This window comes from Neolamprologus brichardi, chromosome 1, assembly GCF_056152115.1.
Source record: "Neolamprologus brichardi isolate AB-2024 chromosome 1, ASM5615211v1, whole genome shotgun sequence".
In the NCBI taxonomy this organism is placed as follows: Eukaryota; Metazoa; Chordata; class Actinopteri; order Cichliformes; family Cichlidae; genus Neolamprologus; species Neolamprologus brichardi.
The window spans coordinates 12,328,982-12,386,560 of NC_142104.1; the positions used below are offsets into that span (position 1 = coordinate 12,328,982).

The window sequence follows — 57,579 nt, forward strand, 5'->3', positions numbered from 1 at the left end:
TTACCTTTAGACCTAGGAGTTTATTATAGGTGTGGAAGGTCTGAGCTCATTTTATATACAGTCTATGTTCACTGCATACTTACTTCTGTTCCATATATACACATTTTCAACAGTAAATATTTGCATGCGCTAACAGTTCCGTTTAAAAAATCTTTACATCTAGAGGGGATCTTTAAAGTGCCCGTGCATCATGGGCGATGCACTCCTGTGTTTGGGATGCAGACATAGTGCCACCTGGTGGACTTTGTTAAGCTCATACAATTGTGTCCAGCACAGTTTAAAAAATGTAGATAAATATGAAAAATAACACTACCCAGTAAAACAGGTTAGTCCTAATAAGGGTTAACCAAAAATACGTATTCTGAAATTCTGAAGTTAACATCTCACGTCTTTTGTAGCCTCTGTATATTATTGTAAAGGGTGTAAAAAATAAAAACAGCCCAGAAGTATTAATTCATAAAAGGTGTAAAAACATATGATGCTCACTGCGTGGTGATTAACTATACCTATTAAAGTAGCTGAGCCAGAGTCCGCTGTGGCGTTGAGGAGGAGCTCAGTTGTTTATTCATTCACGTCAGCCCCTCTTCCCTTCCCTTCCCTCCTTCCTGCTACACACAACGGGGACCCACCGTTGTAACTGTTTTTCCCATATTAAAATTAACCACAGCCACGTCGCCACCATAAACCGATTTTGGAATCAGGTGAGTTGCGCTTTTATCTTCCTTTGGAAATTACGGAGGGAACAGAAATGTATATGTGGCGCTGGAGCGTTGACTTGTCCGGCCCGGCGAGGCGGAGGAGGAGTATTTCAACCGTAACTTATTAAATTCCTCCTGACCAGGCTCGAAAATGTATGCGCGTTATGTGCGGCGATTTCACCGTCTGTGCGCTTTAGGCGACTGTCTTTCGGTGCGGCTTTTCACGCCGTGCCGAAAACAACCGCGCGATGTAGGTCAACAACTACAGCCAAAATGTCGTCTTTTCTTTTTTTACTTCCACATTCTCTCATGCCACAAACAGATGGCGTCGAGAGAGGGGGATGGAGAGAATGGGGAAAGAGGCGCATAAAGGAGTAGGGGCGACACCAGGCCACATTAGCCATCACTAATCTAGACCATGCACATGCACATAACCCACCCCGTTCGTGCCAAAGACGTCTTGCGGGCCTGTCTTCAACAAAGTTTTTGCCGTTAAGTTGTCGGGTCTTTCTTTTTAAAGATGCGGTGGAAGTTCTTTTTTGGACCTGGGGATGATGGTTTATTTTCAGTAGGCTGAAGTGTCGGCAGTGCCAGCGTTAAGATAAGGCTGGCCACTTTCAGCTCTGGTGTATGTAACGCACAGTCGAGGCCACATTTTGGTCACAACCCTGCGCAAAGGGGGATATTTCGACACCGCAAAGCACCGGGAAGATGCACTGCAGTAACCTGTAGCCAAAGCGGCTTGCCGCTGCTATGGGAAAGACAAGCTACCACCAGTTGGCTGACTCCTCCAAGGGCTGTCAGAGATCATTGATAGGCCACACAGGTATCCTCCACTGCACTAATGAGGTCAGTGCATCTAACACTGGCTTGTCAAGGGATGTGAAGGTACTGTAGGGCTGTCTCATTTGTGGCACTCTGTGCCATTTTCTGTAATGAAATGCAAAGCCAAAGCCAATAATCGTACTGCTGACCCCTTGCATACCTGCCATGCAGTGTCTAATCATGTAATGAGGAGGGTGCACTGCATGCAGCAAGGCAGCTGCATACTGTGCATACCAGTTGGCAGCTCAGGGCCTATAGATGTTCTCTGAGTCACTGCACTTCAGTGGCTGGCAGTAATTAAAAACATATCCTCCCCTTGCGGTCTAAGGGTCATCTAATTGATGGTCATTTAGAGGGAAATATTTAAATGACTCAGCAGCGTCCACTAAGGTATCACTGCTGTGCAGATCCTAATTCATGCTGCAGAACTTGCCATTAGCCTCTTTCAAAGTGATGAATGAGTGTCTTGAAATCATGCTTTGACTTACATGACTCAATCATCCCAGTGCCCACGGGAGAACAGGGCGTCAGCCGCCGCCGTTCACCTCAGCCTTCTGTACTGTTACTGTAGCCATTTCGGCTGAGCATCTTCAGTCAGTTTTGTCTTTCTGTTGTTTCTGCGCGAGCGTGTAAGTGATGTATGTTCAGTGTTTTCAGGTCGAGGAGTCCACTTCCATTGTTGTCTTTCAAAGAGTTTATCTGTTGGCTCCTGTTGTACTTTTTCCTGAACTGTCAAGCTGCTATAGTGGATGGCCAGTCATGGCCACATCGATTTCTGTGCTCTGCCTCCCTGAATGCAGTTTTGAGGCTCTTTGACTTCCCCAGTTTGATCATAACAACACCCATCTTTTTGTGCAGTAAGGCTTTTCAGCCAAATAATTTTGCTTGCAAAGTTATTATCTATTATCTCTGAGCTGGCAGCACACAATTGTTTTGTTTGTTTTTCCTATTTTAATCCCATATCTTAAACTTATAATATGCATACCCCCAAAATGTCAACATCAACAAAAAGCACAAGCAAGCAATCAACTTTTACCCGTAGAACTTAGGTCAAGTTTTAGTGTACTGATTTCACCAGTCACAAAATTGTAGCTCGTATTGTTTTCAGTGTGTGTGTGTGTGTGTGTGTGTGTGTGTGTGTGTGTGTTTGGCCAGGTGTTTCTTTGTCCATCTGGATGTAAGTGGTCAGATTTTGTCAAAATGATGTCAGTATGCATGATGGAGTCAAAACTTTAGAGGTGTGGTCAAACCAATTAGTACCGTGTGCTCCTATCATAATGCAGTAATTAGAACACATTGACGAGCATTGTTACTGCTGTGATCTCATTCAGTTTGGATTACGCAGTGATGAATTTCCCCAAGTTTGGATCGATAATGTGTTACTGCACTGCACTGCACTGCCGCTGCTGGTTTTCACAATCTGTGTGTTACTCAGGGGATCATAAGCCGTTCGTTTATGGATCATCATCAGCAGGGTAATGGTTGAATCTAGTCCAGCCGGTGCAAACAGCAGTCTTATTCCCCATAATCCAGAAAAAAGACAAATCCAGTCATTTTATCAGAAAATTAGATGCTTCTCTGGCAAATTAAGATAAATGAAAAATAGGCTTTTTCTATTTTCTCCTTCCGCTCTTTATCACGCTTTGGGAATACAGCTGTGGTAAAAGGTTTAGAATAGCTGATGATGGTGTCAGCACATTGCAGCGCTTCGCTGTGCTGCAGGCAGGGTTAAAAAAAAATGTTTCTCAAAGCACAAAGGCCTAATGTGTGGGGCCTGTTGGTAACAGCTGAACGACCTCCAATGTGCATTGCCTGCTTGTTTGTATGTCCTGCATGAGTGCAGTGTTTAGGCCTGTTTCACCACTACAATGCCCAGATCTTCTGGAAGAAAGCTTTTTAATTTTGGAATTGTTAAAAATAAAACCAGATGTAGGGTAACTGCATTACCAAAGCAAGCTGACAATTCATCTTTTAGGGCATAACTCATAACATAATTCATAACTTTGCATTACCAGACTGGTTGAAGTTTTGGCACGCTTGTGTTTAAATATTACACTTTAATGCACGACAGTTGTGGTACCTAATCTGTCTGTTTTTCTCATGATTGTGAACGGACCAAAAACCAGTGCTGTCAACTGTTATTTTCACCAGAAACTTTGCTACACAGCAGACAGAGAAAGGGGTATGGATTTAACCCTCGACTTGTCTGTGCCAGAATAATTATTTCCTCGTGCAAGTGGCATGGCTCGAGGGATTGCAGCATCAGTTTGTTAGTTCAGCCTGAAATATCTCTTGAATAATTGCATGGAATGCCGTGATTGTTTTTTTTAACACATCCAGAATCTCTTAAAGTTTAATCCTACTGCATATGGTAATCAAAAAACTTTTCCTGTTGGTTGTTCCCTAGATTCATCTTGAGAAATACTGGATGCATTGCTAAGATAATATGGTACAAATATTTCTGTTTCCCTCAGGATGGATGTTACTGTGGTAATCCACTAACTTCTCATATACGACTATACCCAGGTCAAATTTTTAATGCCCTTCACTGCCTTAGTTTATAAACAGATTCCTGCAAAATGCTACTGTGCTAAAAATAAATGGAGAAGTTGAGTGTTTTCTACTAGTATGCCTGTTTAACATCACTGTGCCGATGTGCAGAGCCAGTAGCCCGATTGAGGCTTTGGTCTTATTAGAGGAACAGTAACTGTCTTTAGCTGATAAATGTGTTAAAACTTGGAAAAACAACAAAAGACACGGGCAATTTTAATGCAGAATATTTTTTATCAAGCAAACGCCTGTTTTATGGAGTGCCCTCTGAAGGAGTTTTTAATAGACAGCTCCAGTATGTAATGCTTATTAGGTGCGAGTCATGCCTGTCAGTTTTGGTCTCGCTGCTGGTCTGGCTAAATGCTGTCCTTGCCAGCCTTTGCTGTGAAGTTGCTAAGAGTTGTCTGGTGAGTCCGTTTGGGCCTGCCAGTATACCCCCAATCATGCCAAATTCCCTGCATGAAAAAGATTAGCAGTGCTGAAGTTATTTTGCTGTAGTCTAGGATAACATGCTATTATACAATCCGTTAATTATTTTATGGTTGAATCCGTTTTGCACTAGTAAGTCTTTCCTCCTCTTTTTCTCTCTCTCTCCGCTTTCATTCTGATTGCATCCTGATTATTAGCCAGACATGAGCAGACCCATAATCATCCAGGCTGATGCTGTGCACAATCTGCAACTATATTCAGTGTTAGCGTTTACCATTCGGGTCTCTGCAAGCTTCTATTCGGTTAGCTAACCACCGCTCTTCAGCAATGCAGAGTGGTGGCCTAGTTCATGCCCTTTCAATGTAATTTTAGCTGTGTGTGAGTGTGCATGCATTGTGAACGCCGTCTATGTTTCCTGCTCCCTCATGCGCTTTTCTCTCTTTGTTCACTCCGTCTGTACGTCTTTAGTGATAGGACTGTAGTCATGACACACTAGCACAGCACTCTGGTCAGTGATGCTGTACTTTTACCTTTGGTGATGTATGTTTAGCTTCGCTGCACCTCTGTGGATGATGGTGTTGGCCTCAAGGGAGCTGGAGACAATACAGCCATTTTACAGTGTGGGTGTGATTGACACTTTGTGTTGCTCAGCCATTAGTGCAGATAAGTGGTTCAAACTGAGGAAATGTAGCTGGAGAACTGGATCCGAGAAGACAAGTTAAATGTCTTATGGATTATGAAGAATGTTAGGCCTGCTGGGTTTCGTTTTTGTGGAGAAGACAAATTATTCAGAGGTGCACATCGAGCATAAATGTTACCATATTTTTTTTCTCTACCTACTTGTTTATGGTGTTTATGGTAATTAATCAATTTTCTTAGAAGGAATTACAAATGAGTGCGTGACTCACACAAAAAGTGTGCAAGATGCTGTGGTCTATAAAGATAATTAATAATTCACCAATTTCCTGTCATTATTGATACTGTGTAAAGAGGGGAGTACTTGATAATGCAACAGTTCAACATAGAACTGCAGACATAAGACATGATATTGCCTGGTCACAAAACAGTTGGAGTCAAATGTGTTCTCAATATTGGAAATGCTGTTTGGTTTAGGTGAGAGTGCACCAGAGAAAAACCTGCTGTTTCATATGGACACAATTGGATATCACAGTGGAATGTAATGGGGACTGGCAGGTTAATGTCTGATTTGCCTGCATCTGTTACTTATGTTCTTACATGCACCTACTGTACACATGCACACACACAGACACTTGCCTGAGGTTGAATAGAGTGTGTTTGTGTGAGTGAAGAGTCTCTAGACGGTTGCAGCTAAGTTTCTTTTCATTGTTTTGATGTCCTCATCTGTTTCTTCAGGCAAAAGTCTCTGAAGCAAGGCCACAGCAGGAATCACATCTTCACATCTGATGCTAAAACGGCAGCAGAGCTGACTTTTTGGGCTAAATCCTTAAAAAGTGCTAGAGGATATAGCATCTTTTCCAGAAGTATTTAGTGCTGAGTGGCAAAACTGTTGGAGCTCATTTATGAGATCCCTGTATTATCCACGAGTGACAGTGGCGGGGCCATCAAGAGCCTTGTATCGGGTAGGATGAATGTTAGCAGTCTGAAAATTGTTTGGATTCAGCAAAGCATAAAGTTTGAGACAAGAGGAAAGGTGAAAAATGGCCTTTAAATTATTCTGATTTTATTTTTACAGACTCTAGGTGTCTCACTCAGTGTTTTTTGTGCTTTCTTGCTTCTGGTATTGGTAAACTTCCTGAACTCTGTGACATATGAATTCAAAAAATGTTTCATCAAAGCTCTTCCATTAAAGATGTTTCACTCCTCATGACAAATTGGCAGAAAATTTGGACTGTGCTTCACTTTTCCCATCACTGCTTACCCTAAAATATTTCTACACTCCCGACATCGCTCTTCCTTCAAATACCTGTTCATTTGTTGAAGTAATTTTGATTTGATTTTTCCTGTGGCAGTAAAGGATAGGATAATTATAAGCCGCAAGGCTTCAGCCTATTCCTTTTTCGGTTACTGTTTGATTGAGCACTTTTATGTAAAATAATAATCTGTTGTTGTTGTTGACCAAAATAAATATTTCACAATATTAAAAAAAGAAAATGTTATGCTGAAGCATGAAAGTACACGAGGAAAGTATTGGTGCATCCCTGCTAAAGACTAAACTCCTCTGCTGCTCCCCGGGGTAATGAACAGTTTGAAAGTTTCATGTCTGATGGATTAGTTTCATGTGTGTCCGGATGTATGTGGTGATATGTGCAGTGTTGTGCAAATCTCAGATGTTTGGGTTTTGATCAGTCATGTGCTGTCGTCAGGGAAGCGATTATCAGGGCCCAAAATTAATTCTGCAGCTTGGCAGTAAGCCAGACGTACCCCCACAGCGAAAAAGATCCGTCTTCAGGAACAAGAAGAACAAGTAGCTCTGCAGCAGACGCAACATCACAGTGTCAGTCTGGGATTGCATGAAGAGTGAAGACGGTGCGACCAGAGAACTGAGGACACAATCGGTTTCCCAGGCACCTTAAAAAATTCCACGCAAGTGCACCAACTGTAGTAGAAAAACTGCTGCTGGCAAAGAGTGGTTGATTTGGGGGTTTTCAGTTTGTTGGACATTGTATGGGTAATAAATGCAATTTATTCATAGCATAATTTTTTTGTGACTAAACATTTGCACAACGCTGTATATCTTCACACTTACGAACATATTTCTGTCCCCTCGGTTACCAGGTATCTTAGACAGTGACTGGGACAGACAATGACTCTAACAGATGAATGTAATAATAATAATAATAATAATAATGATGACGATAATAAATTCTAAAAAAAAATCAGATTACAGTTCCAAAATGTGCTGTTTAAGTCTCTGTTTCGGCAAGACCTTCTGAAGTGTCCTTGAGCAAATCGCTCAATCTCAGTCTCTTTTGTGGGGGCGCTGTTGTATCGGTAGCAGAAATTCACCTGGTGAGGAACAAGAGAAGAGAATTGACTTTAGGTTATCCATACATTTTTACTTTCTTTATATTCCATTTTGTACTTTCACTCATGTCTGAGTGGGACGGCTGGATCCTGATCGCCATGCTGCTGTGTGTTAAAGGAAATCTGTAGCAGAGATGTTGGACAAAGATGACAAGGAAGTGATGAAAAAGGGGGGGAACGGCAGAGAGAGGGGTGTATCCATAGAAACATGAAGAACGCGTGATTTCGAGAGAGGGGAGGAGAAAGGAGGGATGTAGTTTGAAAGTGTTACAGCTACAAAACACTGGAACAAAATGGTAGGCCTGCAGCAGCATTTATCTAGCAGCTGAACTGACTGTGTTTTCCCTCACACTTACCGGTAAGCTGGAAGTGCTGAATTATTTCACTGTTGTTAATTGAATTTGTAGGACAAAGGTGAAGTATAAAATGTAACAATAATGCTGATCTTTGCATGCGGGTTTATGTGCCGGTTTGTTTCTGTCCATATGTAATATATAAACAGACAAGCAAACACGGCCACGTTTTTCTCCCTATATCTCGTTTTTCTTTATTCCAGGAAACTTTTGGGTTAAAGGATCTTTGCTTGGGGTCGGTACAGTTTGACCTCTCGCAAATGGTGCAGGACGTCAGCGCTCACTACTTCTATCCTGCCGTTTTAAAATGGATTTGTCAGGTTCTGTGCGGTGCTCTCGTTTAATGTGCTGCATGTGTGTGCCTGTCAGACTGCTGACTGAACGTGAGGTTGAGGTTGATGCCGATATTTGTTTGTGTGGGTTAATACTAACGTTAACCTGCGAGGTCAAATGTTCGATGCTGCTGTCACTGTGTTTCAAACATGTCTAAAATGTCCTTTTAGGAGCTGCAGGCTTCTTAAATATGTCGCAAAAGATGACACGTTGCATCTCACGACTCATTTGAAATTGATGCTGGGAGATGAACATCAGCACGAAGTGAGAAATCGATGACCTCAAATGACGTAAACATACAGCTTAAACCACCGCTGCTAACCAGCAATAGTATGATTTCTTCATTATGTCAGCGTAGGATTTTTAGATATAATGATGATAATAATAATAATAATAAAACTCCTTTCATTAAAACAAAAAATGTGTGGCTTCTGTATAAAGTACATTGCAACGTGTTTACTTGTATAGGATCAGTGAGCAAGGACCAGCAACATAGTCAGTGTGTTGTCTTTGCAGGGTGCCAAAAACTGCAGTTTTGTGAGATGCCATGGGCGTCTAAAAGATGTACACAATGTGTCCTCTAGTTTGATGCCCATGGTGATATTGGAAAGCAAGAGTTCAAGTTCAAGTGATGGTGCTGGAGTTTAGGAGTTTTTTCATTTTGCTCTTTGTTTCTTTACGTTGGCTCTCACTGGTTGGTTAGGTTTAAACACCAAAGCTAAGTGGTTAAGTTTGGGAAAAGATTCTGGTCTGTGTTCTGTTTGCATATCAAATGATAATGTTTATCTGGTGCTTTTAGATGTTTTGGCAAGTGGCCCTTTTTAAGTGTTCCTATTTGATGTTGGGAATGAGACCCATGTTACTATTGTGAAAAATCAAGATTTTGGAACCTTTTTATTTTTGAACTAATGCTGATACCAGTGACACTTTTTGTGATATGTTACTCATTTTAAAATTTCTCCTACAAAATAACTCGGTACTTCTCTGTTAAGTTATTTTTAATTTTTTTAATTTTTTTAATTTTTTATATTATTTACGTGATTTTCCACACCAGACCAGCTGCCTCGGTCGCTGTCTAATCATATCTGCCATGTTGATTTTATAGTATTTACGTGCTGCAATTTTTTTTAATTTTTTTTTAATTTTATTTATTTTTTTTGTTTGTTTGTTTTTTGTTTTGTTTTTTAAATGGTTATGTCAGACTATTATTACGTATGGTTACATAACCAAATCCAAACAGATAATTCAGATTCCTCTTGTTCTAAAAGTTCTGCTTTATTTTTCTACACTTCCCCGTGCAGACAAAAATACACAAACAACAAAAAGATGGTCAAACAGATATTCATACTCCGTGTACCTTACTGCCTTAATATCACTTCAGTTTATAATGTTGGCACATAGCAATTATTATTCCTGGATAAACACTTGTGCTGAAGAATGTAATGCAAAAAGTAGAGGTTCATAATTCTCTCAGGTTAGACGTGATGCACAGCCTTGGTTTTAATGTGATCTACACTTTTGGTGATTTTATTTTTAATTTTTAATTTTTTTTTTATTCAACAAAACAAACATTTGCAGCATTTTTAAAAAAAAAAAATAATTCTTTGTATTATTTCTTAAGTCAGGCAGTTTCATGGTATATCACACTATTATTATTAATGTTATTTTGTTTACACTATTATTTTTCTTTTAGGACAATACAGAAAATGTAACATTTTAATGTCATAAAAAAGAAATGAAACCTTAAAAAAAACATGCTTGTTTGAGTTGGCGGTTTCTAAGACCATGAACCTCAGTGGTTTGCATGCATTATTTAGCTATAATTGCTAGACAGAATATGGGAACGGCTAAGGAAGACCTCACTCTACACAGCTTGTGTGTCTGACCATCATCTACTAAATATTGTCACACATCGATACTACCTTCTTTGTCTCTTATCCATTCTTTCTGTGGGTTAGTTGCCCCCTCCCTCCTTAACTTTGAATCCTTCCCTCTCCCTTAATTGTTGGTAAAAATAGCATGTGACTTTTGAATTCTGCCATCTGTTGGACTGAACATCAGTTATAGATTTACTTGTGCACCATTTTCCTTCAAATAGAAAAATGATTTTGAGTTTTCCACCTGTTGAATAAACGTAAGTCGCTGCTTGTATGAATCTTCTGTCATGGCCCTCGTCTCAAGTTTAGTTCAGCTCTGCTTTCCCTTCATCCAAAAACCCAAAACTGCATTACTGAAAACCAGTAAAATATGTGGCTTTACATTTTAGGTGGGGGGAAGCTATAGAACAGAGCCAGCTGTAGCACTTCTCACAGCACTGAGCAATCCATCCATGTCAATTATGCTCTCGTTCTGATACCCCCACCCCCATTCCAAATAAATTAACACTCCTGGCAGCAACTTTCACAGCTACATCAGGCACAAAATAAGGCATGCTTCTTATTAAATATGGTGCATTTAGCAGTAAATTGCCTGCCACAAATATTTGAAAATCATGTATTATTTATTTAAATACTCTCCTGCCCAAACTTTGCATTCTCATAACTGTGACAGTCGCTTCAGTGCATTTGGGCATCACTACACCTATGCATACAATCAAAGCGATAAGCAGTCCACTCATGGTGACAAAAATTTGGCTATAGATCCAGTCCTTATGACGTTACATGCTGCCATGGGGTACAAGGTAGGTTACACCACAGACAGGTCGCCAGTCTGTCACGGGGCTTGAGGTTGGATATGACACTCCCATCCATCCATAAAGCCACTTTCTGTTTCCTCATGTGTTGACTAAACGCTTGTTAGTGTGTCCACAGGAGAGCTGTGAAGTGTAGCTTTGTAACAAACTCAATTTTTGGACACAGATTATTCTGTTATCAGGAAAATTGCAGTTATTAGCCTATGTTGTCTGTTCCTCACCTGGTTCCCTGTGGATATGGGTGAGTTTTGATCACAGGTAAATGAGGTCACGTGTCTTCTTTTTAACCATAAAAAACATTTCTTGTCTTGGTCACAAGTTATTTTGGTTGATCTCTGTTCTCTTTTCTTCATCTGTTCTTTAATGTTATTGAAAGCAGCATCAGAGCCCCTCTCAGCTGTTAGCACACCCTCATGCTACATGTCTAGCCTGTCACTTGAGATGTAATTGTTGTTGTGTTGTATTTTGTTTTGTAACATATGATTAGAATTATGTGCAATTCATACAGGTTCCTTTCAGTACCCTTCACAGTGCTCCATTTAATCCACTCACTGATATAACGGTATCTGAGAAATGTATATCATGGATTTGAGTACATTTCGTATACCGCTCCGCAGTACTGCGTAAAGACCTTTTTAGTAAGGGCTGTGAACACATCATGGCATACCTGGATGGAGCTGTTTTTACCCCCCAGTGATTAACACAGGTGATAACTGCTGTCGGAATATTGTGTTACTGTGTGTGTTTGTGTGGCCTTGTGAACACCAACATGCCATTCTTTTTCTTCTTTTGCTGCAGCCATGTTTGTGAAACCACAAAACGGAGTGAGATGGGTTTTGTGCTCGTTCTCCCTCACTCGCTCCCTGTTTTTTTTTCTACCTCTTTTCTGTTTTTCTCTTTCCAGCTCTCTTCCCCTCCCCCTATTTCTGTTCCTCTTTCCTCCTCTCTCTCTCTTTCATTCTCCCTCCCTCCTTGTCTCTCTCTCTCTCTTGCTCTTTCTTTTCTTCTCTCGCTCTGGGTTTCCATCATACTTTACCCCTCCCTCTCCTTTTTGCCTCTCTTTCTTTCTCTCTTCCTCTCTCACGTTGCACACTGCCCCTCCCTCTCTCACTCTTTCTCGCTCTCACGTTGCTCCCTGCCCCATCTCTCTCTCGCTCCCCCCCCCTCCCCAATCTTTTCTCTGTCTCGCTCTTCTGTCTCTCCCTCTCTTTCTCTTGCCTCTCTTCCTCTCCCTCTACATCCTCCCCTCCCCCACTGGTGCCTCTCATTTTCTCTCTCTCCCCTCTCTCACTCCACCATTTCACTCACTCACTCACTCCCCCTCCCATCCCTGTTCTCTTTATCTCCTCCCCTCCCTCCCCCTTCAATCCCTCTTTCATTCCATGCAATCATCTGTTCTTTCTCTCTCTCTCTGCTTCCTCTATTACGCCCCCATTTTGTCCTCTGCCATTTCCCTCTCTCCCTCTGTTTTTCCTCCATGTTCTTTCTCTTTTGTTGTTTACCACACTTCCATGACATTTATGATACAAACTTTATAAAAAAAACATTTTTTTTTCTATCACAGAAAGAACGAACCCATTAGGCAGGGGAACAATTATATTTCTAGAATAAAACCTACACCTTGAACACAATACTCTCCTTCCCAGTCACACACATTTTGCACATTATCTTCTTATTTCACTCGTCCATCTGTGGTGCCATTTACCGTACTCCTCTTCGCCTAGTTCCTGTAATGACCTGGCCCGAATCTACCATTTTTACCCCAAACATGGTAGTGGTTGCTTCTCTTCGGTAACATTCAACAAGTGGCTTACTTGCTAGACTCCAAAACAACCCCAACTGCCAGTCATCATCCTCAATGGAACATAAACTACATTAACCAGGTGCTTTCCTCACCAATCAGGTTTAGGGTGGCCTCATGAGATGATGTGCTCAGCCATTGATGGTTTGCTGTGGTTTTATTGCATGTATGGGACAACTGATCTGTTTTTGTTTATATAGGAGGAGGATATATTTGAGTACGTAGAAGCTATTTTAGTCTGCACCGGTTCTTTTTTTGTACATGAACGACATGTAGTGTTTGTCAAAGTTTAGAGGAGGAGTATTATTCTGACCTGGCTAAATCATCAGAATAAAACCTGTGTTAGAAAGCATATTAAAAACAAATGTTCAAACAATAATCCTGTTTACATAACCTCTCAGACAGTACACGTAGTAGTAGTAGTAACAATAATTTTATTTTGGCACTTTTCAATACACTCAAGGTCACCTTACAGCATGAAATTAACAACAAAAGTAATATTAGGAGAAATTTAAAATCCTGAATGTAAAACATATTAAAAAACAAACAAACATGATTATAGTTGATATGGTCCAGCTGATAGAGGCGAAGCGATGCTGTGTTCCAAAGACGAGGCGAACCTTAGCTTCTGGCACCCGTGGTGTTAAGTCTGATACATGGAACAGTCAGTAGAGTGGCTGAGCTGAGTATATGAAGGAGTGTGAGGATGAAGAAGGTCTGAGAGACACTGGGGTTGTCAAGTCATTAAGCACTTTGAAAGCGAGGAGAAGAATCTTGTATTGGATGCATTGGCGAATGGGGAGCCAATGAAGCTGGGTGAGATTATGTGTAATGTGATCGGTGGACTTGGTGCAGTTGATGATTCTTGCTGCAGAGTTACGTACCATTTGGAACCAATTAAGCAATTCTTTGGGGAGCCCAGAGAGAATGGCATAGAGGGAATAATCCAAATGAAAGGTGACCAGGGCGTAAACTAGAACTTGTGTGCTGAGTTGAGAAAGAAACAAGTGTAGTTTCGAAATGTCACATAGGTGGAAGAAGGCTGAACCTGAGACATTATTGGAGAGGGAAAAGGCTGAACCTGAGAGGAAGCGTATTGTCCAAGATTATTCCAAGACTTTTGACACTTTTTGCAAAAGTGTGGACTTAAGAACCACCTATAGAAACAACAAAAAATAGACTTTTGATCAATTTAGGATCATTTCACCTTTATTGATGTCTAGTTTGAGCTGATTGATTATTTTCCCAGTGGTGATGGCCTGTAGGTCATGGCAAGGATAGAAGGGGGAAGAGAGGTGTTGGGTTTTGCAGAAATACAAAGCTGTTTGTCGTCAGCATAAAAATTAAACTTTATTGTGAGATTGGGGGGAATATTTTCAAGATAAAGAAGATAAATTCATAATTTGCACAGAAAGATATCTGAGGGATACCGTGTGTGACAGAGGCTGATGAAAAGCCTTATTTATTTTTTAAGTCTTGCCTTGAAAAAACCTTTTATGTCAGAAAGTCTCCTTGATTCCAATATTGAGCAGTTGTTGGCCAATATTGGAATGTGAAATGTAAAAAGTGGCACTGAGGTCAAAGAGGAGGAGGGTATTAAGAAAGCAGGTTTCTAGTGTGAGGAGATCAGTGGTGATTTTAACAAGCTGCTCCAAATATGTCTAGAATGGAATTGAAATGGCTTGGGTGGGTCTGAAGATGTGATGCCTCTATGCTTTCCAAAAATCAGGAAATGGATGATAGGCTGGAAATGGCCCTATAGTTATTTAGGTTGTTGGAGTTAGATGATGAGCATGTTAATTTAAGTTTTAAAATCTATGATTTTACAGCTCGTGGCTCAAATCGGTCAACAACCGGATCAGTTTCCTTCTTACTGGATCTTTGGTTCTCTCTCTCTGTTTTGTTTTTTTTGTTTTTTTAATTAATGAGATGAAAATCACTATTCGTTTTTACGGTAGGAAAGGTATTGGTTTAAATACACATTGCTTTAGTAAGAACACAGCTGTAGTTAGTGTAGCTACCAGTATTAACTAATTTGACAGCACTGTTATAAGTACATTTGCCAAAGTATCATATCATCATATCATTGTAGGTAAGATGCATTAAAATTCTTAAAATCAAAGCTTGTGGATCCACAGATTTGCAGCAGCAATGTGGAGTTGAGATCACTGCTAGCAAATATAGCCATGGCTCTTCAGTGGCTCTCTGACAGGCTCTGTAGGTCAAAGGCAGAGAGATCTGTCCAGTCCATGTTTGGCTCTGTCCCACCTTTTGTGTCTTTTATGTGAATATAGCCAGATCCACATCAAGTCTGGATGCAGTTGAGACAGACACCTGGCAGGATACATGGGAGAAGCCACGTTTGGTCAGATTTCACTTCCTGCTGCCATTTGATTTTATCTTTAGGAAACTGCGACTGTTGCTGAACAGGAAAAAAAAGCGTTCATTCGTTCTTGAGAATGCAGCTTGCACAAGAGGTTAGAAGATGCAGACTCTGTAACTCTTCCCCAAGTGTTTTGGCATTTCCAAATCTACATACCTTTGTGTTTTATATGTACTGCATCCTTTTTCATTTGTAAGTTTATTTGGCTTCACGGTTTGGTTTCTTATTATTTCAGGTCACAATTTCTCCTTAAGCATATCTCCCTGCCTCTGACCATCTTGCTTTTAAATGCTTGAACTGTGAACAGGGCCCAAGAGAGTAGGAGTTCTAGCTGAAGCAGAAGTCACACCCCTCTGCATTTTGTAAAACTGCATTCAGAAATCCTCCATTTAGTTTGTTCTTCATAGACAAATATATATCGCTAATACTTTTCTTTGCATATGTAAAGCCAAAGTCAAGTAATTTTAAAGTAACTGACGGTTTTGTTTAAGTTTAAATGAGCAACACGATCTTGCATTAATTCTTACTGTGGAAAAAGTGTGCAAAATGTTACATAAAGACTAGACTATATGCCATGATGCTCTGTGCTTGACTTGCATGACTGACAGGAAGTGTGCTGTAGCGTGACCAAAGGGAAAGTTAACTATTTTTGGAAAGTTTTATTTGGTAAATAAAAGCATGAAAATCAGTGAGGCTCAAAGTAGAGGCACCATAATACCTGCTCACTGAAGATTATTCTAAAACATCAATTGAACTTAAGCTAGGGAATGAATAATATGAAATCAGCTTATTATGGTAGCATATGAAAAAGACATACTTGAAGCATATCCACACAATATACCTTTTGCAGTTTACTTAAACAAGGGATAAGGGAAACAAAAATATGGGAAGTGATGGATCGTCTGTAACTATTTCTTGTGGACCTTTTATGTTCTTGAGTAATCACAGAAGTGTTAAATTTGTTAAATTACAGAAAACTGTGGGAAGATTTGTTCCCAGTTCCTTTAGAGTCCAAGGTGACATTTTGCAGAGAACCAAAATATGCTGATTTTTATCAGGAACATTTTGGATGTAGTCTTGTTTCTGATTAATATTGTCTTGATTGCCTAATCAGTTAATAAATTAATCAAACCTAATATGTTGTTTTTTTTTTTTTTTTCCAACTTTGCATATTTGTGTCTTCATTAGAGCCTGACTGATATTTTGGTCCCCTGATATTATCAGCTGATATTGGCCTATTATACAGTATATACACTAGCCAGACACTTCATTAGGTACAGCTTGATAGTACCAGGTTTTACCGTCAGAACTGCTATAATTCAACATGGTGCTGTAAACATTCCTCAGAGGTTTTGGTCCAAACTGACATCATAGCGTCACATAATTGCTGCAGATTTGTCTGCTGCACATACGTGACAGTAATTTCCCGTTCCACCACATCCCAAAGGTGCTCTGTTGGATTGAGATCTGGTAACTGTGGAGACCGTTTAAGTACAGTGAACTTATTCCCATATTCAAGAAACAAGTTTGAGATATTTTAAGATGATTTGAGCTTTGTGACACGTCATGTTATCCTGCTGGAAACAGCCATCAGAAGATGTGTGGTGGTCACAAAGGGATGGACATGGTAACAGTACTCTTTAATACTGTTTAAATGATGATCGTTGGTAATAAAGGGCCCAAAGTGTATCAAAAAATATCCCCCACACCTTCGCGTCACCTCGCCTGAACTGTTGATGCAGGGCAGGATGGATCTGTGCTGTAAATAGTATTGGTGGATAGTTCAATAATTATCTGAACCAAAAAATCTAGTATTGGTCAGGCATCAGAATTTATATCAAAGCTAAACTACAGGCATGAAAAAGGGTAACACTTTAGGTTTTCATAAAAAACACAGTCGCTGTACTTGGAGTGGTAAATGGTAAATGGCCTGTATTTGTATAGCGCTTTACTAGTCCCTAAGGACCCCAAAGCGCTTTACACTTTCAGTCATCCACCCATTCACACACACATTCACGGCAAACTACATTGTAGCCACAGCCACCCTGGGGCGCACTGACAGAGGCGAGGCTGCCGGACACTGGCGCCACCGGACCCTCTGACCACCACCAGTAGGCAACGGGTGAAGTGTTTTGCCCAAGGACACAACGATCGACACTGTCCAAGCCGGGGCTCGAACTGGCAACCTTCCGATTACAAGACGACCTGCCAACTCTTGAGCCACGATCACCCCAGTGAACTCAGATCGTCTCTGTAGACGTGTTCTGCGACAGGGGGGTGATGTGCGATTGATCTGATTGAAGGAAAGATTGTCACTTTTTATGGAAATGAATGTTGTGTACCCACAGTATGTTTTAGAGCAAACACTGCTTTGGCTCAAACACTCATTAATAATGTCTTCCAGTGTCTACAATTACAGTCATCTGTTGATTTATTTTTGGCAGCATCCACTGACTCACTCGTGAGATTTTTGCATATTTTAAAATTTAAATAAATTCTTGGAAAAATGATTACGTGATTGACAGACCCGTTTGTGTCTGTGATCAGAGTTTGATTGACAAAAACAGTGAGGTTGGTACCTTAGGCCCACTATTTTAGCCCTTCACGTGAATCGGTAAAATAACAGATTGGTTGATAATAACACTAATAGTTTTTTGAGTCCTCAGTCTTCGTGGACTAATACACCAGCACAAAGTATTTCCTGCAAAGTGCATACAAGACACAATGCTGAATGTAGGTTTTTATATGTCTGTCGCCCTTTTTCTCATTTCGCTTCATAATTTGCAGCTTTCGCGTTGTCTCGCTTTCATCATTGGCAGGATATGCATGACCACTGTGGACCGTGAGGCCACCGTCTCGCCGCTCAATATCTATCTGATCTCTCCACGCATCCCATTTCACTGGAGGTGCGGTGGTCATCAGATGACGTGAAAAGAGATGAAAGTTCTTCACACTTGAACTTTGACGTTTCCTCAGGCGTCAATCAGCAGCTCATTTTGTGTGTGTGTGTGTGTGCATGTGTGTGTGATCCATGGGACTGTTTGATGCATCATTTCAAGTAGAATAATATCTCCGTGCTATTCTTTTACTTTTCATTGCTTCTTTTTCTTTTACCGCATTCTGCTCCCATCCCCCCGTCTCCTTTCTTTTTCTCTCTCTCTTTCTGTCTCCCCCCTCCCCTCTCTTTTCCTTGAGTATTCTTTCCTTTCAGTCTCTCCTCCTGCCCCCCCCCCCGCCCCATCCATTTGCTCATCTCCTTGTCAGTCACCTTCCATCTCTTTCTTTCTCTCACCGTCTCTCTTCTTTCTCCTCTCTCATGTAACACGCTCGCATCCGAGACTGTGCACGAAACAATCTTCCAACACTTTCCCGTACTCGTAAACCTCACTTGATCAATGAGAGAGTGAAAAGATACAGAGGGGAAGGCGCAGGGATGCATGGATGAAACAGAGAAGAACTCAGCAGCAGATACAGGAAGAGAGACAGACAGGGATGTGCAGAAACAAAGATGAAGAATGACACACAAAGAAAGAAGAAAGGAGGGCGAGTTGCTTTGGCGGAGCCATAATTTCAGACGGATATGATGCTGATTTTGTTTTTGTTGTTGGTGTGTGCGTCTTGTGACTTTGAGATGACTTAACCTATTGATTACTGGACTGTCAAGGAACCTTGTGCATCAGTGCTGCGCCTGTGTATGCGTGTGTTTTTAAACCTACTGGCCACACGTGCTCATTTGGCTGCAAGAATATTTGGTTTGTTTAGTGTCTGCTCTGTGTTTGCGCTGGTGCGACCAGACTCGCTACCGAAACTGTGCTGAAGACTAAAGAGAAGGAGGCGGAGGGTAGCGTTAGCCCCGCCTCCTCACATCCCTCACGTATAAATAGGAGGCAAACGTAGTCTATTCTCACTCAACACTCGCACTGAAGAATGAGGTCCTTGAAGCACCTGAAACCTCACAGCAGGAGGAGCGTGGTGAGTTCACTGGCTCTCGCTCGTAGCATGTTAAGTGGTAGTTTGCTGAGGTGGTGGGCAACGTGGGTTTGATCCCGGCAAAGCTGAAATAATACAGATAGAAAACTGCCATCAGAGATGCTTTGATTGTATCTGGTTTTCTTTTGTTTGTAAAGTTCCTTTCTGTGGAGTCTTTTTTATTCTAAATGAAGAGCTTCCACTTGCATTAACTTATCGCAATCTCTGTTTGAGCTTTTTTTAAAAAAAATCTTTTTCCCAAACTCTTCTTCGGTGTCATCTTTTTGTCTTCTTCACTTTTTGTTTTTATCTTTCATTGAGTGTCTGGCTTTCATTTTGGCATTTTCCTTTCTCCTTCTGTCTCCTGGTTGCTCACTGCCTCTCCCTCCCTCCCTTTCCCTCTGTCTCTACATGTCTTTCTTTTTCTTTCTTCCTCTTGCTCTCTTTTGCCTGCTGCCTCACACTCACCCTCTCACTCTTTCACTCAGCCTTCTCCTCCTCCCCCTCCCTCTCTTATGTGTGTGTCTCTCTCTCAGCCTTCCTCCTTCCCTCCTGCCCACCCCCCTTCTCCTTATCTCTCCTTCACTCTCTCTTTACCTTACATTTTCTCCTTTTTTTCTTTTTTTCCCTCTCCCTCCTCCCTTTCACTAGACTCTTGCATGCTCTAAGCTCTCACTCGCTCACTCTTTTTCCTGCTTCTCTCCCTCCCTCCATCTCTGTCTCTGCTTCTGTTCTCACTCTGCTCTCCAGTGTTTTTGTCTTATCTCGTGCTTTTCCATTCTTTTTTCATTTCTTAATCTTGCTCAGTTTTCATTCTTTTCTGTTTTTTTCTTGCACTTTGAATGTGTGTTTGTGTGGAGATCAGTAGGCCATCTAATCCACCACCACTCACTCACACACACACACACACACACACACACACGCACACACACATCATGCATGGTTAGCACGTTGGATTAGGATGCTGTCTTTCATAGTTCCTGTCTCTCCAGATCTGAAGGTTTGTTTTTGGACACTGTTCATTCAGGTTGACTACTTGTACTAGGAAGAGTGATTTGGGGATAGATTTGCCTCAGTGGGAGGAAATGTTGTCTGCTTTTGCGCATCCTTTCTAGTGATGTAATAAACAGCTCCTGAAAATCAAAATTGTTCCCTTACCTTTTCCCCTCTCTGTCAGCAACTAGCTCAAAGAATCTGATCAGATGAGTCTCACCACCTTTTCTTCTTCAGTAGCTCATTTTTAATGGAGTGGAGGATGGTGCACAGTAGTTCACATTGAAAACATAACTTCCTGCCTTTATAAAAATTTACACTGAGCTTGATTTGTTCCCCTCTATAACACTTGCCAATAAAAAACATTAAAATGCTGATCTCTTTACAAACGGTTTGTCTCTTTCCTGTTCCAGGAGGAGGCGAGCCGGCGCCTGGGTAGATGTGAGCCCAAGGTAATGGCCAGGCTGGTGGACATAGGCACACAGACAGATCCAGTAGTTGTGCTGTCCTTGGCCCAGGCCGCCGTGCTAGGTCTCATCTCCCAGAATGAAGTATTCGGAGCTACCATTGCACCAAACGGCTTCTACACTGGTGAACCAAAAGAGTCCCCTGCACCCCCAGTAGACGGAGTTGACTACGAGTACGCAGACCAACTTATCGGCGCCAACGGAGATTATCTTGGAGAAAACTTGGGAGAAGACGGTCAGATGCAACCAAGCTGCAGCCAGCGGCGGTGGCAGCAGGGGCCGCCTCAACATCCAGATGGGAAAATGGTGGTCCCCGATCGTCATGGCCTTCAAGCAGGTGACATGTCCTCTTCCCACGTGAAAGGGGAAGGGATGAACTCTGCAATGTCCTCCTGTGTCCACATGCTGAACAATATGGCTCCCAGAGGTGGTCTGGTTCAAGTAGATCCGGCCACCCTGAGAGGCACCAACAAGAACTGTGCAGAATGTGAGCGGGAAGCTACAAACCAGCAGCAAGCCAACACACATGTCCACCCTCCTCCCCCCCAGGTGGCCCACAGGGGACCGGAGCAGGGCCACAGAGGACTGCAGGGCCAGCGCCCGATGGGGGGCCACGGTCGAGGTGGTAGAGAGGATGAAGAAGAGGTAGAACACCAGGGGAACACAATGATGAAACCCACACAGCAGGAGGAAGCTATCAGCAGCTACTTCCAGACCAGTGAAGTGGGAAGCTACGATTCTACAGAGATGGGAATGGGGGGCGAGTATGAAGACGGCAGCCAGAGTATGATGTGGACAGACGGGAGTGCGGCAGGGCAGCACCCCCAGCCTCCACACCCCCAGCCTCCACGTAGACACGGTGGCCGTAGAGTAGACCGGCTAGATATCAACATCCAGATTGATGAATCCTACTGCGTAGACGTGGGAGACGGTTTGAAACGCTGGAAGTGTCGCATGTGTGATAAATCCTACACCTCTAAGTATAACCTGGTCACACACATCCTGGGCCACAACGGCATCAAACCGCATGCCTGTCCACATTGCGGAAAGCTTTTCAAGCAGCCCAGTCACCTCCAAACCCATCTGCTAACCCACCAAGGTACGCGGCCTCACAAGTGCACAGTCTGCAAGAAGGGCTTCACCCAGACCAGTCACCTGAAGCGACACATGCTGCAACACACCGACGTAAAGCCCTACAGCTGCCGCTTCTGCCGCCGTGGCTTCGCCTATCCCAGCGAACTGCGAGCGCACGAGGTGAAGCACGAACGAGGCCGCTGCCACGTGTGCTCGCAATGTGGCATGGAGTTCCCCACCTATGCTCACCTCAAACGCCACCAGACCAGCCACCAGGGCCCCCACACCTTCCAGTGCACCGAGTGTAATAAGTCTTTCGCCTACCGTAGCCAGCTCCAGAACCACCTCCTGAAGCACCAGAGCCCGAGGCCTTACACCTGCTCCCAGTGCGGCCTGGAGTTTGTGCAACTCCACCACCTACGTCAGCACTCGCTCACCCATAAGGTATCGGACTGCTCAAGTTGCACATGTGCTGTAAATGTTACCTGTAGATCAGTATTCAGCAGAGAGGTTTTTTTTTCTTTTGGCTTGTACAAAAATATTGAATGCTTTGATTCTTTTTTTTTAAATAGAGAGTCAAAACAAACGAACAAAAAAAAGATAATTTGCATCTGCAGTTCATATATAATTCACCTTAAGCCTTGGGTGTAGTTAACAGATATGAGGATCCACCTATCTGGCATCCTTTGTTGTCTTTGTCAGATTCATCTTGTTACAAAAACGTATGATTTTTAAGGTCAAAATAGAATCAACGTATCTGTCTAATATAAGGAATTTAGCACCTGGATTTAGTATGCTTATAAAAAATAACAGCTGGTAGAGGCTTGAGCCCCCACCTGCAACCACGAATTGGATAAGTGCAAGAAATAAGATGGATGGATGGGAAAAAAGAAACTATTCCATCAACTTGGTAATGTTAGACTTTTCTGTGTGGCTTTTTTTTTTTCATTCATTTGAAATTTTTAATAATGTAGTGCCAACAAGTCACGATGAGGAAATGTATTTTTCTTTTTTATATTGAGTCACTTTAAGTGGTTAATTGCCCAGTGAATAGAATAAACTCCATGTGGGTCATAGAAACAAGAAGAAAATTGAGTTTCTAGCCTTGAATATTTTTTTTTTTAATGGCAACAAAACCAAGTCTGAGTTGTTAAACAAATAGTATCAATTCTCATGTAAAATATGTTTTTGTTGATGCCATTTTCCCTGTGCAAATGCTGAGAAATCTTTGCAAAGGCTTCATCAGCAGTTAGAAACACAGTACTTAATCAAAATGGTGAAAAATCAAAGGAAATTAGAAGCATAGTAGAATTATGCAAATGTTGCATTTTTGGAAAGACCTTCAATCTCCTTGTCACGCTTTTTCAACCGTTGCTGTTTTCCACACTTTCGCACAGGTGGGGAAGAGAGAGATGAGGATGCGTCGGATTACCTTTTGCCTGTATTTGTGATCATTCTTGGTTATTCTAAAATCAGTTCCTTTTGAACGAGACTTTTTTTTCCCGCCCCAACTTTTAGCCATGCCTAGTGGGTGAAGGGATAGAAGATAGCTGACAGATAGAAATCCCACACGGTGACAAATGAAAATGCTGTGTTGCTAGGGACGGGCTCAAATGTGCTTTCTACTGGGGGAACAAAAATCCAAAGCCACGTTCATCATCAAACTGAAAGTGATGAGAGCAGTGAATGTTCTCAGTGGAGAGAGAATATTCTCTTTTGTGGCTTGTTTGAGCTGGTTGTTGAGCTGTTCACTGCTCCCCCTGGTGGATAACGGCAGCTCAACCCATTTGCCGTGCAGACAGTGGGCGGACGGACAGTCTGCCAGATTTGTCTGCTTATACAAACACTGTCTCTCGACCCACTAGTGTCCCGTAATACATATTTGTTCCTCGCAAGAGCCTTGAATCCGCTCATTCAGTCGCAGGTGTTTGTCTACTGACACTGACTGCAGAGTGGAGTGCAGGAGGCAGCAGCACAATCATTGAGACAGGCCTCAAGGCCTTAGATGACAGTTGTCTGCTCCTGTGACCCACTGCATGTGTTTGAGAACGTTACAGCAGCTGAATAAAGATCATACAAAGGGCCTTTTTCCTGTATTCTAGTGATCTCCTTTGGTACACCTAAAATGGCTGCCATAGATTTTGATATGGTTGGAGGAATGAGCAATAACTTGCAGGCAGGATTAAAATATTGCCCTGACACTGTATGCAGGATGGTGACTCTTTGGCCACCCTGTTTTACATGAATGTTAGACTCTTGCTGTTGTTTTTGTAGGTAAAGTTGTATAATTTAGTTACAGTTGAGCATATTAATCCAGCTCTTATATATTTTTTACATTAGTGGATGTTTGCATGAGGTCAGCGTATGCACAGGTAATCCTTGTGAGCCAAAACTCAGGTTAAATGTTGTTTCAGACAGATACTCTTGGATCTGTATCAGCGAGAGCCGATATCTTTACTTAGGTCATCTTAAGCACACACCTCTGTCTGTGAGCACCAAAGCCCCGCCCACCTGCTCTGTGACCCTTCTGTTTACAAGGGCCAGCAAATCGGAAGAAGTGGCTTGTTTCAGACGCTGGCTATCAGCACCAAAGTCCAGCGTGAGATAAATTTAAATAGTTTTGTATTACGACACATACAAAGCTATTTTATTATAGTCCAAGAATAACATTATTAGGCTGGAATAGCATAGGAGCATAATAGGTTCTCTCTCAGCCACATTAACCTTTTTTTTTTTCTTTAGCTGATATTAAAAGTGTTAAAAAATATGCTGACTGCTCAGTAATTTTTCTTTCCTTTGGTAAAAAATGTAAGAACATTTTGTCACAATGCAGATTTAAAGATAGCCTGGAATGTGAAACTCACACTGAATCTAAAGACATGTGTCTGCGTGCTCAGGTTTGGGTGTGTTATGACTTGGAAAAGCAGTGAGCTTTTAGACCCCACACGTTCAGATTAATCAGTACATCTGCCAACGTCTCACACTCTTGGAAGCAAACAGAACAGCTATTGCTGTATTTGACTGATGGACCTTTGTCTTCTCTTTGCACTCTGCAGGGGATGAAAGGCCACAAGTGTGACGTGTGTTCCCGAGAGTTCACCCTGTCTGCCAACCTGAAGAGGCATATGCTCATCCACAACAGCGTCAGGCCCTTCCAGTGTCACGTTTGCTTCAAGAGCTTCATCCAGAAACAGACCCTCAAGACCCACATGATCGTCCACCTGCCTGTGAAGCCATTCAAATGCAAGGTGCGTATTTTAACTCCCGACTGATAGCAGAGTGTGCAGGGCTGTTTAATTAACTGGCGTGAAATTAGTTGTGATGATGCATTTTTAGTTTCTATCGATTTAATTTAACGTAATAGGATTATGAGGGAGAAGAAAGTGCTCCTAGAAAGCATCTCATAAGCGTCTTATAACCTGATATCAGTAAGTTTTCTAAAATTAAATGAGAAGAAAATCCCAGACACGAGAGGCCACTATCGCCAGGCAGGATGCTTTTATCACATCTGGTATAAGTTTTTTCTCTGTTTATATCAGTGCACCTAAATTATTATTTTTTTTTTGTATACTTTTTTTCCAGGTTTGTGGCAAGTCTTTCAACCGAATGTATAACCTTCTGGGTCACATGCATCTCCATGCTGGCAGTAAGCCCTTCAAGTGTCCTTACTGCACCAGTAAGTTCAACCTGAAAGGAAACCTCAGCAGGCACATGAAGGTCAAACACGGCATGGATGTCTCACCAGAAGGACAAGGTTAGGCTCACTTTTTTTTAACATTAATATCAACCTTACTTTCTGTCATATGCATTTACTGTGAAAGGGATGGATCCTTATATTAAAAATGGCCAAACTTTCACATGTCATAGAACAACAAAAATGTTGCGCCTTTTTTACAGTTATTTTTGCGCTAATATTGGATAATTATTTACAGATAAGCACATCAGCCAGGTGTTTTATACTGTTTCAAAAGTGGATGTTTGCAGAAGGTTCAGTTAATGACATCAGTGCATGTACAAGTAATCCCATATGAGCCAAAGCTCAGGCTTCACACAGCTCCCAGTGCTGTTCCAGTCTTTTTCCTACTCTTGAATCTGTGTCAGTGAGAGCAGATATCCCTAAAATGGTCATCTCAGGCACACAGCTGTGGCTGTGAACACTTAAGTCACACACACCTCCTGTTCAGACCTTCTGTTTGCATCAGGCCACAAGTCAGAGGAAAGTTGCCTAAAAGCAAGAAGATCTGAAACAGTTTTTTTCAAATGCGGGGGACACCAAAGCCCAGTATAAGATAAATGAGGATTATTTTAAACTATGAATGCAAAGAAGAAGTAGAAATATGGAGCTGTAAGTGAGCTTTATGCATTATATCCATCTGTCCAACCACCTATTAATCTTCCATTTATACAAAGTCAGCTCATGGTGGCAGCAGGCATTTTAAATGTCCTCCCTAGCAACACTTTCCAGTTCCTCTTGGCATGTCCTGAGTCATTCCCAAGCCAAATGAGGTTTATCATTTCTCCACTGAGTTCTGGGTCTACCCTGAGATTTCTTCCCAGTTGGGTGAGACCAAGCAACCTCCAGTGGCTTATTTAATACTTCCTCCACAGTCTGTCTCTAAGGTTAGGGAAGCTCGTTTTAGCCGCATGTATTTGCAACTTTATTTGGTCATCAGCCAGATCATGACCATAGGAGAGGGTTAGAACATAGACCGATCGGTTCAGCCTAAACAGTTAACTTTTGGCCCAACTCTCTGTTCACCATAACAGTCGGGTACAATTCCTGCATTACTGGTGTCACCATACCAATCCAGTGCTCAAACTCACACTATGCTATTTTGTTTTTCTTCTTTTTGCTGTAGACATGTATTATTTGACTCATTTCTGCTTGTTTCTACTTGTTTTGAGTCTAAGACATAAGATTAATTCACTAATGCAATACGTTTGCAAGGCTGAGATCATTACATTGTCCAGGATTAGCTCAGAGGTGCTAAAAACCTCACTTTTCAAATAGATGGGAGTTGGCTGGATGAGCGTCATGCCATGTACTTAATGATCTTTCCTTATGTTGCCAATGTCAGTCAATGCCTTTTTGTATTTTCCAGAAGTTCTTCCAGAAATGGACAGCCAGGGGGAATATGAAGGACAGAACTTCACCTTTACAGCACCGGACAGTATGGACAATGGTGGCTCCCAAAACCTCACTAAACTCACTACGGCAAACATGGAGGACATGGAGGAGTATTACAATTTTGGAAAGGATACAAGCAGCTACACTACACCTTGAGTGGTGATGGACCAGAAAACTTTCTTCCTTTTTTTGTTTCTGAAGGCAGAAGGAAATTACAGAATTGTTGTTGAGACTTTGGGAGACTCTGGGAAAAGGGTTTTCATTTAGTTTTGGCCTCCTTCCAGAAGCGCCAGACTTGGGGGACTATGATGGGAGGCCAGGGAGGAGGAGGAGTGCTTCAAAGGAGACGTTTCAACTCTGTTGCTTATAACCGAGACACTAAAACAGTTGACACGGTGTGAAGCTCTTCTTTTGGGATAACTACGCTTACCGGCTCAGACTCTCACTGGTGGACAGTGACATCTGTATGTTGTGTGTATGTATCAGTTATTTGAAGAGGAAAAAAAAAGAAAAAAGTTGCAGTTGCAGAGCCATTGGTTACATTTAATGTGATAGAAATTTGTTTGCCATTTTTGTCATTCACAACCAATGTATACCCTCATATTTTTGACTGAAAGTGCCAGATAGAGACATTTTGCAACTAAGCTTCCACAGTGTCAGCTATTTACTCACTGTATATCGAAGTTTTGATACATAGTCACAACATATTCATAGGTTTGAATGCTCTTAGTTAACAACTCCTAATTGTAGTTGCCCGTTCCTGCCTATTCCTCATTTGAAAGTTCAGACAGGTCTATCTTTAAGTGCATTTGTACTTTTTGCACATGACATTGTAGCCTTTTTTTTTCTTTTTTTAAAAAAAAATCTTAGTAGGGCACCGACTACCAAAGTTGCTACTGTCTCATGTCGGCTACAACCAGAAAACAAAACTGCCGGCATGTAAAGCCCTCTCACTGTACAAATGATTCTGCAACATGCAGTGTGTTTACCCATCTTTTTTGTTTCACATGGTTTAGCTTTGCATTAATAATCTATCCCGTGTAGTGAATATACTGCTCTAGGTTTTGAATTACTGAGTGAACAGAACAAAAAGCACTTTTTCATCGAAACCTGTCATTTTTTCTGTGAAGGCGGTCTTCAGAAAGAGTGAATTCATTTGCCTCAAGGAAGAAGAGCTGGGGATGGAAGATAAAATCTTCCGACCCCTTATAAAGGCAATATTATTAAACATAGTTATGCTTTTTCAATCTTGTTTTGTTTTGTTTTGTTTTTTCTAAACTGCTGTTTACCTAAAATGGATATTTCATGGTTGTCAGTTCAAATACGAGTTGCAGAATGAGCAGTTTGAGCAGAGAATCAGCAGTTTGGGTTTTTATTTGTAGTTTCAGCACTCTTAAATCCAGGGCTGGGTCCACTTTACTTTTAATTCAATTTATTCAGAAATATTTTCCCCATCATGGGGAAAGTAGCATGAAAAACAAGAGATGACACAAACCGAACCTGTGCATTTAAAAGATGAAAATAAATTATTTGGAAGTCGTGCTTGCTTAGATTTTGAAATGATTGAATTAAAAGTGGACTGACACAGGTCCTGCCACTCAGAAATTCTGTTTAGGGGAAGATGGATAACTCCCCCTGTCCTGCCATGCAGGTCAGCCTTGATATGCACACTAAGCCAGAGGAATGGTCTACTAGTTCTTTTTTTGAGATGAGAAATATTAAACTGAGACCTCATGGAAATTGACCATGAATTATTTAATAAAGGTTCTCTAGTTTAAGTGATGAAGACTGGTGTTTTAATCCATCACTATCTAGTGATACACCCACTTTTCGTGTACGACCTCAACAAATTTGACATTGTTTTATCATTATATCTCCAACATTTAGTTGGATTGCCACGAAAGTTGGTACGCGATACATTTTGGGTCAATATTACTGTGATTTGTTGCTGAAGAACAAGCAAATTTGAATATTGATGGAGCATTTTAATTTTCTTGGTCTGCTGCATGGATGCTTTTGGCTTGGGACCAGAGAGCACATTTTGGGTTTAACCTGAGGTCTTTAACTCCCAGTAGAGCTTATGGACTGGTCAGCTGCTTCATGGATGCTTAAAACTTCAATAAGAGCAAGATTGATCAATTTTGCTCAGAGATATAGCTCTTTTATTGCTGACAATGAAGTTAAGTTTTGTTTTTTTTTTTAAGACTTTCAATGGGAAGTTTTAAAGAGAGGTGAGATTAATCTAAATGTCAATGATCAAGAATTGTGTTCATTTTCTTTCTTTCTGCCTTGTAACAATTGGGGTAGAAAGAGCAAGAATCTACCATATTTTCTGAATAGTGTTTAGATCTGTTAATGTCTAACCACACTTTAAATACCAAAAATATTTTTGAATATGTCTGAATGCTCATGTTTCTTTAAATTTTGCAGTTTTAGATGAACAACCAGGCCTGGGATAAATCCTTTCCTTCCTTAGGGATACATATAGATCCTTATACAGGATGAAAAGAGAGCAATGGTGAACACAAATGAGGACAACCATGGCTGGGAGGTTAATTCAGGTAATGTGATTGGCGGTCTACCTGACATGAAATTGGACATGGAATTTTCCACTGCAGCAAACCTCAATTGTTCTGTATTACAAACAGGAACAAACACTAAACGCAGTCTGCAGGTGCACTTTAGCCAAGGATCAGTTTAAGATTGGAACAGTGAACCAGTTAACCCAGTTTTCTTTTCCTTAAAGAAATATTCCTAATAAGCACTAACATAATGCATAGATGTTACAGCAACCGACTGGATGACTGTGACCATGTCGACATCTGCTGGTCATACACCGTGGCTGCCAGCACAGCTAAAAGCTTTGCCAAAACTCCCATCAGGCTCGGCCCCCTGCTGGTACAACACTACTCAGCATTATGCACTGCGGGGTACATATGATGGCTACAAAATGAGCATACAGCACCGCATGAATGCTCTGCTGGACAGGAGCTCATATGAGCAAGTGCATGAAATTAAAATGTGCAATAGAAATGCATGTGGTGGCTTTTCCTCTAATGATTCTGTACAGTCTGTGCTGAGAAGTGGTTTTTTTCTGTCCCAGGATAAAAGCACCGACCTGACAAATGAACAGAAAAAGGCAACTCCACACACACGAAGTGTAATTAAATGACAATTTATTTTTATAGTCATGCTGATTAAGTACAATGTGACGTTAACATAATGATATCCAAATTTTGCTATTCCCTTAAGGTATTCTCTAATTTAATGAGAAAGCCTGAAACTTCTTTAAAATGTCCATAATAAATTAATAATAATAAAAATTTACTAATTTGTACAAATGTGGCAATAGGAAAAGGCAAACAAAACAAATATACAAATTTTAAATAAAGGCATGTATTGCAGAGCAGCTTCAAAACTGGATACAAAGATTCATACAAACAGGGTAAAATGTTATTTAAACAAATCTAGAAACAGTTTTTGCCTATTTTTTTGCTACATTAACAAAAATCTTCATATTGTCTTCTAAATGTTATTCAGTTGCCGAGAGCTTTATCGAGGTTGGTCTTGATGGCATCAAGGAAGTCTGTTGTGTTGACATAGTGTTCATTTACCTTGCAGCTACAATTGAGAGGGTAGACAGTGATTAGTTGACATTATAAAGTGTGTATTTATGTGTAAATATTAGAAAAAAAAAATTCTACAATATGAATTATAAATGAAAATGTAATCTCACTTGGCCAAGCCATGGATGCAGCCTGCAAGATCCTTGGTCATTATACCATTTTCCACCGTTTCCACACAGACTTTTTCCAAAGTTTGGCAGAACCTGGAATTTGTAGTGCAATAGCAGTTAAAATGATATAAAACTGTATAAATATATAATATATGTCAAATGAGTAGATGACACTAATAAGATATGTACTTTATCAAATCAGAATTCTCATCCAGTTTGCCTCTGTGCTCCAGCCCTCTGGTCCAAGCAAATATGCTTGCAATGGGGTTGGTACTGGTTGGTTTTCCCTGTAGAGTAATGTTAGCATTGGTCATTAAAAAACAAAACAAAACTGCAGGTGTAAATACTTTTTATGTTAGGTCAATAGCACAAGAAGCTCGCAAGAATAACAGAAAATAGCGTGAAACTTTGCATTTTAGTTGCAGTAAAACTTAACATTTTTACCTTTTAAACTCTAAACCCTAAAAATCCCTGTAACCCATAACCTAACATATAGTCAAAGCTCTGAGTCTTTTCAGATTGATTCAGTGGCTCTTACTATCTGGTGTTCACGGTAGTGCCTGGTGACAGTGCCATGGGCGGCCTCAGCCTCGATGGTTTTGCCGTCGGGACACACAAGCACTGATGTCATGAGACCCAGAGAACCAAAGCCTGGTACAAACAGAAACATGGCATTAGAAGGAAATCACATCAGCATGAAATCACGAAAACATGAACATCACGTCCAAATAATGCAACATTGGGAGCTCTGCAAACATACTCATTATCCAACCGTAGTCTACTTACCCTGAGCCAGAATGTCTGACTGCACATCTCCATCATAATTCTTGCAAGCCCAAACAAATCCTCCAGAGGACTTCAGGACCTGGGCCACCATGTCGTCAATGAGACGGTGCTCATACCAGATCTTCAGCTTGTCAAACTGCGGCTTGTAGTTTCTAAAGGAAAACAAAGAAAAATTCAGCGGCTTTGTAGATGTTAAACAACCAATAATAAAACATGTTGATGGCTCAGTGAAGAATGTTTTCCTCTAGCATCAGAAACAGCACCAGGTCTAATACTCTACTGCTGTGTGTCTTACCCCAGCGACATGTACTGCACATTTCAGCTTATGGCCATGATGAATCTCATGAATGGCACAAGCTGAAACATGGGGGTTTCAATGAAATTAAGAACCTCCAAAGCAGGTGTAGCTTTCTCAAGTACCTCTGCTCTGCTCTCTTTTTAAAGTACATCTTACTTCTCAAAGATGTCCTGGAAGATGTCTTTAAAGCGGCCATCGTAGGCCTTGAGGATCGTGTTCTTGGTGCTCATGTATAGGGGCCACTTCTTCTGGATGGCATACTGGAAGCAGCTGTGAGCAAATCCACTGATGGACTGAGCAAAGAAAACATAGCACTTGCATGATAAATAGCATCATAGAACATTAAATTAAATTAAAAACAAGGAGAGTACCCCAAAGTATCTCATCTTTCTCATGTAACCAAACCTATAAAGAAAAGTTACTATTACCTCATCAGTGTTGTACATTCCCATCCCACAACCTCCTGCTGGGAAGTCATACACCTCCCACTCCTGCTTTGTGCTTCCATCAGCTGGGGTAAAAACAATCTTAAACTTGCCAGGCTGGTTAATGACAAAGTCCGTGGCCCTGTACTGTGAGACAGTCAGACACTGGTATGTGAGTCTGCTCTGCTTTAAGTTTGGACAGAAAGAGAAGATGCACATTTGTCTTGTTGTTTTTTGTTTACCTGATCTCCAAAAGCATGCCTGCCAATTGTTATGGGTTGTGTCCATCCAGGAACAAGACGGGGAATGTTTTTGCAAAGAATTGGCTCACGGAAAACTGTGCCGCCTAAGATGTTCCTGATGGTTCCGTTGGGACTCTTCCACATCTTCTTTAGTTTAAACTCTGAGGAGAAAATATAATAAACACATATAATAAGCACAAGAAGGTATTAATTTGTGTAAATATAATAGAATTAAAATGCACTCAAATACCTCTAATGAATCTGTACAAAGTTAAAACAAGTCTGAGTCTAACTTACCCTCAACTCTGGCCTCATCAGGGGTGATGGTGGCACATTTGACAGCCACGTTGTATTTCATAGTCGCCAGAGCAGAATCTATGGTGACCTGGTCATTCGTCTGGTCTCTGTAGGGCAGACCCAGGTCGAAATACTTCAGCTCAACATCCACATTGGGCAGGATGAGCTGTGCAAGATGTCAATGTGTTAATTGCCTGAGGATAATTTGGCACCGAAACCACAAAAATGCATACATGCAGAGTTACGAGGAAACATTTTGATTCCTTGACACGTCAAGTGTCAAGAAATGTGCTAGTGTTTGATTTACCTTCTCTTTGATGAACTCCCATATGATGCGAGTCATCTCATCACCATCCATTTCCACGACCGGCTGGTCCACTTTGATACGTTTTGTTGCATCTAAAAAAAAATTTAAGTTATATTACTGTTGTATTAAAGCCGTAAGAGTCTGAAAATGACAGGGGAAACGAAAGGTTAAGTTTGCACACTTGTGTAAATAAAAGGTAAAATTGTTTTTGATGTTAGGAGTTTATTCACAGCTTTGTATTATCCAAGTCTTCCAATTCGTGTCACTTTCGGGGAGCCAGCCATTGAGCTCTGAATATCTCTGAGCCGACTAGGCTTACTTTTATCATCTGAGACACCGGCATATCGTTTTTACATTACTGGCAGCTGGGTTTCACTGAGGCAGTGACCTTCGGATTATAAGAGTGCTCTGATATCATTTATTACCTGTCAAGCCCTTTTTGTACCTGACAACTAAAATAGCAAAGCAGGCTGGCACCAAACTTACTTATACACATTATTTCTCCTTTTTATTGTTTTTACGTTAGAATACAAACTCTTTATATTTTATTCATCATGACCACACTGGCTTTTCTTTACGTTATTACCTTATTTATTTGTCATTTTGTAATAATGAAACACCTCTGAATCACTTTTTGTGTAATCTTACAATGTATGACTCACCCATGGATACTTGCCAAACAGTAACATCGACTCACCTGTTTCTATCATTTCCATGTTTCCAGTCACACGCTATAACTTATGACTCTGCCACACTGTTCATCTCATGTAACCACATTAATGTTATGAGCAGTTCATTCTGAGTCATTATGCTGTCGACGGTAAACTTACAGTTTCTCTGTTGCAGTCTGTGATGGCAGACGGCGGCCGGTGAGACCACTGCGGGGTTTTGCGACAGCGCAGCGGCGGTACTCCTCGACACCGTAGTCAGAGCTTTAAGGTATCCCGCCATGTATACTAGTGGTTACTTAGCGTCAGCGACTGGTCCACTGGGACTATAGCTTCTTCCTAATGAATGGACGTAAGGCCTGTAGAACCCGGTAAACTGATGACGCTGGACGTCGGCGCTAATAACTTCCACCCACGTCAGCTTGGAGAAAGACCGCTTCGCCCCGATTGGCCAGTGGAGCCGGGGTGTTGTGCCAAAAACTGATTTCCAATGTTTCCTGCACTGGTTCAAGTTCACTTCAGCTCTTCTTCCTATTTCCTCATTTGAAACAGTAGTAGAATGCAGTATACACGCTCCATGTGTATGTAATGTGGGGTTTTTCCACATTAAAAGTCCCAACGTAACCCGCATAAACAGCTAATGTACAGTGTAAACATCTATGTCTTCTCATTTCTTTGAATGCGGAACTTCTTTAAAGAATAATAATGACAAAGAACTTAGAAAAAATAGAAGAAGAAAAAACAAAACATAGTAAATATAAAAAGATAAATAATATAAATTTGTTCCAGGTTAAAAATTCATCTGCTAGATTCTAAGAAGTGGTTTCTCTGTGTTTTAGATTTATTCACTATCAAACTACTGTTGATGTCTCTGTGAAGGTTCTCAGTCATCCAGGTCATCGTAGTCTAAAGAGCTTGGAAAGAAAAGCGTCTGCCTCGTGTGATTAGGTAGAGGGTCATTAGGGGGTCTATTGTCCCTCTTGGGGGGATACTCCCACAGGGCTTAAATCTGGGACTCTCCACCATGTGACCTTAGAACTGAAGAAGCTTCTCTGATGAGAGGTGAAACGTCTTCAAACAACTTAAAGAAGTCCAGACGCTGTTTTTTTCCAAGCTCCTTAGACTACTGTTGATACCACAAATGCTCCTAAATTTTAAAGTAATCACTAACAAACTTTAAAAAAAAAAACAAGGAGATCAAGTGTCTCTGTAATGCCTCTGGCAACTTTTTACTGACTTTGAATCCACTTCAAACTAGAATCAAACTACTTGGAATCACTGCAAATAATTGTTCTCAGTGATCACCTTTATTACATGCTTAAACACTTCTTTCCTGATGTTACTGCCCCCCCCCCCCCAACATCGGCTGCCCAATAAAAAAAGAGTATGAAGGCTCACTGACTGATTTGATAAGTTTTAAAAGTTTTTTAAAAAATTATGTAAATCATATCTTATGTCTTCTGACTTATTTTCGCAGTAACTTCCACAGGACATTTACTGCCAAAGAGCACACAGGGGATGGCACATTATGGCCAAACACCCTACTGAGACACCTTGTTTTGGGGTTTCCTTTAATTTGCCACATTTCTATATAGCATTATGCACAGTGAAAGTCAAATGTTCAAGTCAAGCTGCAATAAGCAAAATACATTTTTAATGTGGCAGGACATTAGGATTAGAGTTTCCAATGGAGCTTCTTGAAAACATGGAGACCTAAAGTATTAAAGACTGTTAGAATAGCTTTAATTAAAATCTATAGTTTCCTTAATCTCTAAATTTTTTAAATTAAATAACATCGAGTATCATTGGATTTGAAAAAACATCACAGCACTCGGTACCAAACTTTAATTTGACAATGTCTAAAAACTTTCTGGCATGATTACTCTCATAATTGGCTGAAAGTAACCCTCTTTCGGGTTAATGAAGATGTTTCACCTCTCATCTGAAAATGCTCTGGTCAGAACTGAAGAAACCTCTAAGATGAGAGGTGAGAAACAAGAACCCAAAAAAGACATCCAGTTACCTTCCACTCAAGTGCTTGAGACTATCATGACCTGGATGACTGAGAACCTACACTGCCGTATTTAAAAAATAATAGTAATTTGTCTTCAAATCGAATTAAAATGTCAAAGAAACTTTTTTTTGCAAAAAAATATATCTGGTTGATACTTGGTCACTTTCCAGTGAAGAAAATGTAAAACATATAAATGAGAATCCAAAACAACAACAACAAACAAACAAAAAAACAGTAGTTGCATGTATATGTATCAGGTTATATGTATTTAAATTAAAACAGTAAACTTCAACTTGGTTGGCATGAGGAAAAAACAAATGCCTAAGCCACTCCGTATGAAACAGACAAGACATGAGAGAAACGGAGCTCTCATAGCTCATAGTGATTTTGCACACATAAATTAAGGTAACAATACATATAACAGATGCTATACAACAAATAAAACTCAAATTTAAACACAATTCCTCTTTGGTTTTTATGTGTGATACTACTACAGATGACAGAAATCCACAAAGCTGCTTTTATAAGTGAAACTAGGCTACTTAATAGGCAGATCAAAATAAACATGCCCTCTCATCCACCTCTATAAAAATAAAGTCTCTAAAGGCTGAAAGATGTCAACTGCATTTTAAACACAGACGTGAGTGGGGTTTCTTTTCAGTAGAAAGTTGTTGAACAAAAACAACTTGTGTAAAACCTGAATTCAAGTTTTGCTCGACAGGAATGTGAAAACTCCTTGATCTATCCATTTACCATTGGCTTTGATGAAAATACTAACAATATGTGCTAATATGTGTTCACATTAGCAAGCTTCCACTTGAGTTTCTTAGGGCACACTGAGACCTTGGTTTAAGTGGTAGCTGCCACAGAGCCTTTCTTGTCAGAGAAGAAGCTCTTAAGCATCATGACTTGACCGATGCCGATGACAAACAACAGGACGGTTTCTCCGATGGACCAGTAGGTGACGCGCTCCAGCAGGTGCTCTGCTTTTGTGCGATCCTGCGCCTCTCTCAGCCTGTACCATGTCTGCGATTCAGCCACCACCTTCAGGATCTCATGAATGGCGACGCAAGACGACTCCAACTGATAACAGAAAGATTAATGGAAATTCATCAATATGTACAGTAGAAGGTGGATCGCACAGATCAGAGTCACATAAACTCACTATACATTTGACCCTAGAGGTCTCAGTACTTGAATTAAAGAGTAGTAACACTATGCTATCCTATAGTCTGATATGAAGTGCACAGTTACAACTCTTAACAATAAACACTCAACCTCTTTATTGTACTGTGCACTCCATTTTACACATTTACAATGATTGATTTTAATCTGGTATCTGCTACTCTATACCACTTTTTTATTTAGTAAGCCATTTTAAACTCTACTCTAGCTCTGTTTAATTTCAGCTTTTTTGCAAATCAGCTATACTTGATATTATTACCCAATATATTTATTTAAATCAATATTTATTTTACTTTATTATATTTAAGATATCTGTTATGTCATACTATATTCTACTGACCTACATACCATTCTTATTTAGGTTATTTTTGATACATTTTTGATACATTTCTTGTGGTTAACAACAAATGCTGGTTTTAAGTTGCATCAAAGGAATTTCCAAACTCTTTTGAGAAATAAAGTATGGCTTATCAGATGTTATACTCTGTGTTTTGAGAAGCAGCAATGCTGTCAAATTGTTGACATTTCCTCTTTTGACTGATTTGTGTAATTCCAGGAAAGGAGAGTGCATTTAAATACAATATTTCCTTGTGAGCTTAATGTGAATAACTCTTGCACCACCTTGTGGACATTATATAAACACCTTTAAAGCAGCAAAAATACTATACCAATTTTAGATTACTTGTTATCACTTTACTAAGCATAACTGATATGTCTGTACTCATTTTTCATGTCAAAATACATCCTGTTTTTTCTGATTCAAATCATGATACAAACGTCTGTGATATGACATTGCAGTTCTGCCTTCTCAAGACATGCTTGTCTAATTGAAGACAGCAATGTTTAAACATTGATAAGGTAATAAATTAGCTATCAAGTAATCCAGCATGTTCTTAAAAAACAAACAAACTGCACCTGACACACTGAAAGCACCGTGTTCATTACTGACCTGAGTCAGAGCTGTGCTTCTTTTCATGCTGTCCAGAATAGGTTCCTCATTCCCGTGGCGGAAGTCCAGATACACTACTTTGTGTGTAAAAGTGGAGAATTCATTGCTGAAGCAAACCTTGTAGACTCCCTTCATAGTTGTGGTGTGAGAGAAGCTGTCATACTGCTTCTTCTTCTCATTATACAAGGCATTGTCATGAGGATCTGTGACGAAGCAGTCCACATCATAGTTGCCCCCTGAAATAACCTAAGAGAAAATAAAACATATATAGAAGGAAAGAAAGTTGCAACGTTGCGTCGCTGTTAAATATATTGAAGTTATTGGATGTGGCTGTCTGTGTGTGTGCCAGCTGTTCCTCTGGGAATTATTGGGCTTCTCTTTAAAAGTCTTTATCTTGAAACGGAAAATAATCTGAGATAACATATGTTTTCAATTGATTAACAAAAACGGAGCCAAATTTAAGTAAATACAAAGATGCATTCTGCACTATTTTACGATTGATAGACAATTATAAATTTGTTCTTGATTTCTGGAAGCAGGAGAAAAAACTTCAGCCTAAAAATTAGTCTGACAGCATCTGCTAAATGCACACACTGACGTGATGGAGCTCTCAGAGGAACTTACTTGAAAGTCTATGTCAAACTTCACGTCTTTCTCCAGCTCCTCGTAGAAACACTGCTTGTCATTGTCAGGCAGTTCAAATGTAATCTCAGTCCCAGACACCACACATGCATTCAACAGCAGCAAACAGGTGAGTGACAAATACAACATCGCGAAAACAAAGAGAAGGTGCAGGCAGACAGACTATTCTTCACTATTCAACAGTGATGTTAACAGTTTGTAGTTCTGACGTGGCGCGAGCATGAAGAACTTCCGGGACACTGTTGTTTAGTTTTTTTATTTGAAAAAAAAAATCCAACTTCTTTCAAACGTAATATAAAGACAGACAAGACCCAATTTAAGCTTTTAACGCAATTTAAAATATTTTAACAAGTTTAGACCCACAAAGCGAAGAAATACGCTTAACCAGCTGTACAGAGATTTTAACCAATAACAGAGCATTACAACAAGTTTCCCCCTTCAAAATAAGGGCACGGGATTAACAAAAGAAGCTGGAAACGAATAGACAAACGAATTTTAATAAATAAGGGAAGTCAAGTGAATTTTGAGTTCCAAGGTAGATTAATTTGCATGCAAAATTATTACTATATATTATTACTTGCATCAGTAAAGGTTTTTAGTAAAATTATATTTTCATGGCACAAATGTACTTCATCAGTAGTTAAACCATTCACTAATGTTCAAAGGTTCTACGATGACTACCAGTTTAATTTCATCTGTTTCTACTGATGACAGTGTTACGTCAAATTATTAATTAAAATTGTATAAATCTGTTCTACATGGTGCTTTAATTTGAAAATCCCTGTAAGAGATGTCTGACGAGGCAAGCAGTATTTCTATACCTTATGCTATAGTGGGAGTAACTCACTGCAAACAGATGCTCGTAATTCAGTACAAGGTGTGTCCTGAGCACATAATTGTACTAACTATTACTACCATTACAAACAAACAAACAAAAATAAATCATAACAAAGTAATACACAACCATGGTTCTACTTTGCAATACATTTTTAAAAATGTATTTTACCTGACATTTAGAGCATGCCTGCACAAGCTGAATGGCTGCTTTAAGTAAACTCTTTAGTACATGAGTCAGCAAGCTGCCGCATTACGCCCTAATGTCTCTTGGTGGGTGTGTTTTGCGTGACATTCTATTACACAAGCACGCTGCACAGAACTCCTATGTTCTGATGTTTGATATATATATATATATATATATATATATATATATATATATATATATATATATATATATATATATATATATATATATTACCAGATACATTCCCCCACAATGCCAAAACAAATATTCACTGTATTTGAAAGCTTAAACAAACCCCAAACCAAAACCAAATAACACACAACCAACAAAAACAAAAAAAAACAAAAAAAACAAAAAAACAAAAAAACAAGTATGTCGTACATGACAGCAAGGAAATACATATTTAAACCAATGACTGTTTTCTACAGTCACTGGTTTAAATCAATGACTGTTTTCTACCGTCATTGATTTAAACCAATGATTAATTTAAACGGAAACTTATTCTGAAAAATCTCCCTTAAGTTCCACCACGCCCTCCACTTCCGGCTAGTTTATCGTTACAAATACAAAACGGGAAAACACGTATTTGTCGTTTTCGCCGTTGTTTGTGGTAGCTGACGTAAAGTTCCTTCCACAAAAACAGATCGTTGACTGCAAGTCTGCAACAATATTAACATTTCAGCTTCTTATATAAGTTCCAGAATTGCTTAAACAATGCAAAACTACGCAGAGGCTGTTAAGGACTTCACCGAGAGACATGCAACTTGCCTCACAGTTGTCTTTGTTGCAGGTAAGCCTAATTCTTTATTAAATGCATACTGTTTAAGCTTTGTTAACTTGCACATTTAGTAGGATTTCTGATACGGTAATGAAAGGAGATCAGGTAAGCACTTTGTTCTGTCATGACAGATTATTGCTGTTACTCGTAGGTGTGAAATTCTAGAAATATATAACCGTATGTAGCTGCTTGATTTAGCTTAGAATAAACATAAGAGTAAAAGGTAGTAAAAGGTCAAATGAAAAGTCTTCAGAACATTCTCTTACACCCTGTTCATAGCATAAATATATTTTTTGTCAGGGGTAGGCGTGCTGGCCTTCCGCAGATGGATGGCAGGAGGAGTGTGTCGGAGCAAGGCCAGGCTGGAAGGGAAAACAGTCCTCATCACTGGAGCCAACACTGGTATTGGGAAAGAGACAGCCCTGGACATGGCCCAGAGAGGTAAGACCCTCCATGTTTGTTTGTTAAAGAAAAGTACAGAAAAACAAAAACATATGTAAAGGCTGTGTCTCACGTCCTGTACATGGGTGTAGGTCATCTTCTGCACAATGAGCTACCAGAAGATTTTCTGTAATTTCGCAACTTATTTCAGTTTAAGCTGGATTTCTATATTGTGTAGAAAAAAGACACACTGTTATAATTGCACTACCTTTTCTCATATTAAGATAGCACCAGGATTAAATATGCAGATAAACATCTGTACAGTGACAGACAGAGGAGATTCACTGGTCTAAACCACTTAAGTGGAATGTATGTGGCCCGTGGTGTAAAATGAGTTTGAAATCATATCAGCCGTCTGGAACCATGAATTCTGCTTTCCGGCCATCAGTCTGTCCCTGAAGCTCAAGGTCACTTGGGTTATACAGCAGAGCAGTGATGCAGAACACATCAGAAAGTCTACTTCTGAATGTCTTCAAAAAATAAAGTAATAAAAAGATAAGGTTTTAGAGTGCCCTAGTCCAAATCCAGACTTAAATATGATTAATATAGTTTGACATTACCGTAAACACGCCATTCATACGCTCCATATAAAATAAGAGTTTGCCCTTATATTTGGATATTGACTCCTAAGAGTTACTTAACTTAAAACTAATAGAAGGGTTTTGCTGACTTTTTTTTTTTTACATTCTTTTAATTAAATGAAGCACTGCCAAAAATGATGAATTAAATCTCTGTATAGATGTAAAAAGAAGCCATATCTACAGTCCTGTCTGGGACATTTGGTACTTAATGAAGAATATTATATAATAACCATTCAGTAACAACCCAAAAATGATAGAATATTAAATAATAAGTATCAATGACAATGACAGCAGCTAAAAATAAATCTTTAACCTCAACTAGTACTTTGGTTGCACATTCTCTGGTGTTTACATGTAAATATGAGTCACTTTTGTATGTTTTTTCTTTTTCTCCAAGGGGCCAGAGTGATCCTGGCCTGCAGGGACATGACTAAAGCCCGTATTGCAGCAGATGAGATCCGTCAGAAGAGTGGGAATGGCAATGTGGTGGTAAAGAAGCTTGATCTGGCCTCACTACAGTCTGTCAGAGACTTAGCCAAAGATGTGGAAAAGAATGAGGAGCGCTTAGACATCCTCATTAACAATGCAGGTATTGCAGCAGTTGTACCTGGTTTTTTTTTTTTATGTCTCTGTAAAGCACTTTGAATCACCTTGCTGTTGAAATGTGCTATATAAATAAACTTGCCTTGCCTTGCCTTAGTCAGTTAGTAGAAGTTAAATGTTGTCATCTTTATGGGATCCTCATACAGATTCTTAGGAGGGTAGAATAAGTTATTTGGGGTTGAATGATACTGACAGACACTGAGAAATTAGTTATTTGTATGTTTTTATTTTTTGTAATTTTCTTACTTTCTTGGTTTTTTTTTTTTTCAATTTTGTTTTTTTTTTAGGTATTATGATGTGTCCTAAGTGGAAGACCGAAGACGGCTTTGAAATGCAATTTGGCGTCAACCACCTGGGACATTTTCTTCTCACCAACTGTCTCCTTGACCTGCTGAAGAAGTCGGCACCAAGTCGCATTGTGATTGTCTCCAGCCTGGCGCATGAGAGAGGTAAAATCTTGGTGCTAAAGTCAAACAACCAAAAAAACTTTCTTTGTCACACCTGTTTAAAATAAATTTCTTGCAGGTCAGATACACTTTGATGACATTAACCTTGATAAAGACTACACCCCTCAGAAGAGCTACCGACAAAGCAAGCTGGCCAACGTTCTCTTTGGCAAAGAACTGGCTACAAGACTGAACGGTAGTGTGACAGGAGTTCAGACACGTGTATAATATACAGTATGTTACAAATAACCATTTTACTTCCTGTTTTCTATCTTTGTATCTTGAGTTAATGAGCATCGTTACCATGATTTTAACAGTATTGCGGTGTTTGACGCACGCCTTTTTCTGATGAACCTCTCATTAGGCAGCGGTGTAACCGTCTACAGTCTTCATCCGGGGGTCATCCGCACAGAGTTAGGCCGCCATCTATTTAATTCATTTCCTATGTGGAAGATAATGCTAGCAAAGGTCTTCATGAAGTTGGTCAAAAATCCCTGGGAAGGAGCCCAGACCACCGTCTACTGTGCTGTGGACGAGAGCCTGGCAAACTCCAGTGGCCTCTACTACAGGCAAGTACATCTGACTGGAGAAAAATGATGTGATCACAGTAGAAAAAGAAATGCTCTTATCCTACCAATTAATTATTCTAATATTAACAGAGGCTGAGATAAACAACAATAGAGTGAAAGGTTTTTAATACAAGCAGTTTGCAACCACACTGTATGACACTCTTCATGATTTATCTCTTTTCTTCATTCCACCGTACAGCGACTGTGCTCCCAAAAAGCCAGCACCACAGGCCCTGAATGATGCTGCAGCCAAGAAGCTGTGGGACCTCAGTGCTTCCATGGTTGGTCTGTCTTAAGCACAGCAGCCTGCCATGCCTTTATCAGCCCTGCTGTTTTTTGGCATTTCAGCGACCCTGTTTATATGGGCAAATAAAGTGCTAATCGTTACAGCCTTGCACATCACAATACACAATTTGATGTGCAATAAGATTTCTTTCCTGCTCAAATTTTATAGAGATTTTGCACTATTTACTCTACTCAGTATGCACTTATTAAAATCGTGGGTGTTGCTTAGTCTTTATTTTATATATACTCTGTATACTTTGCATACTTTATCATTTGCACAGGTACCCCAGTGTGTACCTGTGCATTACAGCTATATCCTTATGAGAACAAGGTGATAATTACTTATTATTCTGCCATTTGGGCTTATTTTGACAGCATGTTCTCATATATAATATTTGCTTTTATTCATGGCATTTAACAATTACTGACACATTGTAAAAGGATTTTATTTTTTAATTTTTTATTTTTTTTGGTGTTGTCGATTTTGTATTGGGTTAATATGTAAACGGAGAGGTAGAATGTGTTGAAGCAGGGCTGAACCCAAGGAAGTGACCTTAAGCGCTAGCAGCCGTGGGAAGATTGTTGTACTTGACAGGAGAGAGTTGTCTACCAGGTGTAGAGAGAGAGAGAGAGAGTAGATGCCCGAGGGGTAGAGAGCAAGTTGGATACACCCAGTACTGTAAGTCCAAAACACTCGTCAACTCACTGAGAGCCCTCCTGTGTGTGTGTGTGTGTGTGTGTGTGTGTGTGTGTGTGTGTGCGTTTGCATGCGTGCATTTACAAGAAAATTGTGATGTTGTGTACTTTTTGTTCTCTAAGTTGAGAGTTAACTTAAAGACTGAAGGTAACATAAATAAGTGTCAAGCAAGAAACCACCAGCTGTTAAAATCTTTTGGCAATAAATTTGGCGACAAGTGTCAACACGTGCAATGACTCAACACTTTCAATGCATTTATACATATTTTTTTTTTATTTATGGGAAGTTATGGCTGTAAAGTATTTGCAATATTTGAAGCTTGTAGTCATACAAACCTAGAATTGCGCAGCCATTTATCAGCACATTTGACAATGATGAAAACAGCGCATAAGACCCCATTCTAATATAAAGGACTCTCTCGTTCATAGATTTTAAGAGTTAAAAGACGAGGAAAAGAAGCGGAAAAGTCTCAGGTGTTCAGAGGGATCTGTCATTTGATACGAACAATTCAAACTGCTTTTTAAAAGTAAAAGTCACAAGATTTAGTGATTTAGTGACGTGAATGTGATTCCTTTGACCATCCTGAATATTTGAGTTTGCAAACTGTAAGACATCGCATACATTTTTTTTCTCTATCAACGCCTTTAAACCCACAGTTCGTTCTCCTATAGTTCTTATGCAGTATGATGCTTATGTCAGGCCCACTCAGCTGTAATTAAAGTGTAAAAATGTTTGTGGGTGTGAAAGTCATGTCAGTACACTGGCACGCATCACATTCAAGTTACTCACCTAGTTTTTTTTTTCACATTCAGCAGTTATGTCATTTTCCATGTACAGTCAATGGATTATGCTAGTCATGCTGTGTCATGTCAGGCTGAGACCCTGTTGCTTTCTAAACTTTGTCGTGGAAACCAAGCTTTCAGTATTGTAACTCAACTGTTCTTGTGTTAAGTCTTACAGCAGAGCCCCAAACAGGCAAGTCTTTTTTTTAATAAGTCACTCTAGACAGATCACAAATTTGCAAGGTTACATAAGTGTCATTGTAGATGGTTATACATTCGCACAAACCCCATTCCTTGTTTTAAAGCCACATTTTAAAACGTGAAACTCTATCCATTCTAACAACTCCCAACATGTTTAAAATGCAAACATAAATCAGAAAGCACAGAAACTAGCATTCAGCATGTTTCACCAGTAATAAACTCAATGACTGAATTACCCCACAGGCTCTGTAGGCTCAGATGTTACCTCTTCAGTATCTGTAGGTAATGTCATGCACATGCCCTTATCAGTTCTCCGTCCAACGGATACAGAATCTATAGCTGGGCTGGAAAAGTGATAAGGAGATGTGAGTGACCACAGTACCAGAAAAGCATCTGTTTAATCTGTTAAACTATGACGAAGTACCTATTTCTCAGGACAAAAAGGACTCCAAAGAGTGTTGAAAGTTTGTGTAGTTTTCAAATTGCTGAAAATGAACCGCATGAACCTGGCATCCATTTCCTCGAAATCCCGACCCTGAAGGTGGTGTTCTCGAGATTTGGAGCAGAAGATTTCTGATGTTTCACTCCCATTGTTGAGCAGTGGAGGAAGTCGGTCTGCCGAGGAAAAAAAGTCCCTCTCTGTCTTTCTTTACTTTGTCTGCCGGCTTCTCAGATCCTCACTCAGCAAAGGACTTGTTAAGTCTTAACCAGTCAAAGTGGGGTCCTGTAGCAGTGGCCTTTCACTGTTTGACTGCTGACAAACTTTTAAGGACACACCCCACTGATGAGTTTTATTTCACCACAGCCCCGCCTGGCTTGGAGGATTTCTAGTCTGCCATTGGTTCGTTTTCAGAACTTACCATACCTGCCCCCTGGCTCCTGAGGACAGGAGCCAGATAGTTCTTCCAATTGTCAATCATGGTGGATATCAGCCAGTGGGATGAGAGAGACCAAACTTGGTGGGTGTGTTTCCCACAGGTGTGGCTGAGAAACACATTCCAATATGTACATACCTGTCAGCTCCTCTGGTATTCAGCTGCTCCTAGAAAGTGAGACCTCTGTTGACCACTGGCTCTCCCCTTTCCTCCTCCGGGGGCCCATGCAGAGGTAGAAGGAAATAGCTCTCATTTCAGTTGCACACATAAGCAATTTTATATCCATGCTGTTTGTCTACTCAATTCTTTCTGTAAGTGTGCCACTTCCTTTAATATGATGGGATCCCATACGAGATGCCAATAGGAAAAAAATGGCTTTGCTTATGCCTTGAAGGCTTTTTTTCAGTATAAACACATGTGAGAAATATTTCAAAAGTGGTTTTTCAGTGGAGAAACAATATGGCATATCATGGTATATCAAGGCAGCTTTAGGTTCCTATGAACCAGACTATCCTGACATATTTTATTATTATTATTATTATTAGTCCTTTATTTATCCAGGTAAAAAAATTGAGATTAAAAATCTCATTTTCAAGAGAGACCGGGCATCATGGCAACAAAAGTCAAAATACACATACCACATAAGTATATAACATTTAAAACAAATACAATATCCCATAACAATGTGTAAAATATACAATAACCACCTTGATATGTGGTGTCAGCTAGCACACAGGTGTAGGTGCTGGCATGCACTATCCCCCCCAGCAAAGAACATCCTTTTGCTCCCTCTGAAGATCATAAAGGCTCACTGAGAGTGTGTTTGGAGTGGAGATTTTTTTGTTGTCTGCCCTTCTGGTATGCAGGTTCCTCTCGTTCCATAATCAAGCTCTCTCTCCTGCACCTCCTTTTCTTCCTCTATGAGACTACAGAGGTAAACCACGCGGGCCTGAGGCAGGTGCAGGATTGCAGGTTTATAGCATTTGAGGGCCTAAAGCAGAGCAGCCTATGCCGTGACTACCTTTGGACGAGTCTGTGCATGTGTTGAGCTAAATCAGAGCAGTTATCGTGGCTACGGTTTACTGTCGCCAGTCATTATGCTTAAAGAGAACCTGCAGATTTCTCATCATTGCACTGTTTGCTGTTTTTACTAAAATCCTTTAACCCAGGAACAACCCTGCTACCCACTTTGATGAAGATGATTCAATACATGGCAATATTAAAATCTCACAAAAAAGAGTTACAGTGATACTATCAATATATCCCCCCAAATTCTCATCTTTCTTTGAGTTCTAAGGGAATTCTGTTTGCGCCATGTGCCAGCTGTCTTCAGGGGTTCTCAAGTTCACAGACACGATTCATACATACTGAAGTATGCTAATACAGTTATTTAAAAAAAACTACTCCACAGGTTAAACCAGTGTCCCTGATGCCAATTGCCATAAAAGCTGAAACCACCAACAGCTTAAATGAGCAAAAATATAATAAATATTAACAATAATAATAATAATGCCCAGTTTTTGTGTTTTTTCTGGGGTGTATTACATAACTTACTTGCAGTGTAGGGGTTAGACCACAGCCGACTTTAAATAAGATGAAACTATGCCTCATGTGCTGCAGAGATTTTGGCACTGAAATGCTAGTGGAATGATGTGGAACTACAATACTGTGAAATGTGATTTAATTCAATAAAGAGTGTATCATAAAGTTGTTTACATTTTAATGGAGGTGTTCAGTTGTCTCTCAAGGGTAGAAAATGCTAACATGAACACCTTGGTTGCATAACACAATGTAGTTGAGTATTTGAATTTTAGGCTCTGGTTCAGGGCTGGACTGGATTATGTAGTAAGGCGTTTTTATTTTTAATTCTTTGCTTTTATTTAATCCCTGTTCTTTCTTTGGAGTCCTGAAAACCCAGTGGCTTAGAAAAAAAAAATGCTCAAAATGATTCTTTAATCAACATGACACTTTGTGATTTTTCCCAATTTCTAAGATTTGTTCACAAGTGTGACTTCAAAGTGATAAAACATTTCTAATGGTTAAATACAACTGACGTTTTTTTTTATATGCACTTTACTGTTAATGGGCGTTGACAGTTGTTTTTACACAGCACCACCCTCCAAAATCCCAAATAAGCCAACTGGAATTTCTATTTTTGGAGTTTTATTGCAGATTCTTTATCAAAAATCTAACAGGACCTCTCTGGTGTTGAATTGACCTGAAATACATTTGTGTGAAAGGTTAATATACTCTTTCAGTGGCTTTCAGTGACTCTTTGTTATTACAAAATGCTTTTTTTACTTTGCAACTTTGTCCCAAAGGTATAAAATTAGAGAACTTAGTCTGTGTTAATTGACCATGTGCATTTTGTGCCCACATGACCCTGTAGTACTGAAATTGCATTGTTAGCGTGACACTCATGCTTATATTTGTGGGACTAGACAAAAAGGGCATATCAGGATCAGGGGTGTCTGTAAGAATTCCAGGGTCCAGGCTAGAGGGAGGATTTTCAGAGGGTTGTGAGGGGTTGTTGGGCCCGGAGGCTGTGTCCTGTCACAGGGGATAACAGCATTGTTGAGTGAGCACATAGACAGCAGGGCAGGTGCTGAGTCAGCTGTCTGCCTGATTTAGCATACGCTGTGCTGCTCTGGATGTTTCAACGTACGATTCCCACCGGCTCCTCGAGTCAGGAGATACAACCCCCACAAATCTGCTCAAAAATCAAATATTGTTTAACATATTATACAAAGGACAATAAAAAAAAAAGAAATATAAAACCAAGCAACCTAAAGTGTTCTAAAGTTAAAACGACTGGTAAAGTCAACTTTATCTGTAGTATTTTGAAATCAATTGCATGTTCTGAACACATTTTATCTGTAAAAAAAATGTTTGCGGTGTCATAAAGGTTTAGTAAATATAAAACTGCTTTAAAATGTGTCACTAAAAGGGGGAAAAATACTGGAAAAGCATCTTTTGACTTTACTTAGTAGTATAGTATTCTTCCCCTCAGTGTTATGCAGCTGTTTTCTGCCTGATTTCACATCCTGCTTTTGATATTTTGTGATGTCTTAGCATACCATCAGGGGAGGAAGAGCTGTAGCCATCTCTGCTTGCATTGTTATCGATTATTTAGTTGACTTGCTCTTGCCAGTGTGAAAGTCTGGTGCTAAGCAAACAGGCGTCAACCTCTCTTTATCCAGTTCCGGGATGTTGTGGGAACATCTGAAAATCAGAGCCACTCATGTGTACCAGAGGAGATCCGCTAAAACATCTTCTGTCCCTCACTGGGATTAGTGGGCACAGATTCCTGGCCCCTCTGCTCCGAGGCTCCAGCCAGTGCGCTTATCGCTGTACTCTTATGCTTGCAGAAGTGTTTCCATAAAATCAGAGTAAAATATGTAAATAATGAACCTGTTTAGATGAAATTCACGATAGTAGGGCCAAGATAGATATCTAAATCTGATGCCCGTCTTTCTAAAAATACACTAATCTAATGTAAGTCTCTCGGGTCACTACAACAGTGCTTGTTTGACAACACTATTATAAATTACATAGACAGAAGGTGAAACCTCCTCACTCATATTTTGGAAGTTTTATTTTATGACCTTACACTAACACCAATGATTTGAGTATTAAAAAATTGTTAATTTGGAAAAATGGCTACCAAAAACAAACTCGTGCACTGTAAACATTTAAATTAATATCTAGCCACACAAGATCATTTCCTTTGGTTTCAGAACTCTGCATCAACCATGAAATGTCACCCATGTATCACACGCAATCTTAGCCCTGGCCAGGCATTGAGGAGAAGTACCCCATGGTGTGTGAAATCACACCCTGGATGGACTCCGGTCAGTGGAACGTCCCTGCATGATTCCTCAGCAATGCAGAAGGTTTTCCACCAGATTGAAACAAACAAACAACCAGATTATTTATCCTGAAATTCTAATCCCTGTGTAACTGTTGCTGTTGAGTTTAGATCAAAGGGCTTAAATGAGTTATTCTGATGAGCTCTTTTGTACAACCTGTTTATGAAGGAATAGGCCTGATTTTGGGTTTTTTCCACAGCAAGAAAGGCACATGTGCGTTTTATTAACCAGTAATGGCCAAATTCCATTTTGCTGGTTTTGTCTTTTGTACCCTTGTATAGAGTTATTGTTAATCAGCCATTGTTGGCAGGTCCGGGGGACTTCCTGCATTATTCTGTTATTAATCAAAATACCCATAACACTTTATTTAAAAATCCTGAACAGATGTTTATTTTATTCCGATTTTGAACAATACACACCACATATATGGTTAAAGTGACAAAATTACCTTTGTTGAGACCCTAACCAAGATATGGCTGGAGAAAACCATGTTTAGTTGGAAGAAAAATAAATGAAGCGTGGTTTCTGATCACTATTGATATTCACTTGTTTGAAATTTACAATTTATGTTAACAATTCAGAGCCATTTAACAAATGCCCTATTTGTACAAAATTGATGTCCTCACGTAATGGCCCTGGTTGCATCATATTGGCAGCGATGTGGGGTGGCTCATTTCCACGCACAAGATGGCCAATCAGTTTCACCGTTTTTTGACATCAGTTGATGTCGATATTTCTCCAGTTACTGACTGGCGACTTATGGCCTTGTTTTGGAATGACCAGTGGTCCTCCTCCTCTTCATCAACTTCCAAATCTTTAATCTCAGAGAATATTTTTGCCATTTTTAGAAGCAGCCACACAAGCAATGCTATAAATTTGTTGTATCCCACCTACAATTTGCTGGTTGGATAGAGTGTGAGAACCTATAGACGCTTTCTAAAAGACAGAGGGTAGAACATGTACGGGGGGAGGTTACAGTGTGAAGATGTGCTATTATACTTGCTCACAGAAAACGAGACAAAGCATAGAGTCATATCTTAAGAAATCCTAATAAACATACAACAGTACACAATGGGTAAAAGTTGGTGTTTTTACAAATCATGTTAAATAATATATATATTTTTTGATTAACCTAAGTTTACAGTTCTTTTATTTATTCAGCTTATTTGCATTTTAGTATTTGTCAGTATTTATAAATGTCATTTTGATGTTATTGCTATTATTATTATTTTTTGGTTTGGTTTAATTTTGTTGTATTTGCTGTGTTTTGTTTTGTGTTGTAAATTTAATACATTTTAAAAATTATGTAAAAGAGTGCTACACAAGCACTTGACACATCTGTCATGAAAAAGGTCATTTGTTAGTTACAAATGTCTGAAAACTTTAACCATTTAAAAATATATAATTTCTTTTTTTGTGTATGTGACTATTCTATATTTTCATATATGATGTAACTCAGTACAAAGTAGAGACCACTATACAATACAGTTCAGAGTGAAACTTTTGTCTTCACAGTAAGAGTTTTGCCTTGTAGTTTCCATTGCAAGAAAAACTCTAAATGATAAGATTTCTTCTAATGTCTTTTGGCAGTCATCACAACTTTTACTGAGGCTGTCGGGGGGTCAGATATCTTTCCTGCCAACATCAGATGCTGAAGCACAGGAGAGTATTTCATTTTGCGCACCCTAATTTAATATATAGTTTAAGATCTGATCAAACGTATGTAATATAATTAGAATTTAGGATGGATACAAAGTTCAACTTCAAGTCTTGTTAAAAGCAGAGAAGCGCTTCCAAGCATCCTTTCATAAAACATCAGGTTCACAGGGCTACGATGACAATCTTTATGTTTGTGAGGAAGTGATACAGCTAAAACTGTTGAGATAGATGTTTAAATAAAAAGAGATTTCCTCAATGAAAAAGAAATTGATTTTTCTGTTTTTGTTTTGTTGTTGTTGGGTTTTTTTTTAACTTATTGAGCATGTTGTTTGCCAAATTTTCAATTGTCATTTCTCTTCAAAAAACATAAAAACCCATAAAAACCATATTTTTCATTATTCATATGAGAATAATACGTTTCTCACGCTGAGATTTTTTTGTTTGTTTAGACTGTCAATGAGAATGAAGGAGCCACATCTCCATTTCTCAATGCTGCCCTCTACTGTGAAACTTTAGAACAAACCAAAATACCCCCCCTAGAGCCAAATACCCCAGGACTCTTTCTATGGAGATCTATCTATCTATCTATCTATCTATCTATCTATCTATCTATCTAGTCAACATCAGAATTAAGGCAGGTCTGAAGGCAAAAGGGAGTCAAGTACTATCAAGATGTACCTAATATCCGGTAAGTGAACATATGCACTGCATTTGCCTTGATTTGCCCACATATGCAATACCTATTTATACAGTACATACTCATTATAATGTGTTTTTTGTGTTACGGTTTCATGTAATCTGTTTCTGCAGAGTTGTTAGAAAACCTAAAATTCTAAATGAACAAATTAACAAGCAACTCCATGAAAAGATATCATCTTCAAACTATTAATCTCATTTTCTGGTCATCCCATGAACACGTTATTAAAACTAATACCATAAAACTCATAGCAACAAACACCACAGTAGTGGCTCTACTGACGAGCGGAACTGGCCAACCTCATCGGGACCCGAAGAGATGAGAAACAACAGTGTGGAGCTTCCAGAGCTGCTTCTGTTGTTGTGCTGTGCTACACCCCTGCTGTTCACTGGAGGGTGAAATGTGATCATGGAGGGCTGCCAGCACGCATCAGGACCAGGCAATTGAAATGGCAAACCCAGCGAACTGATATCTAACGTGTCTCTATACATTCACTGTCAGGGTCTAAACGCTAGAGGGCGCATTGCACCTAATCTGATTGTAGGGTATTACAGTGAAAACAGTCATAACAGGCAAAATACTACACAGCCTAGCATTTTTAGAGAAAAGCATCTATGGTTTGAAAAAATGTTTTTTTTTTTTAATTTTATTTTAGTTCGTTGTATAAGAGTAGCACATATATCATAAATGACTTTCCACTATAAGTACATTTAGTGTTTCCAGAAACATATTTCATTTACTGAATTTTGTCTGTTTCTGTCCTCATTACAGGGACTCTCAGTCACATTACTTGAATTCTAAAATTCCCAGCTTTTCATCTTACAATAAACTCAACAATTTACTTTAAAAAAAAACCCCAAAAAACTATGGTAGCTTTTTGCACAGGCACTAAACGCAGTATTTACAGATATGTCTTGGATCAAACTATTTAAAAAAAGAGTCAGAAATTAAAATCCAAATGCAATAAATTTATATTATAGTGTTTTATTGAGGAGAGATGGAGTCACTTGGATGGCAAAACTGAAAAGACTATTTATTTTCTGTTTTTATAAAAAGGAGCACAAGCAAAATTCCACTCACTTCACTATTTTCACTTCCCTGCCTTGAATCGGTTTTCTGCTTCTTTTCCTCTCAGCACCTCGTGTCTCTTGTTCTCTTTGTTGAAGGCTGTCCTTGTCTGCCTCTTGTCCTCTTGTACTTCATCCACTCAGTGGGACGACGGAGGGTCTGTGAGTCTTCCTGAGGTTTTAAACCTTTGTATAAAAGTTATGTTCACATGCTCTTTGACAAATGAATTAGAATTTGTGGCTTCATAAATAAAACATACTTGATTCAACAGGCTATTTTCTTTAGCTGGCTGACAAGCTGCACTGCTGCACTTTATTCAGTGTGCTAGTGTGTAAAGTAAACAGAAAACCTTAAGTTAGTGTTTCAGTGTATTAGAAACACATAGACACTGCTGTGTTGTCTTCAGGTACAACAGACAACTTCCTAGTTGTGTGACTGTGTCAGTGATAACGTTGCAATTACTTCTGCTGATATGCCTTAATCAATAATAAACAGTTTATTTATTGCAGACTGCTTGTGTCTTACTGTTTCTTAGTGACTATCAAAGCTAAGACAGTAAAAAACGAATTCATAATTCCCATAGTTCACCTGCTTTGTAAACAATTATGTTGCCAACTGTTGATAAAATCATTCAAGTTCTAAGGAAGTATTATTTTAGGTACTTATTTGTAAAAAAAAAAAAAAATAATAACAGTAATTTAAAAATAAAAATCACCACACTTTCTAGCCTGTTATCTTAATACTTATCCTTTTCTTTCCTTGTGATGTCCATGAAGCTTGAAAGCAGATTAAATCACTGCTGTGTTGAAATATATCATTTTATGATGCATAACCAGATTTTTTAATGAACTCTTAATTTGTTACACAGTTTAATACAGTGATTATGCAAATATGTAAAAGCAGGTATTGATTATATTTGATTCATACTTATGTGAGCAAGACCACACACTTTGGGCCATTTTTAAAATTTTAATATTTAACACAAAATATTTAATATTAGTGACATCTTTAAATATCACTGTTGCCTATAACCCCACTTGATTTTATAGTGTAATTTATATAACTTGTGTTATGTGGCAGAAAGTAGTGACCTCTAGTGGTAAGATGGTGAATCACAGAACAATAGGTGAGTTCAGGACAAACCACAGCTTAGTTTTAAGTACATTTTTAAGGTCATGGCTCTAACCTGCAGAACTGATGATGTGACATTTCTTGCGTGTTTTGAGGCCTTCTTTTAGTCTCTGATGTGACACAAATGGCCTGTTTTCTTGACCAGATCAACTACTTCACTAAGAGCAAACTCACTCTATGATATTAGAAGAATTGGAGGTTCAGAGTTCTTCCTCTACTCAGTGAACAAAGTGAATAACATACAATGCTTTAAATAGCTTGTAAAGTTCAGTCTCACAATAAAAAAGAGCCTAAAGGAAGAGAGTGATATGAAACATTAATTCCAGCATGCCCTCAAAAGTAATCTAATTATAAATCCATATTAGTTACCTCATGCATTGTTTAAAACAACTAGTTTAACGACCGCTCCAAAGTCCTGTCTACTATTGAACAGAAAAGGTTTAATAGATGATTTAAAAAATCTTTTGAGGATTTTAATCACCGTTTATGCTTGCTGTTGTTTTCTAGAGCATGATCACTCAGGTAAAACTCAGAGCTATTGATGTTCAACCCCAGGCTATGGCGAGGAAGGATATAAAACAAACTGCACAGGTCGGACTGTGTATTCTTCGAGTTGTGTCGACCCTCAGTACTGTGCCTATTTCAGTGTATCAGTATGTGCGTGCTCTGTTGTGCACTGCGGGCAGTGAGAGGCTGTTCTGCAGCAGTTTTGAAACTAAGCGAGGCATACTCTTGGAGGTTTATTAGTCCCCCCCCTTCCTCTATTTCTCTCGCTCTCTCTCCTCGGGGCATGGCAAAGGCAACTGTGGAGAGACATTGCCACAAATAGACTCTCTAAATATGGAGGGCTTCAGTCAAGAGAAAATGCATGATCGAATTTTGGGCCTCTTCACCAAACAGCTTCTATAAAAGGAACAAGACAGAAGAGAGGTTGAACGGTTGATGACACTTTCTGCTGGAATATGTGTGTTTGAGTGTTTAGCTCGTTGTGGGTATGTGTGTGCTTGCACCTGTGTGCAGCTTTGTACATTTGCTTCAGTGACAACTTTTTGTTTGTTCATCTTTTTATCATCGCTGCCCTTCTGCATCAGTGCGATGGGGCATCGATTCAATCTACCTTTGAGTTATTTTTAATTATCATTAACACTTTTGCCCTGTCAGACACTGTCATTTGGTTTAGTTTAAAGTATGTGCACAGCGTTACACCACCTCAACACAGAACATTATTACAGTATGGATGAATGTCAAAGTACAGTCAGTAATTTTATATCAGAAAACTGAAAGAAACTAGTATTTTTAAGCAGGTGTACTTCAAAAAATGTAAAATAACTTTTACAGACATCTAAACTTGAAGACTACCATAGTACCAGCTTGTTTGCCAGCATTTACTTATTAACACTTTAAGTAGTGAGGATGTGTTATCATTTTTCTAGAGTTGTGTTTCCCCTCACCTATTAAAAAAACATGCAAATCTGGTCTCTTTCTAAATGCTCTACTAACCATTGCAAGTTGGTGTACTCTGTTTACTGTTGCAGTGATTTTTCTAAAGCCAAAAAAAGCTAAAACACAAGAAAAGAAAGAAAAGTCTCACTGTACAACCAAATACATTCAGTTGTGTATTTTTTTCCCCAAAGGTTCTAACAAGTGCTAATTCTGTTTTACTCAATGAAACTGAATATTTGTTTATTATCTTGAACATTTTTTGTTGATTAAGTCACCTCCAATAAGGGATATAATATAATCTATATTTTGTACCTGTCTATTAATATTGTAGCGTCCTGTGTATGCACCCAGAACGTTTATGTGAAAAGAAAATTTTCATATGACTGTTTGCACTCCTGTAAAATCTCATGTGAATCATGGGGTTTACTTAATTTTTCACATGACTGTAGGTTTGCTGTAGGTAAGTATTATGCACACTCTACTATGTTGTGTTCTTATTTGATAATTTCATTTTATTTACAGTTTTATTTTCTGGTGGTGCTTCAATTACCTTCTCAGTTGTGTAGTTGTGGAATTAATCACAAGTGATTACAAGCTCCAGAATTAAGCTTGCCACTTGTCACTGAAGAATAAAGCTCCATAGGCGCCCATGTTAAAATGTCCAACTTTACTTTTAAAAATATGTTTGCGGCCTGGTACAATGAACAATTTTGACCTTTGTGGATTGTTTCCCCTGTTCTGGCAACTCTGTGGAGAGTGAACATTTTTCATCCACCACATATTTGAGTTGAGGGTAGGTACTTTGATTGACAGGTGTCAATACGCAGCAGTTGTAACACACTGGTGTCTCCTAGGCCTCCCCTGGCTAACTGAAAGTATTGAACTTGACCAACTACCTGTTGGTCTCTTTTTAATGTAATTATCTGAATAATGTGACTTGATTGTTCTGACTATTCAAGAGGTTTGTGCTTCAGTTTTGGTAAGAAAATGTTTAATGAGTTAGTTACTTAGTACTAATTAGCACATGTGTGTTTATGCTTTAGTTCCATGTAGAGTACAGATGCAGATGACCAAGATTGTTAGTGTTAGCTAAAAAGCTAGCTTAGCACTCTACCCTCTGATCCATATGTGTTAGCTGCTAGCTCTAGAAAAACAACATGGTAGGCCAACTTTTTGGTGGTTTTGTCACAGTTTGATGCTGTGTGGCAGGCAGAAAGTAGGACCCAAATGCAGGACTAATGAGATGCAGAGGGATGAACTGAGGAAGGCAGCTTTATTGCGCTGAGAAAACATTCCATAAAAGAAAAATAGAGAAAACCAAACCAAAACTTAAACATGAAACTAGAAAACAAGGTAACGGGAAACAGTAGACGAAGAACAAAGAAAACCTGCAGCACAGCAAAAACACAGCACTGAGAGGGTGTGGTACAACACAACAAAGGGCAAGGGAAAACACAGGGCTTAAATACACAAGGGAGTAATGCGGGAATGGGAAACAGGAGAGAAACACAGCTGGGACTAATTAGACATAATGAGACAAGGGGAAGCAGAACTAGATACACTTACACAGGACATGGGACCATCAAAGTAAAACAGGAAACACAAGACAGTAACAAAGATGCAGAGTAGACACTGAGAAACAGAGACACGACTGCCTGAGGAGACAGAGGGGAGATGGAGCACGAATCACAGGAACAGAAACCAAGAGACTAGAAATGATAAAAAATGAATTCAAAGTCTATATAATAATTCAAAATACAAAACACTGGGTCAGCGACCTAGGACCATGACAGGTTTACAGTGCTATGTATAAGAAGCACTTATATGTGGCAAGGTTATAATTCAAAAAAGGAACTTATTAATCATTTTTATAAACAACCTCTCTCATATACAAATAGTTACTATATAAGAATTCCGATGGCAGTTATTTAGGAACTTTGATGTGTTTTGGAGCAGAAGGACATTAAGCAGCTAGATATTTTGACCCAAACGGACACGTGTGCTGAACTGAATAAGCAGCCACTTCCACATGCTGTTATGCATCACTGTGCTTCAGTGCCCTGCATTTGACCTTGTGCTCTAACTCTGTGTTTTACACACTGTTGGAACTGTGGAGCTTAAATGCCATTTCTCTAAGTATCTTCTTAACTGGTTAACTAACAAACAAGGTCTTCACAAGAAAG

At 39.6% G+C, this 57,579-nt stretch overlaps 4 protein-coding genes across 5 annotated transcripts; 2 read left to right on the forward strand and 2 right to left on the reverse strand.

Annotated features, from left to right (window-relative positions):
- Nucleotides 1-583: 583 nt before the first annotated feature.
- znf710b (zinc finger protein 710b) lies at nucleotides 584-28,479 on the forward strand. Of its 2 annotated transcripts, none has more exons than XM_087830477.1 (5): nucleotides 584-701; nucleotides 20,446-22,017; nucleotides 24,630-24,821; nucleotides 25,156-25,327; nucleotides 26,676-28,479. In XM_087830477.1, exons 2-5 carry the CDS (start codon nucleotides 20,488-20,490, stop codon nucleotides 26,855-26,857), a joined length of 2,076 nt encoding a protein of 691 aa, XP_087686603.1. In that variant the 5' UTR covers nucleotides 584-701; nucleotides 20,446-20,487; the 3' UTR covers nucleotides 26,858-28,479. The 2 variants fall into 2 exon arrangements, with proteins under 2 accessions (XP_087686603.1, XP_006779911.1); XM_006779848.2 differs by lacking the exon at nucleotides 584-701 and adding an exon at nucleotides 18,986-19,042.
- Nucleotides 28,480-29,895: 1,416 nt separating this feature from the next.
- LOC102799818 (isocitrate dehydrogenase [NADP], mitochondrial-like) lies at nucleotides 29,896-33,981 on the reverse strand. Its single transcript, XM_006779851.3, has 11 exons — nucleotides 33,623-33,981; nucleotides 32,793-32,884; nucleotides 32,486-32,651; nucleotides 32,189-32,349; nucleotides 31,950-32,093; nucleotides 31,678-31,814; nucleotides 31,224-31,375; nucleotides 30,976-31,088; nucleotides 30,627-30,724; nucleotides 30,438-30,530; nucleotides 29,896-30,322 (listed from the first exon to the last, which is right to left on the reverse strand). The coding sequence occupies exons 1-11, from the start codon at nucleotides 33,741-33,743 to the stop codon at nucleotides 30,238-30,240; spliced, it is 1,362 nt and encodes a 453-aa protein (XP_006779914.2). The 5' UTR covers nucleotides 33,744-33,981; the 3' UTR covers nucleotides 29,896-30,237.
- Nucleotides 33,982-35,719: 1,738 nt separating this feature from the next.
- tmed3 (transmembrane p24 trafficking protein 3) lies at nucleotides 35,720-38,465 on the reverse strand. The gene is made up of 3 exons (XM_006779852.3): nucleotides 38,233-38,465; nucleotides 37,609-37,854; nucleotides 35,720-36,557 (listed from the first exon to the last, which is right to left on the reverse strand). Exons 1-3 carry the CDS (start codon nucleotides 38,377-38,379, stop codon nucleotides 36,324-36,326), a joined length of 627 nt encoding a protein of 208 aa, XP_006779915.1. The 5' UTR covers nucleotides 38,380-38,465; the 3' UTR covers nucleotides 35,720-36,323.
- Nucleotides 38,466-39,814: 1,349 nt separating this feature from the next.
- Nucleotides 39,815-43,899, forward strand: si:ch211-107o10.3 (retinol dehydrogenase 13). The gene is made up of 7 exons (XM_006779853.3): nucleotides 39,815-40,061; nucleotides 40,350-40,490; nucleotides 41,469-41,660; nucleotides 41,962-42,123; nucleotides 42,200-42,316; nucleotides 42,485-42,689; nucleotides 42,889-43,899. Exons 1-7 carry the CDS (start codon nucleotides 39,986-39,988, stop codon nucleotides 42,983-42,985), a joined length of 990 nt encoding a protein of 329 aa, XP_006779916.2. The 5' UTR covers nucleotides 39,815-39,985; the 3' UTR covers nucleotides 42,986-43,899.
- Nucleotides 43,900-57,579: the final 13,680 nt, after the last annotated feature.

Bases quoted from the DNA above. Each gene is read 5' to 3' on its own strand.
- znf710b (XM_006779848.2), top strand. From the start codon at position 18,998: ATGAGGTCCTTGAAGCACCTGAAACCTCACAGCAGGAGGAGCGTG. The intron at 19,043-20,445 runs GTGAGTTCACTG...TTCCTGTTCCAG, and splicing joins CTCACAGCAGGAGGAGCGTG to GAGGAGGCGAGCCGGCGCCT. The intron at 24,822-25,155 runs GTGCGTATTTTA...CTTTTTTTCCAG, and splicing joins TGAAGCCATTCAAATGCAAG to GTTTGTGGCAAGTCTTTCAA.
- LOC102799818 (XM_006779851.3), bottom strand. From the start codon at position 33,743: ATGGCGGGATACCTTAAAGCTCTGACTACGGTGTCGAGGAGTACCGCC. The intron at 32,885-33,622 runs GTAAGTTTACCG...ATTTTTTTTTAG, and splicing joins CAGACTGCAACAGAGAAACT to ATGCAACAAAACGTATCAAA. The intron at 31,815-31,949 runs GTAATAGTAACT...TTCTTTGCTCAG, and splicing joins GAATGTACAACACTGATGAG to TCCATCAGTGGATTTGCTCA.
- tmed3 (XM_006779852.3), bottom strand. From the start codon at position 38,379: ATGTTGTATTTGTCACTCACCTGTTTGCTGCTGTTGAATGCATGTGTG. The intron at 37,855-38,232 runs GTAAGTTCCTCT...ATTTTCTCTTAG, and splicing joins AGTTTGACATAGACTTTCAA to GTTATTTCAGGGGGCAACTA. The intron at 36,558-37,608 runs GTCAGTAATGAA...TTCTGTTATCAG, and splicing joins GAAGCACAGCTCTGACTCAG to TTGGAGTCGTCTTGCGTCGC.
- si:ch211-107o10.3 (XM_006779853.3), top strand. From the start codon at position 39,986: ATGCAAAACTACGCAGAGGCTGTTAAGGACTTCACCGAGAGACATGCA. The intron at 40,062-40,349 runs GTAAGCCTAATT...ATTTTTTGTCAG, and splicing joins CACAGTTGTCTTTGTTGCAG to GGGTAGGCGTGCTGGCCTTC. The intron at 42,124-42,199 runs GTAAAATCTTGG...AATTTCTTGCAG, and splicing joins CAGCCTGGCGCATGAGAGAG to GTCAGATACACTTTGATGAC.